At 38.0% G+C, this 60903-nt stretch overlaps 2 protein-coding genes and 1 long non-coding RNA gene across 3 annotated transcripts; 1 reads left to right on the top strand and 2 right to left on the bottom strand.

Moving 5' to 3' along the window:
- Positions 1-8181: 8181 nt before the first annotated feature.
- LOC309509003 lies at positions 8182-9665 on the top strand. The gene is made up of 2 exons (XR_014209765.1): positions 8182-8300; positions 9465-9665. It is a non-coding gene; the product is annotated as an uncharacterized lncRNA (long non-coding RNA).
- A 5360-nt stretch (positions 9666-15025) lies between these two features.
- Positions 15026-16739, bottom strand: LOC309508827 (putative nuclease HARBI1; the record flags this gene model as incomplete). Its single annotated transcript, XM_082183295.1, has 1 exon — positions 15026-16739. The coding sequence occupies exon 1, from the start codon at positions 16052-16054 to the stop codon at positions 15026-15028; it is 1029 nt and encodes a 342-aa protein (XP_082039421.1). The 5' UTR covers positions 16055-16739.
- Positions 16740-18684: 1945 nt separating this feature from the next.
- Positions 18685-55756, bottom strand: LOC309508825 (uncharacterized protein). Its single transcript, XM_082183294.1, is given in 80 exon segments — positions 18685-18790; positions 19957-20091; positions 20188-20283; positions 20425-20529; positions 20623-20919; positions 21026-21229; positions 21324-21632; positions 21965-22089; positions 22170-22335; positions 22457-22640; positions 22752-22948; positions 23050-23168; positions 23253-23379; positions 23488-23877; positions 23961-24051; positions 24452-24597; positions 24679-24855; positions 24938-25180; positions 25271-25526; positions 25615-25751; positions 25836-25959; positions 26069-26274; positions 26353-26432; positions 28820-29129; positions 29244-29414; positions 29517-29666; positions 29811-29929; positions 30013-30151; positions 30626-30729; positions 30813-30911; positions 31001-31064; positions 31173-31265; positions 31658-31766; positions 31860-31887; positions 31977-32133; positions 32213-32356; positions 32440-32640; positions 36196-36253; positions 36516-36617; positions 40508-40524; positions 41891-42025; positions 42122-42218; positions 42220-42309; positions 42311-42345; positions 42347-42466; positions 42569-42865; positions 42962-43165; positions 43254-43562; positions 43752-43876; positions 43957-44122; positions 44243-44426; positions 44591-44787; positions 44889-45007; positions 45100-45226; positions 45312-45701; positions 45778-45868; positions 46308-46453; positions 46539-46715; positions 46797-47039; positions 47124-47379; positions 47466-47602; positions 49857-49980; positions 50126-50331; positions 50411-50490; positions 50576-50885; positions 50997-51167; positions 51267-51416; positions 51573-51691; positions 51788-51926; positions 52404-52507; positions 52591-52689; positions 52771-52834; positions 52936-53028; positions 53384-53492; positions 53599-53626; positions 53716-53872; positions 53952-54095; positions 54179-54391; positions 55579-55615; positions 55710-55756. Coding segments are annotated over 78 exon segments (11943 nt in total). The 5' UTR covers positions 54380-54391; positions 55579-55615; positions 55710-55756; the 3' UTR covers positions 18685-18769.
- Positions 55757-60903: the final 5147 nt, after the last annotated feature.

The raw sequence follows: 60903 nt of genomic DNA, 5'->3' as shown, positions 1-60903 counted from the left end.
GGGTCTGTTTGATTTACTTGGACAAGTGTCCAATGGACGTCACATGATGCTTTTGCTCCTTTGAGTTGCTTGTCATTTCTTCTTTGTCCCTTGTTCGAGCCAGCTGGATCATGGAGACAGAGAATCAGAGAATACAGGTATTAATATTTGCATGATGTACCTCTATCTATCTGAATTTGATTGTTCTCCATAAGAAGACATTATGTGCTTCCATTAGGCAAATTAGCATGACTTTGACCTCTGCTCTACAAATGTTTATTTTTCCCTCACTCTTTTGTCTCTGGTTTTTCTATCTCAGCCACACACAAACACTGTGTTCCCTGCAGCAGAAGAACTAACACATCTCATCACCTCTCACAGATGAAGGTAATGCAAAGCAATGCTTTTTCATTTTGATCTTTAGTTTCTCAGTGTTGTAATTGACAGGAAAAATGTTTTAAATACCATAATTCATAAATATTGAATTAAACTCATGGTCGCATGGTCATAATATGTGAGAACCATTACAGTTTTTCTCTATCGCTTTGGCACATTTTTCAAAGTCTATCAACTATCACGTCTGTGAAATGTAGTTACTCACCCAAAACGTTTAAAGACCCCCTGTGGTGAAAATCAAGTGTTTAATGTTTATGTGTTTATCTGGTGTTTTTAATTTGCTTTAAGACTAGCCATGTGTAAATTCATGAGTCAACACCATTGCTGAGTATTTTCTCCTTAAAACTGTCAAAAAATCTAAGACAGTCTCAAAAACAGATCAACGTGCGGGGCGAGCTTTAGCATATCATTAACTGCGAAGCAGGGGGTCTCAAGAGAAGCCATGCCCTCTCCGTATATTTTTCTGTTGATATGAAAAATTGTGTACATTTAGCAATATAGCGGGTGAATTACGTATATCATGTATATTACGATGTTATGATGAACTATATGCCTTTCTTTACTGACATTCTAAGTTGTTCAAAGTGTTTCTAAGGATGCTGAGTTTTAGAAGGCAGATGGCAAACGGGAACATGGTTTGTGTTACATTAGCAACACATTATTAGCTGTTTGATATGTAGTCAATCAAAAGGCTAATCATGTTAATTACCGTTACGTGTCCGACTTTGTCCGAAAATGCTGGAAATATATGGTAACTACATGGGTTAAGCAGGGTTCCCGCGGGGTCTTAAAAAGTCTAAAATTCTGTACTTTAAATTTAAGGCCTTTAAAACGTCTTAAAAACGGTCTTAAATTTAATTTAGTCAGGTCTAAAAAAGGTTTTACCCTCGTTAATTTCCAGAAACGCTGGCCGCAGAAAGTTATTACAAAATAGCAAAAAAGTATCGAGTCGTAGCCTACAAAGCGGAGCTCTAGAGCAGGGGTCTCCAACACGTCGCTCGCGACCTATCTCAAATCAGGCCACAAGCTACTGGTAGCGAGCGACGTGTTGGAGACCCCTGCTCTAGAGCTCCGCTTTGTAGGCTACGACTCGATACTTTTTTGCTATTTTGTAATAATTTTTAAAAAATTAATACATTTTTGGCCAACATATGTTCACATATCGCGTCTTTTGCGCGCTCAAGTTCGTTAAAATGTAGGCACGCGGTAAGCGCGCTCATAATTGAAGCGACGCGCTTGTTTTTTTCCAGGCGCAGCAAGATAAAAAAACAACTCAACTCTTCAGAATGCCACAAACGCACCGCAGGTCATGTGACAAGAACCAACCAATCAGCTTCACCCTTTCCGTAACAACATTGAAAGCTCACTGGATGGATGGGGGTGCACCCAAACACTACTGGTGTTTTTCTCTTCTCCGTAAATAAATCTTGTAGCAGAGCTACAGCAAGCGTTTTTCGGTGGTGGAAATCCATTAGCCACTAAAACTTCTTTGTCATTGTGGAGAGCGCAGTGCATGGTTGCATAGCAACGACAGACGCCACGGGAAAATCGGACCATATTTTACTATTAATAATAAAAGATAAGCTAAAGTGCATTGTAAATGTCAGTAATTTATCTTTTTTGACTCTTTCTTTTTATTAAAAAAATTATTTAAAGTCTGAAATATGTGAGGTTTATCTTTTAAAAACCTTTTTTGTCAAAACTTTATATGAACTTAGTATATAACGTTCCAAGACACTTTTAAAATCTGGCTATCATTTTTAATGGTATTATTTTAATGTTTATGTAAACAAAAAGTGCATATTGATGCTAATTTTATTTGTTATTTGCTGGTTTTCAACATAAACTTGGTGAATTGATTTCATTGTGTAGTATATGGAAGTATAATAATGTCAAATGTTTTTGAAATAAAAAGCCTGTTGAATTGCACTACTTGAAAAAAATAGGCATTACATTAACCATGCTTGCATTTTAACGCATTGTATTTTTAGGGCTTGCATTTTTATGGGCTGAAATTCAACATGGTTGAATATTTAAGCTGTGAATATTTCAATTAAAAACATTTCAAACACCTTTTCATTATAAAAAATTCAATAATCCATATTCACCATTCATATTTCACTTCCAAAATATTCAAACTGTTTAAAAATACAACCTATAATATTCAACAGGCAATTTTCGGTCCATTTTATTTCGCTTTGCAAATTCGCTTCCACAAATTCAGTGGTTCAAATTAGGGCTGCAACAACTAATCGATAAAATCGATAATAATCGATTATGAAAATCGTTGTCAACGAATGTCATTGTCGATTAGTTGGTCTGCTCACGTCACGGGAAGCGTTAATGATGACGTCACTTTTATGACAACACAGTCACACGCGAAATGGCAGAGTAATCGGAGAGAAATGACAGTTCAATCGGCGGCAGAAAAAGTAATCTAAGGCATGGGAGCATTTTAAATTAAATCTGGAATCTGGAAGTTATGCAAAGCTGAGCTTGTGTGGCATGGAAGTACCACAATGATGCACGAACACATGAAGAGGAAACACGTTGGTGTCACGGATGAAGGTGAAACATCAGCACGGCGAGCAAAAACTGTATATCCTCATTATATGAAGATGTGAAAATTGTATAGTCTAGTTTAATTCAATACTACAGTGTAAACAGCTTTGTTTACTAACTTCGGGACAGTCACACTAGATCTATTTTGCATCGAGCATCAGGTTGCGAGATCAGTTCGCTTGGAACATAAGTGATGGATTATAATAGCGCTACTGCAGAAATAGGTTAAATTAAATGGTGTTTACAAAGTGAAGCACTAAATATAAAGACAGTTAATAACAGCAGCAGTAAAATATTGTTTTTTAGTCACTGTAGTCAGTGGTTTTCAGCGAATGCTTGTGCACTAATGCATAATTTTTCTTGTCCTTTTAATCAAGCCTATTAGCTTGTTGCGTAAGGGGTCGGGGTCCCGTCGGGGTCCCGATCAGCCTGTCGGGGTTGTATTCGCTATTTCAACCGCCTCGCTCTACATTATCCCGCTTATTGCATGGCTACCCACCAAATAATTCAATAATTTGACACAAAATATTGATTTAAAAATTAGTTTATTGATTTAAAAATGATTGTATTGCTTCCGCTAAAGAAAATAGTCCGTTCCGTCTCTACGGTTAGAATCCTTCGTCCATAGCAAAGCTCTGTTTTTCATGGCAACGGTGTGTTATAACGTTACTTCGCAGCGGTCTGTTATCAAGAAATAACCGACCGCGTTCTACATTGGAATTCAAAATCTGCTGCTTAATATCTTATTACAAACATGTTTGTGTCCTAATTTCATAATGTGAAGTTTATATGAGCAGCACAACTCAATATTTTGTTTAGTTTATTTATATTTTGGATATTTAAATAAGTTTTACTGTTTAAAAACTGGACAAACTTTTGTGTTTTTTAAGGTTTAAAATGTAAAAATTAAAGATTATATTAGTAAAACTCAATGTGTGGCTTTTGCACTTTTTAAAGTACACTTTTACACACAAATACCCTGATTTAGGGTTTTATTTAGTTATAATAAGCAAAAAATCGAATTGAATTGTAAAAAAAAGTTTTTATCCGATTAATCGATTAATCGAAAAAATTATCGTCCGATTAATCGATTATCAAAATAATCGTTAGTTGCAGCCCTAGTTCAAATTCGACAGTAAATTCAACATTGACGTCCAGGAACTGCAGGAAAAGCAGTAGATTGCCGAGCATACTCTCCATCTGCTGTTAGTCGACCTCACCAGCAGGAGGTGCAAAAGCGCGTGTTGTTGACGAAGACCAGCAAAATTAGAGCAAGTCATTCATTCATAAAACTCATTTACAGCAATGTAAGTGTATTTGTGATTATTATGACGGCTGTTTTATGTTAAATTCAGTGCCTTCACGGTTACTTTTCCTGTGTTGCCTACATGCATCTTTCTCTACCGTGAACGAGATTATAATGTTATACCCCGATGCGGATATACAGATCCAATGTTAAATTTTTTAGGTTGATATATATTTCTCTTGGTTGTTGAGTTGCCTTAACTTTATATTGTGGTGATGTGCTGCATGCAGGCTATTAGGGTTTCCCTCAATACTTCAGGATTCCCCTGCTGGATATATAAAACGCTTAACGTAGCTTAATGGACTACAGTGATGTAAAAGACCAAACTCGCAGGCAAGCAGATGGACTCAGAATAATTTGTGTGTTTATCATCTTTTCCGCATATACTGACACAGATAATCATTTCCATTTTATGAATGAATGTCTTCGTCAACAACAAGCGCTTTTGCACCATCTGATGGTGAGGTCGACTAACAGCAGATGGAGAGTATGCTCGGCAAGCTACTGCTTTTCCTGCAGTTCCTGGATGTCAATGTTGAATTTACTGTCGAATTTGAACCACGGAATTTGTGGAAGCGAATTTGCAAAGCGAAATAAAATGGACCGAAAATTGCCTGTTGAATATTATAGGTTGTATTTTTAAACAGTTTGAATATTTTGGAAGTGAAATATGAAAGGTGAATATGGATTATTTCATTTTTTATAATGAAAAGGTGTTTGAAATGTTTTTAATTGAAATATTCACAGCTTAAATATTCAACCATGTGGAATTTCAGCCCATAAAAATGCAAGCCCTAAAAATACAATGCATTTAAATGCATGCATGGTTAATGCAATGCCTATTTTTTTTTTCAAGTAGTGCAATTCAACAGGCTTTTTATTTAAAAAACATTTGACATTATTTTACTTCCATCGTAGTATTAGTACTTTTTGAACAGGATTCTGTGATAACCGTGATCATTTTTGTCACTATAATCATGAAATGAAATGTTCATGCCATTTCATCTCTAGTTATGATCAACTAAAATCAACTAATTATGTGTTTTTTTAAAGTATAATATGCAAAGTACAATTTTCTATAAAAAAAATTATATCTGATTCTGTTCTTCTCTGACACATTATTGGGTGTGGAAGGTTACTAATGTGATTGCTTTATCTGTCAATTAAATTAATGCTTTTTCAATTACTGAATTCATTGAAATAAAATGAATTCTTTGATTTGAATATTTTTTTGTTAAAAAATGTCTTAAATTATGTCTTTTGTTTTTCTTAAAATGTCTTAAAAAGGTCTTAAATTTGACTTACTGAAACCTGCAAGAACCCTGGTTAAGGTTAGGTTAAGGTGCATGTTCAAGGTTAGTACCTAGTAATAACCCAGTTATTGTAATTGCTACAATAAGTACATAGTATGTACATGCAGAAAAGGACTGTGAAATTAAGTGCTACCCAAAACACTTTAAAGGGATACTCCACTTTAAAATGAAAATTCTGTCATCATGTACTGAGTATATGATTCTGTATCATATACTGATATTCTTCTAAATATCTTCCTTTCTGTTCAGCAGAAGAAAGAAATTCATACAGGTTTGAAACAACATGAGGGTGAGTATATGGTGACAGAATTTTCATTTTAACCCCCTGGGGTCGGCGGTATCGCCGGCGATACCAGCTCACTTTTGTTTTTATTGACTCAAATAACTCCGTCGATTTTTGTCATAAATGCAAGTGTTATACATATTTAAAAACTGTTAAATGTCTTCTTTTATTTGTGGACACTCATAATAAAAACAAAATGTTGTGTTTTTCGTAAAATAAAGAAAATAAACATGATGCGCGTTCTGCCGTCTCTCTCAATGAGAAACTCATTCTGAAACATGACAGAAAATGACCTGTAACTCAGCGAATGTTTGCCACACAGACTTGAAACACATGTCTATACAACGCTTGGAGTCTCTATTTTTAAAGTGTGTGAAATATATAAAAAACAAATATTCTCTGTTTAAGTAATCCGTAAGAAAGCAGCGGCATGTACAGTTTCTCAAACGCGTCCTAATTAACTATAATGTGACCACACCCACGCGCGCATGAGCGATTGACGTGCAAATGATCCACGCGGCAGAACGCAGACCTGTAAACGCCCTCATTACCTCAAAACAAAGAACCAGAGACTTCGGGAACTTACTCCTCTCTGCTTTTCATCGAGTTTGGAAGACTGTGTTTGTCCTGTGCTGTGCTGTTTACCTTGGATTTACCTCAGAAGAACGCGATTTGAAGACAAGAAAGATGTAAGGTAAGAAATTCTTAATTATTAGTTCATGTTACTGTTGCATAAACTTCACATTGCAGTTGAACTGTTGCTAGATATATGGTGAATATTATAATATTCGGACCCGTGTTTACTTTTACTGTGTTTGTGGATATCTGCTCAAACGTAGATATGTATAATATGGTAACCATAATGTTTCATATTTTGGAGCGAGCTCTGGTTTGTACAGAGGTATGTACAATATTTTTAGGAATGGCACAAAGGTCTCTGTCTTTGGATGATTGTTTTCAATAGTGTGCTTTTTTGTCATTTGTTGTGTATATTTGGATTATGTTGTGTTGTAAATAAATCCAATCAAAAAGCCATTCTTTTTTAAATCTCCTCATTCTTTGTGCAAGGTTGCTCAGAATGATAGGGCCTGATCACTCCTAATAGGGCCGTTAGGGGAGTGTCTTTGTCTTTCTCAGGTGTGAAAAGCTTACATATTAATGAGATGATCACGCCCCTTCGCATAAAGCTTTCTGACACAAAACACGCAGGGATTAAAGTTCTCCGTCGCTACGACGGATTTCCGTTAATTGCAGCAAGTCTATGACGGATTTCCGTCAATTGCAGGGTGCAGTCTGTCCTTAATGTCTTAAATTCACTTTTCATAAATTTAAGGCCGTAAATAGGCTTTCATTTCTCAAATAGTGTAATAAATGTCTTAATTTTAGTTTGAATAGGTCTTAAATTAAGGAAAGACGAGGTGTATTCACCCTGCTGAGCGGGATGTGATCAAAGCCTGGAGTGGAGCAAAAGCACGTTCCTCTCTCCACTCTAAGCATTCTGTAATCACTTTGCTTATGGTCCACTCCGGGTTTTCAATTCCCGCTCACGGAAAGTGCATGTCAGGCTACAGTTGAGCGCTGAGGTAGAGAACTATATTTCAGTTACCGTGGACACACTTATAATGCAGGTAGGGCTGGGCGATATAACGATATATTTTTGAAATGCGATATGGAATTAGACCATATCGCATATATCGATATAGTTCAAATTTACGCTGTGATCCTTGCTCCCCGCGCCCCTATCCTCCGCTCCTCCTTTTCCACTCTGCGCGCGTGTTTAGAGCATGTTATGTTATGAGAGGCGAATAATGACTACTTCAGAAAACCCAGCACAATAGGAACTGCCAGGCAGTGACATAAGTGTACGCTGAAATAAAGTTTTTCACCTCAGAAAGACGGACTTTCTTGTCCTGTCAGCCGTTATCCTGTTCTCGTAGCGCACACTCTTCAATTGCACGCGCAAATGCGGCGGCGCGCGCTGTATCGCCTAAAAGTGTATATAAAGTGCAAAAGAAACTACGAGCATGCAACGCCGTCACGTTGTAAATTACACGAAATAAAAGTAATGCAGGTATGATTTTCATTCTATTCACCAGGAGCAGTTTCCATGTTTCATTAACAGTTATTGTTAATATTGTTTATTCACCATGGTAACTGTCGTTTCCATATTAACCCCAAAATGTCCATTATTTTTCTTTGTGTTATTTTTTATATTTTTAAATGACTGTAGTGGCTCATACCAACATTGTATTAACAAAAACTAGTTTGGAACTGCTATTTAATAGCTTTAGCATAATGTTTATTTATTAGTAGGCTACTAGTCTTTACTATTAGTCATATTCTTACAATTTATGTTAAATAAAGGGGAAAAGTACTTGTGTGTGTTAACAAATTTTGTGTAAACATGTTATAATTTGCCTATATAATATATACGTGTATATGTATGTATATGTATATGTATGTATGTATATATTAGAGGTGGGCATAGATTAATTTTTTTAATCTAGATTAATTTTGAAATTAATCTAGATTAATCTAGATTAAAATGGCTCATTTGAATTCTGCCGAAGGCATTCAGAATATGTGTGCTACCCAAATAATGACTATAAAAGTAAGTCTTTGAGAACGGGTTTCTCAAGCCAGGTGGCGCATTAGACCAGGGGCTCATCTCCTGTTTCCAAAATGCATCACAAACTGCTTGAGAAAGCTGTTCTACTCATAGACTGTAAAAGGTTACTACTGTACTGTTACCGTCCGTAGGCAACATTAGGTAGGCCTATGTTATTATCAACTACTATAGGCTATCAATTAGAGATGGGCGATATGGCCTAAAATCTATATTGTGATATACATTGCAGCCTCTTGCGATAACGATATACAGTATTTTATAATAAAACCATTTCAGAACAGATTACAGACCCTGCTAAACAACTGCTAAATGTTTTTTTTTTAAAGGGTGTATGTAGTTTTGAGAACATATATTGTGCAAAACTGTAAGTATACAACATAATTTTGCAGATAAATAAAATTTAAGTACACTAGCTGCAGAGACTTAAGTAGGTCTAATGTTTATTATGGCTTGGAGCTTATGAAACCCCAAATTTAAAATTAGAATATTGTCTAACTGATGTCTTTTCAGTTAAAAAGAAACACAACAACGATTCTTAAAATCGAGATTATGTGCTACACCACTAAGATATATTGGAATGGGAATAATACGCGCGCGCTGGTATTCAGTGATATCATGTTTCGTTTAGAATTTGAGGTGGTAGAACGGATTAGTCGTGTGTTAACTTACCGAACTGTTACCCCACACACTCTGTATATAGTTTGCTGCTGCTCGTCTGACGGCTTAAACCCGAACCAAGTCCAAATAATGGAGGTTGCACCGATCTTTTTCACCAGCTTTCACTTTCAGCCGTGTTTACTTAAGATGACGACGAATATGCGTTGCAGCCGGGTTTACCTCGCGGCCGCGGGTAGATTGCGTCATCATAGCTTGTGTAGTATAGAGCCATCTCCCAACCCAACTTGGAGAATAGATTAACGGCGATATTTTTTTTATCGTGCGATAAGAGTCTCGCGTTAACGCAGCACGTTAACGCCGATAACGGCCCACCACTAGTATATATATATATATATATATATATATAGGCAAATCAGAACATGTTTAAACAAAATTTGTTTATATATATATTCAATGTAAACTTTGATAATCATAATTAATAAATCGCAATTACAATTCGAAGGGAATAATCGGCAATTATGATTTTTGTAATAATCGTGCAGCCCTAACTTAGGTGAAGAAACCTGTTTATTATTTATTCATTTGATTTCGCAACTGTTCACTGATACGCCTACTGGCAATATTAAAGCAGTTTAAAACGTATCCCCTTAAAACGCTATTGGTCTCGACTATTTAAAAAGGTATATGAACTTGGCCTAAAAAAAATTTTCAGTCAGAAGAATTTTTTTCACTTTAATCCCTGAACACGTCTTAGAAATTTTAAATCAATATATTGTCTTCTCTGAATGAGCAGTCAGGATGATTTTCACATAGTTTTGGAGCAAATATTCTAGGCTACGTGATACAATTTTCAAAAGTCTTGTGAAGAAATAATCAGTATGGGTTTCATGACCTTATTTCAGTGACAATTTTTTTTTTGTATTTTCACAAACCACGCATAAATGTCATTATCTCAAAACTACAAACTTTTACATACATGCTGCTGATATATTATTGTAGCAGAGTTTGTGCTGAATACAGTGTAATCAGACTTTAGCCATGAAAATGTCACAAGTAACAGAAATAAGCACAAATGTCAGAGCATGTCAGAACTAGGCCGCTGTACGTGAGCTGTATCGTTCAGTTTCGTTCCGACAAACGGGGCACTAATTTTTCTTTTGCTCAATATGTTCAACGTTAATAAAAGGTATCCAAGCAAAAAGTTCTCCACGCATTATCCTGCAGTTAATGAGAAATTGTAATTTATTGGCGCACTATATTGACTGCGTATTGAGACATGTAAAACTGTTGAGCTAGATTTTCAACCAATCAGCATCGAAAATGTAAGTAGGTCACAGCCGAAATCAAGCCAATATCACTACGCACATGTAAACATGGAGGAGGACGTAAGCAGCGCATCCTCATCTGATAGCGGCGATCAAGCTCGATTAACACCCGTAAAGTGTTTTGATTTATTTATTTACCTACCTACCTCTCTCTCTCACACACACACACACACACTAACCCGACCCCTAAACCTACCCATCACACACATACACACAAGTCAAGCGTCTATACACAAATCCGCCGCGATCTCTATGGGCGCCGCCATCTTGCCTGCCGCCATTACTGCGTGCCTGCGAAGTGACGGCGGTGTGACACTTGCCGGTGCCCTCTAATGACATTTCAATGAAAGCGGATCCTGGGGCTTAAATATTGTGATTGTCAAAACATTTTAGTAACTAAACTGAATTGTATTAGGTTAAGTGACAACAGGTTGCAATGTTTATAATATATGGTACAATTTCTGGTAAGCTACGTTTTTTTATTATTGCTTGAAACAAATTTCAGGATTTCAATTCAGTTCAATTCTTGTGATTTGATTTAATATTGACTAATTTGGATAAATATTAGGTACACAAGATGGGCGTTAATAAAAATAAAAAAAACACTGATTGATCGATATTATGTAGGCTATGATGAATATACATTTCGGTAAGTTGTACTGTTTCTTGGAACATTGTTCATTCATGTTTATTTACTATTAAGTTGAGATGATCGGTTCACGTGCCGCTAGGGATCCGTCACTCACATTTACAAACACCAAAACGGTATTTATTGTTTGAATTTCGTAATAAAATTGACAGAATCTGAGAGCTGAGCTTTTTTCCGTGTCCTTTCTGCCTCGCAATTTTTCTGTGCGTGAGAAAATGGATGTGTGGCGTGAGAGCGTGTGAAAAGCTGAAAAGTTGCGTGTGTCTCACGGTGAAGGCGTGAGAGTTGGCAGCTTACAGGTATTCAAGATTATTTTATTAATCATCTGGCATTCGAGCTTCAGAACCTAAACTACAGGGCACTGATTGAAGGTCAGAATTATATGAGCTCCGGATGGATTGGCCAGATACTGCATACCTTCGCAGATGAGCTCATCACATTAAAGGACAAGTTCGGTATTTTACACTTAAAGCCCTGTTTACAGATCGTTTCTGATGAAATAGAACGGTTAAGATTAAAATTCGGACACATGCTGATGGTGTCCCGAGAATTTCAGGTTTCTTTCGCTTCTCCCCCCCACCTACAGAATGGCTGCATATGGGCACTGGAACAATCCTTCCTAAAAACTTAAACATTAAACTTTCGTTTACAAAGACGTGAAACTCACCGTGTGGTCAGGGGTGTTCACTGATATGCTCACACAAAAATCGCTGCAAAAGATGCTTTCGAACAGGTTTTATAGTAGTTTTTGTAAAAAAAAAAAAAAAAAACTTGGGACAAAAACTACGATAAAACCTGTTCGAAAGCATCTTTTGCAGCGATTTTTGTGTGAGCATATCAGTGAACACCCCTGACCACACGGTGAGTTTCCCTATGTGAGTTTCACGTCTTTGTAAACGAAAGTTTAATGTTTAAGTTTTTAGGAAGGATTGTTCCAGTGCCTATATGCAGCCATTCTGTAGGTGGGGGGGAGAAGCGAAAGAAACCTGAAATTCTCGGGACACCAGCATGTGTCCGAATTTTAATCTTAACCGTTCTATTTCATCAGAAACGATCTGTAAACAGGGCTTTAAGTGTAAAATACCGAACTTGTCCTTTAAAAGGTGTCGTGAGGTTTTCACAGGCAGTGAACTCATACCATAATGTGTCAGTAACAATACACAGAGAAAACTGCAAAGTTCTCGAATTCAGTTTGTGACTGCATGGTCGACCGAGGGAAGTGTTGTAGCCATACAGCAGGGCTACTGTACAAAATTAAAGATGAATTGATAAAAATAACATTTATTCGTAAATCTGTACATTCGTATAGCTACATCTGCTACAGCCGCCTACGGGACCGACGCTACTTTCTTAGCAGCAAGGCACGCAGTAATGGCGGCGCTGCTTTACTTCCGTGTTTCACCGGATTTGTGTATAAAACGCCGATAGCAGGCCGGGTGAAACCCGTAGTTGTTGGGACATCAGAGACCGGTTTGTCCAGGAGGGCAACATGTTTATTAGCAATAGCTAACGTTAGCTCCGTAGTGTCCGACGTTTTGAGCCATTCCTATGCTTGATTTTTCCCCCATCGGACTTCAGTAAAGGGCTGCGGACCTTTCCCACCATCTTTTCCGACATGAAGAATACACTTTACGGGTGTTAATCGAGCTTGATCGCCGCTATCAGATGAGGATGCGCTGCTTACGTCCTCCTCCATGTTTACATGTGCGTAGTGATATTGGCTTGATTTCGGCTGTGACCTACTTACATTTTCGATGCTGATTGGTTGAAAATCTAGCTCAACAGTTTTACATGTCTCAATACGCAGTCAATATAGTGCGCCAATAAATTACAATTTCTCATTAACTGCAGGATAATGCGTGGAGAACTTTTTGCTTGGATACATTTTATTAACGTTGAATATATTGAGCAAAAGAAAAATTAGTGCCCCGTTTGTCGGAACGAAACCCTATTTCTAGGCCTCTTTTAGGCTACCTCCAGGGCCTAAACACCTCCAGGGCCCAGAAAACCCCTCAGACCCCAGAGGGTTAAAGTGGAGTATCCCTTTAAAGCTGTACTGTGTTCTCAGGAGTATTGTCATAAACATCAGGGCCCGGTTTTTCAAAAGTAATCCACTAGGATTTTGGATAACGGATTGGATCAAATCTTGAAAATGGGTTTTTCAAAAGAAAAACGGATTACATAATCAGATTAGATCACGTAATCCAATCTTGGTTTTGATCCGGATCAAACCTTTAGTTTGGGTTTTTCAGAACTTTTTTGTAGGATTTGGATCACTTTGATCCTAAAAATCTGGATTAAACTGATCCCATCAGAAGGGTGGATTCAGCGTGGATTTCATGCCCAAAATGTAATGAAAACTTAAAAAATGTATCAAATAATACTATATTTGGATCATGCAGTATCTTACAAGATATCCTATTTATTCATAAGGTTTTAATTTTATTTGTTCATCCGTCAGGCTACAGTGATTAGGTAGGCTTTAACGTATTCAGCCTTTCAGTATAGGCCTACAGCAAAGTAGAAAGAGTTTGGCCTCATAAAATAATCCCCCAAACAGCTGTCAAAATTGACCAAAAACAATACATTTTATTCTGTCACTAATTGATATATACACTCACCTAAAGGATTATTAGGAACACCTGTTCAATTTCTCATTAATGCAATTATCTAATCAACCAATCACATGGCAGTTGCTTCAATGCATTTAGGGGTGTGGTCCTGGTCAAGACAATCTCCTGAACTCCAAACTGAATGTCAGAATGGGAAAGAAAGGTGATTTAAGCAATTTTGAGAGTGGCATGGTTGTTGGTGCTAGACGGGCCGGTCTGAGTATTTCACAATCTGCTCAGTTACTGGGATTTTCACGCACAACCATTTCTAGGGTTTACAAAGAATGGTGTGAAAAGGGAAAAACATCCAGTATGCGGCAGTCCTGTGGGCGAAAATGCCTTGTTGATGCTAGAGGTCAGAGGAGAATGGGCCGACTGATTCAAGCTGATAGAAGAGCAACTTTGACTGAAATAATCACTCGTTACAACCGCGGTATGCAGCAAAGCATTTGTGAAGCCACAACACGCACAAACTTGAGGCGGATGGGCTACAACAGCAGAAGACCCCACCGGGTACCACTCATCTCCACTACAAATAGGAAAAAGAGGCTACAATTTGCACAAGCTCACCAAAATTGGACAGTTGAAGACTGGAAAAATGTTACCTGGTCTGATGAATCTCGATTTCTGTTGAGACATTCAGATGGTAGAGTCAGAATTTGGCGTAAACAGAATGAGAACATGGATCCATCATGCCTTGTTACCACTAGGCTGGTGGTGGTGGTGGTGTAATGGTGTGGGGGATGTTTTCTTGGCACACTTTAGGCCCCTTAGTGCCAATTGGGCATCGTTTAAATGCCACGGCCTACCTGAGCATTGTTTCTGACCATGTCCATCCCTTTATGACCACCATGTACCCATCCTCTGATGGCTACTTCCAGCAGGATAATGCACCATGTCACAAAGCTCGAATCATTTCAAATTGGTTTCTTGAACATGACAATGAGTTCACTGTACTAAAATGGCCCCCACAGTCACCAGATCTCAACCCAATAGAGCATCTTTGGGATGTGGTGGAACAGGAGCTTCGTGCCCTGGATGTGCATCCCACAAATCTCCATCAACTGCAAGATGCTATCCTATCAATATGGGCCAACATTTCTAAAGAATGCTTTCAGCACCTTGTTGAATCAATGCCACGTAGAATTAAGGCAGTTCTGAAGGCGAAAGGGGGTCAAACACAGTATTAGTATGGTGTTCCTAATAATCCTTTAGGTGAGTGTATATTCATCACAATCGAAAATATTTTTGTTTTTAGAATATTTATTAGTGATGCATGCAATGATTACAGAATAACCCAAAAAATGCAAAGAATGGCAATCACTGATTTTTGAAATCCAAAACAAATCCAAATCAGAAATAGTGTCTAACTATTGCGTCCCTTGTTGCACGTCCTGTTTGCTCGTTCTGGCAGAATGCAGGAGGTTGGTTAGGGGCTCCAATGGGCTCAGGTGCATCATTGTCAGCACAGAGAGGGACATCGCGCTTAGTAGCGATGTTGTGCAGGACAATACAGGCAAGGGTTATGTTGCATGCTTTCTGTGGTTCCGCTCTCAGGTAGTTAAGGCATGCAAAGCGCCTCTTAAGAACTCCATTTAAACGCTCAATTGCACATCTTGCTCTGCAATGAGCAGTGTTGAAGCGTGCCTGCGCCGGTGTATTTGCTGTTAGAAAAGGAGTCATCAGCCATGGTAGGAGTGGGTAGGCACTGTCTCCTAATATTATGCCATCCGGTCGGTTGGTTTGGAGGTCTCTATATAGAGCGCTCTCCCTCAAGATACGTGCATCATGGACAGACCCAGGCCACTTGACAACGCAGTTGGAGATGATGAGGTCAGCATCACACACAAGTTGGACATTGATGCTGTGCCTCCCCTTTCTGTTTATAAACTCCCATTCATTCTCACGAGGTGCTTGTATATGCACATGTGTGCAGTCGATTGCTCCAATAGTATTGGGCATATTCCCCAAAAGAAAAAAGCTGCGCTTGGCCTGGGCAATCTGGTTGTCCTTTGGAAAAGAAACAAATTCATTGACCAGGCTGGCCAGTGCGATTGACACATCTCTCACCACATCATACACAGCTGATTTCACCACTCCCATATAGTCACCAACAACTTGATAGAAAGTCCCACATGCATAAAATCGGAGAGCAATGAGGATCTGGTCTTCCACAGACAGACCGTGACTCCTTTGGGTTCTGTGTTGAAGTTTTGGCCTGAGAAGGTTCACAAGGTACTCTATATCAGCCTTCCCAAAGCGAAACCGGACATACAGCTCCTCAGTGGTGTATTGCTCCAGTGGCTTGGTACGTTCAACATACACCCTTTGACGGTATCCTCTCCTGGCAAAGTGGTGGTGGCGGTGGACAACACCTGCCATTTCACTGTCTCTCTGTGAATCCTCTGAGAAAGGCTGATTTATATGGCTGTGTAGTTGGTCTTTTCAAACACACCTATTACAACTGATTAGTTTTGGCTTGTGTTCAATTGAGGCAATTGGACCCAAGGCCTATAATTGATGAACAATGTTCACTATAGTAAAGCAACGGAACCATGGACTCAAGAAGCTGTAACTTCACTGCTGCTGAAACCAATGCACTACTAGAGGGTGTTCGGTGCCATTATGGAACAATAGTGGGAAGTTTTAATTCTGCTAAGGATACCAACAAAAAGAAAAATGATGTTTGGATTTTAATCACAGAAAATGTGAATGCCATAGGGTCTGGCCAGAGGAGGACCACAGACCAAATCAAATTGCGGTGGAAGAATCTTAAGGCCAGGGCAACAAAGGACCATGCTGAAGCCAAAAACCCACAAACAGGCAACAAGCCATTTAAGAGGGGAGATTACACAGATGTGGTCCTCAACATCATTGGAGGTGAGAAGTCGCAAGCTCTCCATGGTATTCAAGGTGTTGTAGGGGATGGCGAGCCTTGGATTGAGGAGGAGGAGGAGAATCTGCCAGTTCCTCCTGAGGCTAATCCAGAGAGCGTATTTATATTGAATCTCAGCTCTGTTCCTGAGGAAGAAGCTGGATCCTCATTGGTTGAGCCAGTGGTAGTTGCCACAGGATCTCAGAGGAAAGGCTTTAAGCGCCCTTCATCAAACAAAGATGATGATTACAAGGCACTTCTGCAAAAAGAGACTGAAAGGGCAGAAGCACAGCTTCATCTGGCAGAGGAACAACTGACTCTGACCAAACTGCAGCAAACCAAGGCCAGACTTGAGATCCGCCTCCTAAAGGCTACGCTCAGACAAGCTGGTCTCTCCACATCAGATGAGGAAGTCTGAAATTATTGTGGAGTATTTGACATTAAGTCTTTTTTTTTTTATTCAATACATCTATATTTGAAACTTGTTATAAATATCCTCAATGTACAGTGTTTGTGTTGTAGGTCTCAGATGAGCGGACTGCTGGAAGAGGATGGGGTGGGTTTTTTCTTGTTTTTAGTTTTTTTTTAAATGTGTGTGTTTTCATTTCAAATAAAAATAAACTTATATTGACCCCACACTGGCTATTCTACTTGTTGCTCTTTACATATCTATAGTTCTACATTGTGATTTCCTATCCTGTTTGAGCACTGGTTATCCAGATTTGGTGATCCTGAAAAGTTCCTATCTGGATCAGATTGATCCAATCCGATGTTGCTTTGAAAAACTGGCTCAAAAGTAAGCTGGATTACGTGATCACGGATCGCAAAAAAAAGGATTACTAAATCCGGATAAATTTTATCCGGATTAAACCTTTTGAAAAACCGGGCCCAGGATATTGAGAGAGTTATTGCATGTTATACTCTCTCACATACACAGTCTTTTCTCATTTGTTACTGTTAGTGTAATTACTAACACTTTACAATAAGGTTTAATTCGTTTCGGCATTTGTTTATGCATTCGGTAACATGAACTAACAATGAACAATGGTTTTACAGCATAGGAATATAGGTTAATGTTCATTTCTGCATATACATTTTTTCAAACTTTTAATGAGTTAATAAAAATGTGTGCATTTAAATATAGCATAAACATTGACGTAAATTGATACATTGTTGTACATGGTACATAATGCATTAACAACAACAAATTGAACCTTATTGCAAAGTTGTAGCAAAGGTAGTAAAAACATTTTTCTCCTAAGCAATACCAGTGGAAATGTTAAAATATTTTTGAAGCCTTTATATGTAAAATTGTGCATTCATGAATTGATGTTCAAAAATAAACCTACACTGAAAAATTAAAGGAATAAAAAGTTGACAACTTGCCCCACCCTGCTTTACATGTCTCCTAGAAACAATGCATCATATGAGATTTAATAGTGGTGCTGCTCTCAAGTGGTGGTGACTGACTATTGCAGCTCTCACATTCACAGAATTGTGGATGTTACTTTAGGTTTAGAATTAATATATTGCCAACATAATTGATGAGAAAGAGATTCTGCTGAATAGAGCTGAACTGTATACCTAAATTCTTAGACTCTATCAATGGTTGCTGCTCACAACAATAATTTATATTGCCTGTAATTCGATTGATAATTCACATTCACCATAGATATGTAATGGTCTATGTTGGCTATTATTATATGGTGCTTGAATTTTTTTTTCTTTTTTTTTTCTGCATTTTACTGCTCTGCCAAAACTGAATAAATCTAATTTAATGGCTTTGATGGAGGCATTATAATAGATCCATGTGTACTTTAAATCATAATGCCTTAATTTTATTTTATTGAGGATGAGCTGTGTCAAAACATACAGTGTAATTGTCAGTGGCTTACAGTTTAAGCTGCATTATGTGGTTTGTATTAGTTTGGTAAAACTGGTAAACTCCCTGTATCTTTGTATGGTTGACCCTACTTCAAATGACAATTTAAGAACATTTCGAGTTTGAATTAGAACTTTGACTAGACAGCCTAGTCTGTGGCACATAGAATACATTCAGGCAACTGATTTACTGTTGTGTTCAGGATCATGTTGGGATATTGCAATGTCTGCATTTTTAAAAAAAGAGGATGAGGTATTCATTTTCATGTTTGGTTTATTCTACAGAACTACAGAAGAGATTGTCACAGCAATCAATGTTTAGAGAGATCCATCTAATATTTTCACTCTTCATCAGCCCCCTTCTGTTAGGAAGAAAAAGGAAAAAATGGTAAAAAGGTAAGCGGATCCAGTTCAAAATGGCTTAAACTCTACACCTCTAATCAATATTGATGTTTGTTTGCTTTTTTAATAGCCACACTTGTTAAATAGCTAAATTCATTTAATCAAGTGTAGTTCTTGAAACTACTTGCTATTCATATCTTAAAGTCACTAAGGGTGTGTTCACACTTGTAGTTCGGTTCGTTTGGTCCAGCCATTAAAACCCCCCCAAAAAAAAAAATTTTGTTCTGGACTGCTTAGCATTCAAATTGCCATTTTTAACACCAAACCTAAAGATAAAGAACCTAAAGGCATAGGGATACGTTCACAGCCTGATTGGTCGGCTTTTATGACGTATTGCCTATTTTGTGACTGAACGTACCGAACTTTCAAAACAATGATGTGTGCTGGGCTAAATGCGCTCGTTGTATATGCGTATCCTACATATGATGGTATTTTGACCAGCTGACAACTTATGAGGAGCTTATAAAATGTGTGTCAAAAGGAGTCAAAACAGCGGAAGATCTGCTTCACAAACGAACTGTGATGGCAGCATCAGACTATAACGAGAAAAAACAGGTATGCGTCAGTATTCTGTCCTTTTTAGGGTATCATCTTCCTGTTTTTGGCTTGCTCAGTTGGGGATATTTTGGGGATATTTAATTTAATTTTATCAATCAATAAATTCCTCTTGAAACAAACTTTGTTGTATTATTTTAATTTAATACTGTGAAGCTGCTTTGATGCAATCTGTATTGTGAAAAGCGCTATACAAATAAACTTGACTTGACTTGACTTTTTGGTTTGTTTACATGTCTTTGGGCTGTGTTGCATTCATATTTTTTCGAACCCTACCAGAGTTTGTTTGGAATTGGACCAAGACCCATCTTTTCAGTGGTCTCGGTCCACTTGTTTGGTGCACACCAGGGTTCGGAAGGCAGCGTTCACACTTATTCAAATTAACCGCACTAACAGAGCAATCGTACCAGGGTTCGTTTTAATCAAACCAAACATGCCAAATGTGAACACAACCTAAAAAGTGCAGATATAGAGTTGAACTATCATCAAGTCGAATTAACTGTGACTATTTATTTGTGGCTTTTCTGAGATTTTTATTTTTGTGACCAAAATCACTTGTGCCTACTCTTACCTTGGATCCTGTATCACGGCTCTTGGCTCTCAGCTTGTTGACCTGAGATTCAGCAATATCAGCCCTCTCCTCTGCCTCATCCAGCTCATGCTGTATCTTACGAAACTTGCCCAGATTGGAATTGGCTTGTTCTTCCTAAAGATTACACACAACATCATTTGTAAAAATCAAAAGATATAATTGCAACAGAAGATATATAATATGATGGCACCAGTGGGGGGAAATACTCACCGCATCCTCAACAGATCTCTTGTAGGATTTGACCTTCAGCTGGAGTTTGTCCACCAGATCCTGCAGGCGAGCCAGGTTCTTTCGGTCTTCCTCAGTCTATGCAAAGCAAAAATGTTTTTAGTATATGCAATATACATTTAAATACTGTAAGACAGCACTTTATGTTTTTTTCCCCCAATAAATAACATGATCAAACTAACCAGGGGCAAAATTATTAGTAGGAAACATTTTTCCTACCTGGTAGGTGAGCTCCTTGATGCGTCTCTCATATTTACGAATCCCCTTGACCGAGTCACTGACCTTTCTCTGTTCTATCTCCACCTCACTTTCCAGCTCTCTCACCTAACAGATGTGTAATAATTTTAGTATAAAAATGTAACATTTTAGAATAAGCATTTTACAGAAAACACTGTATACTTGTTTCTAAAAACTTACTCTGGCTTCCAGTTTCTGGACCTGCTTCTTGCCACCCTTCATGGCGATCTGCTCAGCCTCATCCAGACGGTGCTGCAGGTCCTTGATGGTCTGGTCCATGTTCTTCTTCATGCGCTCCAGATGAGCACTGGTGTCCTGCTCCTTCTTCAGCTCCTCTGCCATCATGGCAGCATCAGTGATGGCCTTCTTGGCTTTTTCCTCAGCATTCCTGCACTCCTGCACTGCCTCCTCAACCTCAGTCTGAAGCTGAGTATTATCTCCCTCCAGCTTCTTCTTCTGATTCAGCAGGCTGGTGTTCTGAACAAAGACAATGTTGAGAACCATGTAGTTTATATTGTGTATTAAGAGGGGATTTAGGCATTGTTTTTTCATGGTATAATTACAGAGTCCTAATTAGTGATACCTGAGAATGCAGGAGCTGAACTCTCTCACTGACATCCAGCAGTTCCTGCTCAGCCAGTTTCCTTCCTCTCTCAGTTTGTTCCAGCATGGATCTCAGCTCATCCAGTTCAGCCTGCAGCAGATTGTTGCGTCTTTCAACAATGGCGAAGTTCTCTTTGAGATCATCATTACAACGGAGAGCGTCATCCAGCTGCAGTTGGGTATCCTGTAAAGTACAAGTTTTACAAATGAAAAGACATAAGAACTAGGTTGGATTTCACCTAAGCATCATCAAATCTTGATTCGAAGATTCGTCATACTTTGAGATGTCCATGGAGACCCTTGAGTTGCTTCTGGGCTTCTGATGCCTGTCTGTTAGCCTGGCTGAGCTGAATCTCCATCTCATTGAGGTCTCCCTCCATCTTCTTCTTAAGCCTGAGAGCTTCATTCCTGCTGCGAGTCTCTGATTCCAGTGAGCTTTGCAGGGTATCCACCATTCTCTGCAAGTTCCTCTTGGTCTGCTCCATCTCTTCATCTTTCTCTGTCAGCTTACGTTCAATATCAGCTTTGACCTGATTGAACTCCAGCTGAGCTCTAAGTATCTTGCCTTCCTCGTGTTCAAGGGAACCCTAAGAAGAGTTAAACAATAGCTTGTTTTAAATCAAAGAGTTGATTCCACTCAGCCAGGACCAAATTTAACAAGGCCAAAATGGCCAATGAGACAGTGCCGTTTTGGTCAAATGGTTTAGTAGTAAAGAAAAGACCCTAAAGTAGAAGACCCTATCCAAAGTTAGAAACTTACGTTTACTATCAATTTAACATCAAACATTTTCGATGCTATTTGGTATTTGACCTCCCTTAAAATAATCTGGAATGATCAATTGCTTTAAACAACAGATTGATTAAAATCAAAGAGTTGTCAAATGAATAAGAACTTTGGGGAAAATGGTTGTTCTTTTACCTCAGCCTCTTCAAGAGCAGTTTGTATCTCTTGTTTCTCCTGCTCCAGTTGTTTTCGTAGTTTCTCCAGCTCATGAATATTCTTCCCACTCTCACCAAGTTGCTCAGTGAGGTCAGAAATTTCCTCTGTGCAAAAGAAAAAACATATAAGCTCACAAAAACATGCAATTAAAGTAATGATTTGGAGTTGTAAAAACCACTCTTACCTTGGAGATTCTTGTTCTCCCTCTTCATGCTCTCCAGGTGGTCCAATGACTCCTCATACGAGTTTTTCAATTTAAAGAGTTCAGTGCTCAGAGATCTAGCTTCTTTTTGGGCACTTTCCAGTTCAGCTTGGGTCTCCTCATACTTCTGCTTCCACTCAGCCAGGACCTGGTTAAATTTAACAAGGCCAAATGGTCAATGAGAGCAGTGCAGTTTGCTGGTATTTTGTTTTGTAAATATATGGCTCATTTTTTTCCAGCTAATGACAAAATATACTTTCTTTCCTTACTTTATCAAAGTTTCTTTGCTTCTTGTCCAGAGCAGCAGCAGCAGCATTGGATCTCTCCACATCCACCATGAGATCTTCAATCTCATTCTGCAGCCTGTGCTTGGTCTTCTCCAGAGAGGAGCATTTAGCATTAACAGCTTCCACAGCTTCTTCTGCATCTTGCAGACGCTGAGTCAGTTTCTTCCTGTAATAATCAAAATACAAAATATATAGAACATATGAAGCATCATTCATTAAATTTAGAAAAGTGCCTAATCACTAAAGACGAAACTTGTAAATATTGTTTGTTTCTTACTTTGCTTCCTCCAGCTCCTCAGTCCTCTGGATGGCATCAGTTTCATACTTGGTTCTCCACTGAGCCACTTCAGAGTTTGCCTTGGACATACTACGCTGTAGCTCAGCCTTGGCTTCTTGCTCCTCTTCATATTGCTCCCTCAGCAGATCAGCATCATGACGAGCAGACTGAACTGCATGGGCCAGGGCATTCTTAGCCTAAAGACAAACAAATATTTGCAGCCACTTGTTTATTATTACAATAGTGAATTTGTCTGTCTTTAGCAAAAAATTTAGACTTAGAAGGAGATTTTGAAAACCTTGATTTCTTCTTCGAGCTGTCTCTTGAGGTCTTCAATTTGCTGAGTGCTGGACTGCTTGCCTCTGGTTAACTGAGACACCAGGGAGTTTTTCTCCTCAAGCTGTCTGGCAAGTTCACCTCGCATGCGATATTAAAAAATATTGACTTTTTTTCCAAGTATCATTATGGTACAGTTGTTTTGACAGTATTTTGTGTTCTTACCATTTTCAGTTTGCAGCTTGGCTTTTTGCATGGTGAAATCATTGATAGTGCGCTGACCTTCCTCAGCCTTGGTTCTGTACTCACTCATCTGGTCTTCCAGAGTTCTGCACATTTTCTCCAGGTTTGTCTTGAGGATAAATTATTTCATGTTTGATTGCTTTCTTTGACTATTGATTGCTTTCTTTGACTGACAACACATAAGTTATAGACTCTAAGCATAATTTCCCTTACTCACCTTTGCCTTTGCAAGCTGCTCCATGTTGGAGACCACATCGTCCAGTTCCAGTCTGAGTTCACTCTTCTCTTTCTCCAGCTTCTGCTTCACTCTCTGGAGGTTGTCGATTTGCTCTCCCAGATCAGCCACACTGTCTGCATGTTTCTTCCTCAGTGTAGCAGCAGTGGCCTCATGTTGCAGAGTGGACTCTTCAAGGTCTCTGCGCAGTTTTTGGAACTCAGCTTCACGTTTCTTGTTCATCTCAATCTGGGAAACAGTGGCTCCACCAGCCTCCTCCAACCTCTCACTGATCTCCTCCAGTTCTCTGGACAGATCAGCTCTCTGTTTCTCAACTTTAGCGCGAGCAGCTCTCTCAGCCTCCAGCTCTTCCTCAAGCTCTTCAATTCTGGCCTAGTAATGTGCATAAATTAAAAATTAAGGTTACAATTTCTAACAATCCAACTGTCTATCTTATTAAAACATATAAAGTTTACCTGCAACTCTTTCAGTTTTTTCTGGAGTTGGGACTCCAAAACTTGTCCGTCTTCAATCTTGCTATTGAGCTGGCTTATTTCAAAGTCTTTTCTGCCAAGTAAACAGGATGAATGGTTACATACAATTTCATATTAAAAATATCTGGTATCACTTTACATTAAGGTTCCATTAGTTAACATTAGATAACTAAACAACATGAACTTAACAATAAAAAAACATGTGTTTCAGTATTTATTAAACTTTGTTGACATTAATTGATAGAAAGAAAACTTTTCATTGTTAGCTTGTGTCAGCTAACAATGAAGCTTAATAATGTGTTAGTGAATGTTTAAATTTACATGAACTAAGATTAATAAATGCTTAGAAGTATTTTTCATCATTAGTTCATGTTAAATATAGTAAACTAAAGTAAACTGGAACCTTATTGTAAAGTGTTACCAAATATCATTAAATATTAAAATTGGATTTTATATTTTATCAAATATATTACTTCTTTAGCCGCTCCTCTGTCTGCTGCTTATCATTTTCCAAATCCATCACATTCTCTTGACTTAACTTCAAGTCACCCTCAAGCTTTCTTTTAGCTCTCTCAAGATCCATGCGAATTTTCTTTTCTTGTTCCAAAGAACCTTCAAGCTAAATTTCATGCAAAAATAAAATGTAATTACTTTAAATGTTTCTGATTTTAATTCTAGTGTTGTGTTTTCTGACTCTTACATCATCCACTTGTTGCTCCAACTTGGCTTTGGCTTTGGTGAGTGTGTTGACTTTGTCTTCCTCACTCTGGAGGTCATCCAGCGTTTGCTGATGGGCCTCCTGAAGAGCTTTCTTCTCCTTGGTCAGCTTAGCGATAATCTCATCCAAAGCTGCCATCTCTTCTATCATGTTTTTAACCTGTAGAAATGTGTCATTGTATCAAGGGACCTGTTAACTCATCATTCTAGCATCAATAACAGGTTCAGTGTTCAAAACTGACCTTGTTCTCAGTGGCATGTTTCTCTTTCTCCACTTTGGCCAGAGTGAGCTCAAGATCATCAATGTCCTTCTTGAGTTCAGAGCATTCATCCTCCAGCTTTCGTTTCTTTGCAGTCAGCTCAGCATTCATTTCATCTTCATCCTCTAGTCTCTCAGTCATTTCTTTGACTTTGGCCTCAAGCTGGATCTTGCTCTTGATCAGACCCTCACATCTCTCCTCAGCATCTGCAAGATTATCTTGCTCCTATCAACATAAAAAAATAATAATAATTGAAAACTTGTTTTGTTTTCTGACTTGTGAAAAGTGCAGAGTTGTAGTCCCATGTTAACTTACGGTCTGTGCTAAAAGCTGCAGGTCGTTCTTCTCTTGGAGAAGAGAAACCATCTTTTCCTCAAGCTCCTTTCTGCGGGCTTCAGATTTGGCATAAGCCTCCTTCAACTTGGTGAATTCCTCCTTCATATTGGCCATTTCTTTCTCAGTCTCTGCACTTTTCAGCAGAGGCTTGATCTTGAAGTAGAGCTTCATCCAGGGCCAATTCTTGACACTCATGAAAGCACGTACATTCCACTGGATCACCAACAGAGCATCTCTGTAGATATTAAATTAAGAAATTTAAGTCTTAAATTAAAAAATATAACTTGGAGAATATGTTAAAGATCGAAGAGCTAAAATCTAACCTTCTTTCCACAATTTTCTGGAACTCATCTCTTGCTAGAAAACCACGAGACATGGACTGAATTCCAGTTATAATAAGTGCAAGACGGTCATCTCTCATCTCTTCAAGAAGTCCTAGAAGACCAGCCTTAAAAAAGACCTGAATAGTAAAGAATTTTGTGTCAAATAGGATAGGACAATGGAAACGTGGCTTTGGAAAAAGTTAATGTTAATAAAATCATACCTTAGTATGTCCTAATTTGTACTGGTTGTGATCGATGTCCAGAGAGCCCAGAAGTTTTTCTGAACCCTTCTTGTTATCAATGAACTGTCCCTCGGGGATAGCAGCAGGATTTAGGATGCGGTATCTACCAAAAACACACACATTAACAGAAATTGAAGAATTAAGAACTGAAATTTGGAGTCATATATTAAATAATTTTGTAAGACATGAAAGCCATTTGGTTTCATTCTAACCGTTGTTTGAAATCTCCATATAGGACCCTGTTGGGGAATCCCTTTCTGCAGATCCTGATGCCCTCCAGCACACCGTTACAGCGCAGCTGGTGCATGACCAGAGGATTCTCCATCGCCCCAGGAGTCTTAGTCTCATTGGGGATGATGCAGCGCACAAAGTGAGGGTGAGTTGACCTTAAGTTGGTCATCAGCTTGTTCAAGTTCTCCTGTTGGTAGACCATAGAGAATTCAGATTTATATGTAATAAAACCATATAGATAAAGTAGTGTTTTAATATTTCATACCCTATGAAGGGCTGACACCGTCTGGAAGGAAGAACCCTTCTTTTTGCTACCTTTGGCAGCTTTTCCTCCAGAATCTGTAGCTGTGAAATAAATTATTTGTGTTATTATTAACCCCCTGAGGTCGACGGTATCGCCGGCGATACCAGCTCGCTTTTTTTTTTATCAGTGTAAAAGAAACTCATAAATACTCTGTTGACTTTGATTTTTCATAGGAGTTTCGTACATCAATCGATTCTGTTAAATGTGTATTATTTTTGTGAATACTCATAATAAAAACAAAGTGTTAAGCTTTTCGCCAAATAAAGAAAAATAAACACGAAGCGAGTTCTGCCTTCTAAAGTGTAGTCCATTCTGAAACGCGTCCGAAAATGAACTGTAACTCACCGAATACTTCTCACACAGACACGTGAGATATGTCTTTATGAAGCTTGAAATCTCTTCTTTTAAATGAAGTAATTTATATAAAAAACAAATGTTTTCAACTCATGTAATCCGTTTGAAAGAAAGGAGATGTACCGTTTTTCCTTCTGCCTCATTATCTCTATAATGAGTTGAGGCCGCCCCGCCCCCGGCGCTATTCAAATGGTAAATAGTTTAGGTGATCTAGTATGCATCGCATACGCCCCCCGATCAATGCCATAAAAACACAGTTTCTTCATCAGACTTACTGATAGTTCATCGCGTTTTGAGTATGGCACGCTTCTCCAGTAAAGACGCCCTTCAGATGATTCTGGACAGCGAGGAAGAATGCATGATACCGGGTTGTTTCCTCAGGAAGATTGTAACTCAGACTACGAACGGCAGCATTTTGAAGAGCGAATTCCGCCGAGGACACAATTTCGGAGTAAGTTTTACTTAAAAGTCTTTTGTCTTTTATTTTTCGTGTTCGCATTTCTGAGGAAAAAACAATATTACGTGACAGTTCTCCATTATGGACGCGAGCGCTCTGAAAGCGCACTAAAAGACTTTCAAACTTTCACAGAGACCTCAAAACAGAAACTACAAATCCTTTCTTTAAAACGAATTTCGTTTTGTATCAATTGTATCTTAATTTTAATAATTTTTTCATTAACAAATTTCCTGGATTTAAAGTAAATATAGGCTAGCAATCACAACATAAGGTGCTTGAACTGGAGATCATCATTAACCAGACCGTAGCCTACTCGCCTCACATGTCTAAAAAATTTGAAATATATTTACAGAAAGCTGGTTCTAAACAAAACCATCCAAAACAAAAAACTATGTAGCCTAATAAATGTGCATTTCTCCGGTGCGTTCACTAGCCTACTGCGAAGATCGCGAGTCAATAGCCTATCGTCAACTTCATCTTTGCCAGAAGTTAAATTTAAATTGCGTGTGTGAATGAATGATGATGTTTTAGCAAACTGTATTGCTATGAGATGAGTAAAAATCGACTGAAATATGTTGAAATAAAATGTAGGCTATTTGTATAAGCAACGTATTAAACTGCAAATTAACAATATGACCTAATATTTCATGAAAACAACGTTACAGTCAGGCGAAATATGAAAGACAACATCTTGTTGACTAGATTTGGGTACAGTTTTTACTGTAGAATATACTGCCACGTCAAATAAGCTTTTGTTTAGCAATTTCTATATCTATTTTTGTCAAAAATAAAGTCATCAACTAAGATGTTAGCTGTTCCAATGTTGACTATATTCAAACTAATGAATACATAGATAAAATGTAGGCCTATAATCATTTTTTTTTACAAAGAAAGAGTACACTTGAAATATTGTTGAAATTGTAATTATTGTTGTAATTGTAACCTTTTTAATAAAATAGCAAAACATATTTACAAGATAGATGTAAGCAAAATCTTAAATGGTCAATATAAGTCTTCTTCTAAATATATCTTTTGTCCTTGCATTGTGGCTCAGTCAGTGTCACACCTGAGTGAATGGCTCATCATTATGCAGAGTGGGTGGGACATTGTATTTTCAGGTGTAAACCACTCCTCGTTCACGCCCCCCTCGCATATTGGCTTTCCAAGCAAAACCTGTTTTACATCAATTTAAATCAATGTATGGTTTTATGTGAACGATAAAGCAAGACTATTTTCACATAATTTTTAAGAAAAAACTCTAGGCGAGGACATCCATTAGTCAAAAGTCTTATTGACACATATTTACTATGTGTTTTGTGGCCTTATTTCAGAAATTTTAGTTTTTAGTTTTTTCAATAACCATGCATAAACATTATTCTCTCAAAAATGAAAACATGTACATACACGTGGCTCACATATTATGGTAGCCCTGTTTGTGCTATATAGAGTGAATTTACACCTTTGCCATTAATATGTTTATATGCAACTGAAAAAAGCACAAATGTCAGGGCATGTCAGAACATCTCAAGGGCCCCAAAAACAGCCCAGACCCCAGAGGGTTAAACCGTAAGAGCAGTGCTTATTATATTTTCATGTCACACTTCAGTATGTACTTACCTGAGTCATCAGTAGCGTAATTAGCAAACAGAATGGACAACAGCTTAAGAGTTGACTTCTGGAAAAACCCTACAACCGTCTCATTGAGAGGGTCCTTGTTCTTCACCAGCCAGTTTGAAATGTTGTAGTCCACAGTGCCAGCATAGTGAACGAGGGCAAAATGGGCCTCTGGTTTTCCCTTCACTATCCTAGGCTTCTGGAAGTTTGGAGTTTTCCCCAAATGGTTGTCATAAAGCTTAGCTTTAAATGTTGCATCACTGGCTTTGGGGAACATGCACTCCTCTTCAAGGATGGACATGATACCCATGGGCTACAATGAATTGTAGATCGTGGCAGTCAATATATCAGTTTCCCACAAGAGTTAATATTGAAAAATATGATTTTTTCCCCTACCAGTATAATCATCAACATGATATTCACCCACCTTCTCAATAAGCTCAATACAAGCCTGCAAGTCCATGCCGAAGTCAATAAACACCCACTCAATGCCCTCCTTCTTGTATTCCTCTTGCTCCAGCACAAACATGTGGTGGTTGAAGAACTGCTGCAACTTCTCATTAGTGAAGTTGATGCACAGCTGCTCAAAGGTGTTGGACTGCAGGTGGAATATATTGTATAATCACAATGGTCAAACAGGTTGCACTTCTTGTTGAATTTGTTCTATGAATAAAAAAAAAATCAGTTGATTTCAGCTTACATCAAAGATCTCAAATCCAGCAATGTCCAGCACACCAATGAAGTACTGGCGAGGCTGTTTGGTGGCCAGGGATTGGTTGATTCTCACAACCATCCAAAGAAACATTTTCTCGTACACTGACTTTCCCAGAGCACCAATAGAGTAGTACACCTAATAAAGAAAACAATTTGACACATTGCAAACTAGAGAGCAATTTTTCAGAGACATGAAATATTTTGTTTGTATGTCTTTGAAAGTGAACTTATTTTGCTGAAATTTCTAAATGTTCATTAGATTATTATTTTCATTCATTACCTGCTGGACACTCTGTCCCTTGGTGACCCACTCATTTCCTACTTTGACTCTTGGGTGGAGCAAACCCTTGATCAAGTCAGCTGAATTTAGGCCCATCAGATATGAGATTTTGTCAGCATCTACATGTTAAAAGAATACAGAGCTAAGAATATATATACAACATGTTTCCAAGTTCTACTGATTCCAATTTTCCGAGTTATACCCTCAGTCCCATCAGCCTCGGCCTGTTCCTCTCTTTGCTTCTGTTTGAACTTCATGTTGCCAAAGTGCATGACGGAACCAGTCAGCTTGTAGATGCTGTTCTTCTCCTCATGGGTGAAGCCCAACACATCGAACGCTTCCTACAGCAAATGTATAGTGCATGTAAAATTTCATGGCAAATGTTTCATATTCTACTTTCTTGACAAGTACATTAAAAGTCTTTCTTTTTAAAGACTAGACTGGCCAAGATAATCAATTGTCTTTCAAGTCGTTCTATACCTGTATGACTTAATTTCTTCTGTGGAACACAAAAGAAGAGCATGTTCATGATCTTTTCCTCACACAAATCAGGTGGCTTCCGAAAAACAAGTTTTGTGGATCTTTTATGGTGCTTTTTAATACTTATTGACAGCCCCTGATCATTATATGCTTTTATTGTATGGAAATCAGCCAGTACATTATCAATTTATGTTCTCCACCAAAAATGCATTCATATAGGTTGTCAAAAGTGCTAATGGTAACCAAATTGCAAATGCTGGGTGGACTATATCTTATAATATTTTATAATGTGGTATGTTGTATTGTTAGTGGCCTATGTTTTAACAAACACCCACATCAGTGGCCATCAGCTCGTCACCGTCATCAATAGAAGCCACTGTTGTTTCTCCTTGGGAGATGAAAGCGTAGTCATAGGGGTTGTTGGTGATGAGCAGCATCTCTAAGGAGAAATGGGAACATAGATCAGAAAAGACTCTTCTAATTAGAGATGGCAGTGTTAATTGATATGATGGGTAAGTTTACCAAGCAGTTCTGGTCTTCTCTGGGACAGAATCTGATAGAAGATGTGGTAGTCTCTCTCAGCCTTGAGCTGAAAAGTGACACGAGACTTTTCCAGCAGATCTAAATCAATTGATGAATAGATAAATATCAAAACAGTTATACATTTCATCAATGTGTGATTTGTTGGAATGATGTTGGGCAGTACTTACAAGTCTCAATGTCAGCAGAAGATAACTTTCCACTGTGGCCAAAATGGATACGGATAAATTTACCCTGTAAATAAAGCAATACATAACATGTATAATACATAATACCACATCATATAAAATATCATAAAAAACCAATATAGAATAACAACACCAATGTAAAAACCCAATTTACAAATCTGGAGGAGTTGTCATTTCTGATGGTCTTGGCGTTACCGAAAGCCTCCAGAGCAGGATTACACTGGATGATTTGATCCTCCAGAGTACCCTGAGAATCATATTTTAACAATAAGTGTGTAAATTTGATGTACCTACTTTTCGGTTAACAGACATGCATATTTTCGGACACTATGTAGCCTTGTAATAATAATAATAATCCTTAGAGAATCTTATTCATCTATATCAAATTATATAGAAATATAACTGGGTAAACAACAATGTTGTTTGTTACGGGTAAATGTATTGCAATATGGTACAAGTAAGGAAATATCAAATTATGACAATTTGTGACTAATATTTAATAATATCCAATATTTAATAATATTTAACTCCAATTTTGAAGACATCTTTAATTTAGTAATTCTTTTTTGTATTCTATGCTATATAGTTGGTACAGTATATTCATTCTTCCATAATGAGCCTTTTTTGGGAATTAAGCACCTTTTTCTCCATTGATGGATCCTTCTTGCCGGTTGTTGCTGCTGCAATGCTCGCAAAGTACTGGATCACTCTTTTAGTGTTCACAGTCTTTCCAGCACCGGATTCTCCACTTAGGACAAAAACGGTTATTAAAATACAGCTTAGAAAGAAAATATTGGTGAAAGGAGGAATATTATGCTATGGCATAATATGCATTACATACGTGATCAGGACAGACTGGTTTTCTCTGTCTGTGAGAGAACAAAATATAAGAAACTTAGCATTTGAAATTGCATTAGAAATTAGATTTATAAAAAATTACTACAAGTCAGATCATCACCTGACAGCATGTACTGGTAGGCATTGTCTGAGATGGAGAAGATGTGTGGAGGGGCCTCAGTTCGTTTCTTTCCTCTATAGGCATTGACGACTTCCTGGTTGTACACTGGCAGCCACTTGTAGGGATTCACAGTGACACAGAAGAGCCCAGAGTAGGTCTGTAAGAGATTCACAGAAGGTTTAGATTTGGTCATGCAAGATAAAGTGAATGTGTGAGTGTTTTAAGACTCGACTCACGTAGATCATCCAGGCTGCGTAACGCTCTTTGAGGTTAAACAGCACAGCGGGCTCATGCAGGAAGGTGAACATCGCCATGTCCTCAATTTTATCAAACTTTGGCGGGTTCTGGGGGTGAACATCATCCTCCTTCACAGTTACTGTCTGTGGATAACACACAAAAATGTTTTGACAGTCACACTGTACTTCTGTCTACAATCTACAACAATGCAGAGATTAGATCTTACCTTCCCGAATTCAGTGTCAACAGTGACTTTGTCACCGTCTCTACTTGTGACGGAAGCTTTGACGTACTCAACCGCAGGGTCGGGCACAAAGCATTCTTTCTTCATGTCGAAGGGGCGAGTTTGGGCCTCCAGACGCTCCCTGTCTGACTTTCGTAAGAACGGGGCAGCTGGCCCGAACTCTGCCATCACAGCATCCCCCATCTTTCAATCAGACTTAGAAATAGATGACAAAATTATCTAAACTTTTAAAACTAGTTTACAATTAAAAAATCATTTGTAAAAAAATAAAAATAAATTAAATATAATTATTTATGATTGTAAAAATATAAAATATTTCTCATTAATTATTGCATTCAAAAAGAAAATATTGCATAAACCTAAATGCATACACACACACACACACACACAAACACAATGTGTTGACCTTTATAAAAGCATGTCTTACCAGATGAAATCCAAACCCAAAATGTCCAAGTCCTTTCAATAAAAAAATAAATGTCATTAATGAGAAGTCATCTTATTCTATTGTCCTCATAAACAATTTTATCTAAATGATGTATGCTCTTACCTTTAGATGGCACAATGATGTGAGCTTGCAATATTGTGCTGTAACGTATCTCTTTATATAGAGGCACAATGACTGTGACGTTGACCATCTGTATTTGGTCCGGCTCTGTGTTTGGGTCACTTGTGTGTGTAGCTCTTTTTGGGTGCCTGAAAAGGTTTTTGTGTGAGTCATAGTAGTTTAGCATGTGGTGTGTGATGGTAGCGCTAAAGATTAGATGAGTTACAATAGTTAAGCATGTGGTGTGTGGCGGTAGCGCAAAAGATCAGAAAGGATTTAAGATCACAATGGTGCTATTTTTGTCCCATATTTATATATTCTTTTTTAAAGATATGAGATAACGTTTTTCATACTGAAATTTACACCTTCACTTTCGTATTTTGTAGTTAGTTTCATAGGCCAGATTCACAACATGTCTGTTTTTTATGTACGTAAAGCATCATAGAGACTCTTCTATATATAATGTATCTGAACCATAGTTGAACATTCACACAATCCTTTTTAAATAAAATTTCTTAATTGACAGTTAGATTCCAGCTTTTCTAAAACTCTGTGTCATTTTCTGTCCTCAAAGATAGACAGGCATGCACTGGGAAATCCACAGGTTTATCTTTGTGTTAAAGGATGAAAACAAGGTAACAATGCCTCACAAGCAAGACAGCTGTCACATAAGATTAAAATTGTCAGTAGACAGCTGTAATGGCAACAATAAATATCTTTAATAGTGACCTTTTGTTCTCGCCTAATGCAGAGACAGCTGCAACTCTTGCTTGTTATTGTTTGTTACTTTGACCTTTCTTGATTTCCCAATGCTATATCCTTCATCTGTGTTGTACAGGTTGTATTAAGTTAATTTGCAGTCATTACAATGAACAACAGCTTCATTCATGTTCATCCATGTTCACCCCATTCTTTCTTGAAAAAGATTTTCCAGGTTTACAAAGATTCCCAAAACAAATGTGTGAAAAGTATTCTGTAGGATACATCATTTTTTAGTTTAGAGAAGTTAATATATTCTGAATACATTACATCAGTGTTACTTTTTCTGTGCATCAGTTAGCAGGATGGTGCTTATAATTATTCCTTCTTAACAGATAGAACATGGCAAGCAGGTCAAACTAACCGTCTTAGCCCCAGATCTGTTTCTAAACAGCTCTATAGCGTTTATTTGTTGTTGAGCCGTGTGAGACATCACTCAAGACCTTTTGTGAGGTTTCTAACCTGCCATGACCACTCGTCCCTCAGTTATTCTGCACCCTCTCAACAAGCACCTTACTTAGTCTTAGCAATTGGGCAATCTATTCTAGGCCCCTCATCCTTTACAGAGCCTCATTCTCAGCTGTCTTTTTACCCTTGTTTATCAAATCTCAGGAGCAAGAATGGAAGAAATGGGGGCAACCTTACTTCTAATAAAGTTTGTAATCCTTTTGTAATCCTTGAGCTTTTTTTTGTCACTGGGTGCACTAGAATGGTCTTGCATCTGTTGGGCTAAATGGGATTCCATTGTGTCTCTACTTTCTACTCTTCTGCTTCAGACCATTTATTTAGTTTTGCTACTAAATTTTTTATTTAAAAGCTGGAGTAGGTGTAATTCTTAGGCATTAAACAATGTCACTGATTAAACACAACAGTGACATTCTTGTAGTTTAATTGAGATACACAGTGGGGTTAAACACAAGCTATTATAGTTAATTATAACTAAAACCTTAATGAAAGATTTTCATTACTTGAAATGAACATTAACTGACTTTTTTTTTTTACTTTATTTCAGCTAGTTGGCAGCCAAGGCAACATGTCTCATTTTAATTTAGTTGTTAATTTAGTTAATTTAGTTTAGTGATGTACTAAAATAAAAATGAATTTTTTTTATTTATTTAAAACTTTAACTAACAGGCTTCCTACGCTTCTTGAATGTACTTTAAGTTCTTGAATTTCAAACACATGGATTCAAGGACTGGAAAGTATGTGAAAACAAACATAGGTCCTTGAAAGTGCTTGATTTAAACATGAACTACATTGTGTTAGAGTAGCATGGTGCTATTACAAAAATTGGCTTTTATGCAATGCCAAACCCAGTACAAAACAGCGCTACTGATTGGGAAGGAAGCGGGAAAAAACCTGAAAAAAAGCAGCGTGAGCATATAGATCGTGATCACATGCAGTCAGCCCTGCATGATGAACCCTTGAAAAGCATGGAGCTTTTTAACTAGCTCAGTGACAGGTAAGTGCACATTCAGTGATGCTTGTCTCAGTATTGAGCCATATGAAAATTGGTTTATCAAAGTTCCAACGAATAGCACTTAGTAAACCAGTGTTTAACAGCACAGCGCTGCTTTGTTTACAGAGGTTTATGGGGATACCAATATATTTCTGCTGTTCCATTAGATTTTTGCTAATGTCGAAAATTGTATTTTCAGAGCATTTCATTTTTGTTCAGACTAAAGGGACTGTCACACTAAACTTTTCGTTCCATTGATTTTCATTCATACGCATGGGAATGCGTCAGACCTCAAGCACAAGCTCGTCTGAAAAGTTTCGCATTTCACTGCATTCCGAAGTTCAAGTTTGGTGAACTCTGACCTGCAAATTTGCAATCAAATGTCGAAACACTTATATAGCGCTTTTCTCTGCACTCAAATCACTTTACATAGAAGATACTGGGGCGTTAGGACCCCCCTGGTTGCCTCACTAACACCTCTTCCAGCAGCAACCTAGTTTTTCTAGGAGGTCTCCCATCCAGGTACAAACCATGCTCAACCCTGTTAGCTTCAGTGGGCAACCAGTCTTGGGCTACAGGGTGATATGGTTACCCCAATCACCTCTGAGTTTTTGGGAAATGGCCAATGAAATTGGCTAGTGGAACTTGCATGCCTTGCCACTCGCCCGTACATATGGGTATAAAAGATGGTGGCATGCATCCTCTCATTAGGTTTGTGCTAAAGAGCCAAGACACTGTCCTGGTCATTTAGCGGGGTAGCTCAAGGTTGTGGCAGGAGGGACATAACGAGGGATACGATAGTAACCGAGACGCTCCCTTTCTGTCAGTCACGTTCAATGTTATGTCGACTGACATTAGGGGTCCCTATGGAAAGTGCCACAACCACTGAACTGTGTTACGAGTGTTGGCAATGCAGATGCTGGCAAGCTGTAGCGTGCTTGTTGGCAACTGCCCTCGCTAAGTCGTAACCTACCGAGCGCCCCATGTAAGCCAAAAAGTCCTCCATGCCTGACGGGATGGAATGGTCGGGGCTTACCATGGAGACAGTTGTTAGCACTTAAAGAACTGCACAAGGGTAGTTCCGAGCCGGAGTTGATACATTACCTGCGCACAGCTACCGACTTCGCTCTCCGGACAACCAAGGTCATGGCGCGGGCCCTCGGCTAGACGATGTCCACCTTGGTAGCCCAGGAATGGTACTTCTGGCTGAACCTTGCAGAGATGCGGGATGCCGACAAAGTGCACTTTCTCGATGCCCCCATCTCGCAAGGCAGCGTCTTAGATGACACTTACAGGACTTTGCCCGGCAGTTCTCGGCAGTCCAAAAGCAGACGGAGGCCATCAAACATCTTGCCCTGGTGTGATACCAATGGAATTCCCCCATGGCTTCTACACCTGCTCCAACGGCCCCACGGAGGACATCACCAGTCCCACTCTCAACCCCAGCACCACCACCGCGCTGCGTGGACATAATTGCCTGGCCCACCTCTGACAGAGATCCAGTGCCTGCCACGGTGGAAGAGCCAATGCTAGAAGGAGCAAAATGATCCATCCATCACCCCAGAGCCTGGATCTCAAGAGATGTCCAACCAGGTATGTCAGGGGGTCTGTGATCATTGCTGGTTAGCATCTCAGAGTGTTGGGTCAAACGGATGTTCTTTCAAGGTTTTGAGTTTTTTTTTTTTTTTAAGTAAATTTTTTTGTGCCATGTTACTTACAGGATTTTAGTGTTTAGCATGAGTACCTCATTAATTCCTTCACTCTGGATTAACAGGAGATCTGGAGAACCTTAACATCCTGTCTCTTTTCCCTTTAGCTGCCAGGTCCATCTCTTGCTATGACGAGGTGGAACATTCCGATCCACACTCTTCCCTGAGACGGAGGCAGTTCATTCTCAGCCCTTTGTTGCCTCAGCTCACCAAAAGGTCAATGACTTTGACCCATTGTGCATCATGACCATTGAGCAGGCTATTATTGGAGAATGAGGGGGTCTGTTTGTTTGTTTTGTCCACTAGAGGTCCCATGATGATTTTGACTGAATTGCTTAGTCATTTCTTCATTATCCCTTGTTCGAGCCAGCTGTATGATGTAGACAGAGAATACAGGTATTAATATTTTCACAATGTACTCCTATCTTTGTCTATCTATCTATATATCTATCTGAATTTGATTGTTGTCTGCACTAGAATACATTATGCTTCCTTTAGGGAAATTGGCATGACTTTTGACCTCTGCTCTACAAATGTTTATTTTTCCCTCACTCTCTTTCCCTGGTTTTTCTATTCCCCCTCAGCCACACACAAACACTGTGCTCCCTGCAGGAGAACATCCAACACATCTCTGAAGCACAGATAAAGGTAATGCAAAGCAATGATTTTATTTTTTATTTTTAGTTGCTCAGTGTTGTGATTGACAGGATTTTTTTTAAAAAATATCATATTTAATAAATACTGAATTAATATTGTTTCATATAATAAAAACAATCACATAATCATAATATGTGAGAACCATTAGAGATTGTCTCAATTGCTTGGGCTTGAGCATCAGATAAACTATCACATATCTGCAAAATGTAGTTACTCATATAAAACATTTAATTCATGCTTTAAAACCCAGTTAATGTGTCAGTAATTTGGCCAATGCCACCTAAATAAAAAGTTTTTTTGCCATTGTGTGAGCCACACTGGTCAAAATGTTTAAATGTATTTTCTCCATGGAAAATATTTGTTATAGACAAATTGTATGCGTTTTCTACTTTTTAGTTGACACCATCTGTTTTCTACACTATATGAGAATGTCAGTTTTGTCTAGCTGAATGCTCTTGTGTATCACACTGAGTTTTCTAGATGCAGATTTTATCAGTGGGTAAAATTTTACTAGGGAAAGTCAATACTGTAGTATACAAAAAGAAAATGTACATTAGGTGTCCTTTTATGCTATGTACTTCGATCAAAAATAAGTACAGTGTACTTATTGTGTTCCTTTTGTATTACAAAACACTTTTGCTATTATTGAGGTGGATATGGGTAAGGCTAGATTTAGTGGTATGGGTAGGTTTAAGGGGTAAGGGAAGGGTCAACAGTGTAATTATAGATTTAAATATAGCTGCAAGCTGCAATTAGTGGGGTTCAAGCGTTTATGTCGACCTGTTGGACTGACACCATAAAATATGCATGACAAAAAAATACTCTACAACACACAGAAAAGAAAGGCTTAAACAATAATACTTGATACACAATAAGCATGCTTACACACACATGCACACACATTTTGTTGTAGATACAGATATTTGAAATAAATGTTGGGTAACAAAATGTTTACCGCAAGTCTAACACCATTTTCAGGTTTCACATTACTCATAAGGTGGCACAATTGTCAAAACTGAGAGCTCAGTACAAATGAAGTGATAAACTTTTACAAAATGTGATTGTTAAAATAGTGATTTAATAATGTCTACATATGAATGCAAACGCAAAACCTGTGAAAAGAACTATATTAGAATGACAAAATTACGATTACAATCAGCAGAGGCAGCTCACTTTAATTTTAAAAATGTTTGTTTCCAACAATATTCTCCACAAAAGGAAGGCACATTTTCCATGTTAACTTCATTAAGCATACTTGCACACACAAAGATTAATATGTTTGCAATGTTATTGGGAAATTTTGTGAAAATATCTTTTAATGGCCATTAAGCATTTCACATATTTCTTTGAAAACTAATTATGTAAAACTGGATTTCTTATCCTAGTATTACAGTAGTATTATAGTATTACAGCCTTCATTTTCAGTTGAAATGGCTGATAGTTTAGAATTTACAAATCCTAAAAGTATGATTATTTTTCTATGTACATTTTCTTTTCTTTATTTTTTGGGGGGGTGGGTTAAATATGACTTATCTGTGAGTCTGATTCATTTATTTTGGTTAATAACTGAGAATGTATTTTGATAATATAATTAAGTAGGGGAGAGTGGGGCAAGTTGTCACAAGGGATATATCTCAGTAGCTTTTGGGTCACACATGTTAGTAGTGCTATCTATTTTGGTCTCAAAATACAAATTAAGACAAAACAATGTGTTAATTGTTTCCTCCAAACTACATTTCTAATATCATTCTTTGTAATGGCTTTTGGGTAAATAAGTTAATATAATAGACACTGGCTTACATTGAGATCAAAGTCAGTTGCATAATGGAAAGTTGTACTGTGTTCTCGGGAGTATTTTTCATAAACATATTGAGAGAGTTATACTCTCTCACATACAGTCTTTTCTCATTTGTTACTGTTAGTGTAATTACTAACACTTTACAATAAGGTTTAGTTCATTTATGCATTTGTTTATGCATTAGGTAACCTGAACTAACAATGAACAATGGTTTTACAGCATAGGTTAAAGTTAATTTCTGCATATACATTTTCTTTTTTCAAACATTTCACAAGTTAACAATGAAAGTAGTGTATTTAAACAAAGCATACATCAACATTTACATAAATTGATCACTTTTTTGTTCATGGTACTTAATGCATTAACAAGGTTAACGAGTTAATGGTTTTCCTGAGCAATACCAGTGGAAATGTTAAATACTTTTTTGAAGACTTTATGTGATAAAACCTACACTGAATTTAAGGAATAAAAAGTTGTGACATCTTGCCCCATCCTGCTTTACATGGACACCTAGCAAGTATGCTTTATATGATATTTAATGGTGGTGCTGCTCTCAAGTGGTGGTGACTGACTATTGCAGCTCTCACATTCGCAGCATTGTGGAGGATACTTTAGGTTTAGAATGAATATATTGCCAACATAATTGATTCATTATACATTATACAACATAATAGATTCATGTGCACTTTAAATCATAATGTCTTAATTTCATTTTATTCCCTAAGGATGAGCTGTGTTAAAACATACAGTGTATTGGTCAGTGGCTTACAGCTTAATGTGCATTATGTGGTTTGGATTAGTTTGGTAAAACTGGTAAACACCCTGTTTCTTTGTATGGTTGACCCTACTTCAAATGACAATTTTTAAAGAACATTTCGAGTTTACTTTCAATCAGATCTTAGACTAGACAGCCTTGTCTGTGGCACATAGAGTACATTCAGGCAACTGATTTACTGTTGTGTTCAGGATCATGTTGGGATATTGCAATGTCTACATAAAAAATAAAATAAAAAGACAAAAGAAGTAGAGGTATTCATTTTTATGTCTGCTTTATTCTACGGAACTACAGAAGAGATCGTCACAGCAATCCATGTTTAGAGACATCCATCTAATATTTTCACTCCTCATCAGCCCCCTTCTGTTAAAAGGAAAAGGTCAAAAGAATGTTAAAGTTTACCTGATCAAGTTCAAAATGGCTTAAACTCTACACAGCTAATCGACATGGATGGTATTTTTTTAGGGCTGTCATGAATCCTTGATTCCATTTGAGTACTCGATTTTAAAAGAAATCCTTGAGTGCAATTTACCCGTGTCGATTAACCAGCGAAATATACTGTAAGTGGTGCCTTTCCAAGGATGAGAATCCATGATCCGTGTTATTAGACCGTTTTCTAAGGCTGCATGATGTATTAAAACCCTTTAAAAACTATACTACAGCATAGCCCTTGCTCTGAGTTTGGATGTTTTGATGTCCACATATTCGTGTTCAAGAAATTACAGTATAGCATTTCTATCAAAGAAGTGCCGGAATATTGAATATTAAATATTAAGTAAACATTTAAACCAAATATTTTTTGCCTCATTATTATTATTATTATTATTATTATATAGCCTGGAAATCCAGACCTAAATCTAAAAGATGAATGGTCTGGCGTCGACTAATGAAAATCGCCTAGCTCGAGGGGCGGCACCAAGCGTGCATTTGAAAATCTCACTGCACGCAATTGGATAACACTATGACCAATCACAACAATAAACCCCAGCTACCAGCGGAGCTAACTGGTAGATTATACTCTTACCGTATCCGGACGGCAAAACAGAAAAAACATCCTTCTTGCAAAGGAACGATTCGAGCGACGTCTCCTGTTCCTGTTTTAGATAAAAAGCCAAGTCTAACTCGTTCATTGTAGTGGCCAAAGCCGTTTCAAACAGCTGGTGTTCATCCATAGCCATCTTGCAATGTTTACTAATGACTTCGACGTCACAGCGCCGTCGTCATCTGTTTAGCTCGCCTCTGGCCCGCCTATATCAGATAACCCGATGTGATTGGTGCAGCTCAGATCGAGGGGCATATTTAAATTTGCATCATTACTCGACACCAGAGTAACTCGCTGAGCAAATTCAACTTGTGCTCTCGCGAGAACTCTGGATTATCAGGGTAATTATTATATGTATTTTAAGTCATTTTAAAGGCGTAGGTCTTTGCTTAGGTCTATTTTTTATTATCACAAAAAAAAAAAAGCAGATTAATCGTCAAAATAATCTACCGCTTACTCGTTTTCCAAAATAATCGTTAGTGACAGCCCTAAGTTCTTTTTTTTTTTTTTTACAGTAGCCCCACTTTTTAAATAGCAAAATGCATTTTATCAAGTGTAGTTCTTGAAACTACTTGCTATTCATATCTTGACCTATCAAGTCAATGTAACTGTGACCATTTATTTGTGAATTTTCTGAGGTTTTTATTTTTGTGACCAAAATCACTTGTTTTAAGTGCCTACTCTTACCTTGGATCCTGAATCACGGCTCTTGGCTCTCAGCTTGTTGACCTGAGATTCAGCAATATCAGCCCTCTCCTCTGCCTCATCCAGCTCATGCTGCAGCTTACGAAACTTGCCCAGATTGGAATTGGCTTGTTCTTCCTAAAGATTACACAGAATAGGATTTGTGAAAATTAAAAGATACAATTAGTACAGAAGTCGTATAATATGATGGCACCAGTGGGGGAAAATACTCACCGCCTCCTCAGCAGATCTCTTGTAGGATTTGACCTTCAGCTGGAGTTTGTCCACCAGATCCTGCAGGCGAGCCAGATTTTTTCGGTCTTCCTCAGTCTATGCAAAGCAAAAATGTTTTTAGTATATACAATATACATTTAAATAATGTAAGACAGCACTTTATGTTTTTTTTTTTTTTCAAAAAATAACATGATCAAATTAACCAGGCGCAAAATTGTTAGTAGACAACATTTTTCCTACCTGGTAGGTGAGCTCCTTGATGCGTCTCTCATATTTACGAATCCCCTTGACTGAATCACTGGCCTTTTTCTGTTCTATCTCCACCTCACTTTCCAGCTCTCTCACCTAACAGATGTGTAACAATTTTAGTATAAAAAATGTAAAGTTAAAAGAAGGCATTTAGCAGAAAACACTGTGTATTTGTTCCTAAAAACATCAGCAACTTACTCTGGATTCCAGTTTCTGGACCTGCTTCTTGCCTCCCTTCATGGCGATCTGCTCAGCCTCATCCAGACGGTGCTGCAGGTCCTTGATGGTCTGGTCCATGTTCTTCTTCATGCGCTCCAGATGAGCACTGGTGTCCTGCTCCTTCTTCAGCTCCTCTGCCATCATGGCAGCATCAGTGATGGCCTTCTTGGCTTTTTCCTCAGCATTCCTGCACTCCTGCACTGCCTCCTCTACCTCAGTCTGAAGCTGAGTATTATCTCCCTCCAGCTTCTTCTTCTGATTCAGCAGGCTGGTGTTCTGAACATGGACAATATTGACATTCATATAGTCTTTTGATTATATTGTGTACTAAGAGGCTTTATTTTGCATAGTATTAGTACAGATGTGTCATACCTGAGAATGCAGGAGCTGAACTCTCTCACTGACATCCAGCAGTTCCTGCTCAGCCAGTTTCCTTCCTCTCTCAGTTTGTTCCACCATGGATCTCAGCTCATCCAGTTCAGCCTGCAGCAGATTGTTGCGTCTCTCCACAATGGCGATGTTCTCCTTGAGATCATCATTACCACGAAGAGCGTCATCTAGTTGCAGTTGGGCATCCTGTAAAGTACAAGTTTTACAAATGAAAAGACTGAAGAACTATGTTCACCTAATCATTATAAAATCTTGATTTGAAGATTCTTCATACTTTGAGATGTCCATGAAGACCCTTGAGTTGTTTCTGGGCTTCTGATGCCTGTCTGTTAGCCTGGCTGAGCTGAATCTCCATCTCATTGAGGTCTCCCTCCATCTTCTTCTTTAATCTGAAAGCTTCATTCCTGCTGCGAGTCTCTGATTCCAGTGAGCTTTGCAGGGTATCCACCACTCTCTGCTGGTTCCTCTTGGTCTGCTCCATCTCTTCATCTTTCTCTGTCAGCTTACGTTCAATATCAGCTTTGACCTGATTGAACTCCAGCTGAGCTCTAAGTATCTTGCCTTCCTCATGTTCAAGGGAACCCTATGAAAAGTAAAATGGGTGTTTGTTATAATGGAGATTTAAAGTTTTTGTTTAGCCCTGTGTTGTGGGGTGGGAAGTGACCTCTCTTAAAATAATCTGGAATGATCAATTGCTTTAAACAACAGCTTGATTTAAATCAAAGAGTTGTCCAATGAATAAGAACTTTGGGGAAAATGGTTGTTCTTTTACCTCAGCCTCCTCGAGAGCAGTTTGTATCTCTTGTTTCTCCTGCTCCAGTTGTTTTCGTAGTTTCTCCAGCTCATGAATATTCTTCCCACTCTCACCAAGTTGCTCAGTGAGGTCAGAAATTTCCTCTGTGCAATAGAAATAACATGTGAGCTCACAAATACAAGCAATTAAAGTAATGATTTGGAGTTGTAAAAACCACTCTTACCTTGGAGATTCTTGTTCTCCCTCTTCATGCTCTCCAGGTGGTCCAATGACTCCTCATATGAGTTTTTCAATTTAAAGAGTTCAGTGCTCAGAGATCTAGCTTCTTTTTGGGCACTTTCCAGTTCAGTTTGGGACTCCTCATACTTCTGCTTCCACTCAGCCAGGACCTGGGTTCAATTTTACAAGGCCAAATGGTCAATGAGAGCAGTGCAGTTTGCTGGTATTTTGTTTTGTAAATATATGGCACATTTTACCAGCTAATAACAAAATGTACTTTCTCTCCTTACTTTATCAAAGTTTCTTTGCTTCTTGTCCAGAGCAGCAGCAGCAGCATTGGATCTCTCAACATCCACCATGAGATCTTCAATCTCATTCTGCAGCCTGTGCTTGGTCTTCTCCAAAGAGGAGCATTTAGCATTAACAGCTTCCACAGCTTCTTCTGCATCTTGCAAACGCTGAGCCAGTTTCTTCCTGTAATAATTCAAATACAAAGGATAGTAAACATCAGAAGTAGCATTCATTAAACTGTATTTAAACGTGTTTAAAAGGCCACAAAGTATAGTAGAAAATTCAGAAAAGTGTCTCATCACTAAAGACCAAACTCTTTTAACATTTAAATGTTGTTTGTTTCTTACTTTGCTTCCTCCAGCTCCTCAGTCCTCTGGATGGCATCAGTTTCATACTTGGTTCTCCACTGAGCCACTTCAGAGTTTGCCTTGGACATACTACGCTGTAGCTCAGCCTTGGCTTCTTGCTCCTCCTCATATTGCTCCCTCAGCAGATCAGCATCATGACGAGCAGACTGAACTGCATGGGCCAGGGCATTCTTAGCCTAAAGACAAACAAATATTTGCAGCCAGTTGTTTATTATTACAATAGTGAATTTTTATGTCTTTAGCAAAAAATTTAGACTTAGAAGGAGATTTTGAAAACCTTGATTTCTTCTTCAAGCTGTCTCTTGAGGTCTTCAATTTGCTGAGTGCTGGACTGCTTGCCTCTGGTTAACTGAGACACCAGGGAGTCTTTCTCCTCAAGCTGTCTGGCAAGTTCACCTAAAATGCAATATTTAAAAACAAAAATTGACTTTTTTCCAAGCATCACTATGGTACAGTTGGTAACATAAGACAATATTTTGTGTTCTTACCATTTTCAGTTTGCAGCTTGGCTTTTTGCATGGTGAAATCATTGATAGTGCGCTGACCTTCCTCAGCCTTGGTTCTGTACTCACTCATCTGGTCTTCCAGAGTTCTGCACATTTTCTCCAGGTTTGTCTTTGAGGATAAATTATATCGTAGTTGATTGCTTTATTTGACAACACATAATTTATAGACTCTAAGCGTAATTTCTCTCACTCACCTTTGCCTTTGCAAGCTGCTCCATGTTGGAGACCACATCATCCAGTTCCAGTTTGAGTTCACTCTTCTCTTTCTCCAGCTTCTGCTTCACTCTCTGGAGGTTGTCAATCTGCTCTCCCAGATCAGCCACACTGTCTGCATGTTTCTTCCTCAGTGAAGCAGCAGTGGCCTCATGTTGCAGAGTGGACTCTTCAAGGTCTCTGCGCAGTTTCTGGAACTCAGCTTCACGTTTCTTGTTCATCTCAATCTGGGAAGCAGTGGCTCCACCAGCCTCCTCCAACCTCTCACTGATCTCCTCCAGTTCTCTGGAGAGATCAGCTCTCTGTTTCTCAACTTTAGCACGGGCAGCTCTCTCAGCCTCCAGCTCTTCCTCAAGTTCTTCAATTCGGGCCTGGTAATGTGCATAAATTAAAAATTTAGGTTATATATCCAAATGTCTTATTAAGACTTATTAAGACAAAGTTTACCTGCAACTCTTTCAGTTTTTTCTGGAGTTGGGACTCCAAAGCTTGTCCATCTTCAATCTTGCTATTGAGCTGGCTTATTTCAAAGTCCTTTCTGCCAAGTAAACAGGATGACACATGAATGGTTACATGAAATTTCAAATTACAATATCAGGTAACACTTTACAATAAGATCCCATTAGTTAACGTTAGATAATGTATTAAACAACATTAACTAACAATTAACAATACATTTGTCACAGTATTTTTTTTCAACTTTGTTAACATTAATTCATTAAAAGAAAACTTTTCACTGTTAGCTTGTGAGCTCAGGCCCATTTAATAATATTAACAGTATTAACAATATTGCATTTTAATTATGTTAGTAAATGTTTAAATTTACATTAAGTAAGATTAATAAATGCAAGTATTTTTCAATATTATTTCATGTTAAATAATATAGTTAACTGAAGTCAAATGGAAATGTATTAACCAAATATTTTCTTTAATATTAAAATTGGATTTTATATTTTATAGTATATAATATATATTACTTCTTTATCCGCTCCTCCATCTGCTGCTTATCATTTTCCAAATCCATCACATTCTCTTGAGTCAACTTCAAGTCCCCCTCAAGTTTTCTTTTAGCTCTCTCAAGATCCATGCGAATTTTCTTTTCTTGTTCCAGAGAACCTTCAAGCTAAATTTCATCCCAAAAAATGTTTACGCAATTACTTTATAAAGCTTCTCAGTTTAATTCTAGTGTTGTGTTTTCTGGCTCTTACATCATCCACTTGTTGCTCCAGTTTGGTTTTTGCTTTAGTGAGTGTGTTGACTTTGTCTTCCTCACTCTGGAGGTCATCCAGCGTTTGCTGATGGGCCTCCTGAAGAGCTTTCTTTTCCTTGGTCAGTTTAGCGATGATCTCATCCAAAGCTGCCATCTCTTCTGTCAGGTTTTTAACCTGTAGAAAGTTGTCATTGTATCAAGGGACTCTTAACACACAATTCTAACATCACTAACAGGTTCAGTGTTGAAAACTAACCTTGTTCTCAGTGGCATGTTTCTCTTTCTCTACTTTGGCCAGAGTGAGCTCAAGATCATCAATGTCTTTCTTGAGTTCAGAGCATTCATCCTCCAGCTTTCGTTTCTTTGCAGTCAGCTCAGAATTCATTTCCTCTTCATCCTCCAGTCTCTCAGTCAGCTCTTTGAGTTTGGCCTCAAGCTGGATCTTGCTCTTGATCAGACCCTCACATCTCTCCTCAGCATCTGTTAGATTATCTTGCTCCTATCAACATGAGAAAAAAAAGGAAAACTTGTTTTATTTTCTGACCTGTGAAAAGTGCAAGGTTGTATTCCCATGTGAACTTACAGACTGCACTGCAAGCTGCAGGTCGTTCTTCTCTTGGAGAAGAGAAACCATCTTTTCCTCAAGCTCCTTTCTGCGGGCTTCAGATTTGGCATAAGCCTCCTTCAACTTGGTGAATTCCTCCTTCATGTTGGCCATTTCTTTCTCAGTCTCTGCACTTTTCAGCAGAGGCTTGATCTTGAAGTAGAGCTTCATCCAGGGCCAATTCTTGACACCCATGAAAGCACGTACATTCCACTGGATCACCAACAAAGAATCTCTGTAGATATTAAAAAAGAATATTCAGTCTTGCATTATAAATGTAACTTGGAGAATATGTTAAAGATTGAAAAGCTAAAATCTAACCTTCTTTCCACAATTTTCTGGAACTCAACTCTTGATAGAAAACCACGAGCCCTGGCCTGAATTCCAGTTATAATAAGTGCAAGACGGTCATCTCGCATCTCTTCAAGAGCACCCAGAAGACCAGCCTTAAAAAATACCTAAATAGTAAAGAATTTTGCGTCAAAAAGGATGACAATGGAAAAGTGGTTTTGTCAAAAGTTCATGTTAACCCTCTGAGGTCGAGAAACGCGCCGACGCGTTTTGCTGGATTTTTTTCACATAGCAGCAACATAAACTTAAATTACTCCGTCATTTATGGTTATACAGAAAAAAGAAATATAAAAAAATAATCTGTGATATTTCTACTTTTGTATGTGTCCACTTACAATAAAATCAAAACATTGTGCTTTTGTAAAATAAAGAAAATAAACAGGGTGTGCGTTCTGCCTCTCCGTCGCGGTGAACTTTTTTTTCTTGAGCACGTCTATAAACTGAAACAAAACTCAGCGAATACTTCTCACACATTTATGAGCCATACACCTTTATACACATTTAAGTGTGTACTTTTAAATGATCGGATTCAAACTGAAAACAAATATTCTCTGTTTAAGTAATTTGTATAAAACCAACAGGATGTCCAGTATCTCAAACGCTTGCTAATTACTTTTTAATTCGACACGCCCACTCGCGCAAAAGTGATTCACATGCAAATATCCACATGGGACGCGAACGCCCTCGTTACCTCAAACACAAAACACCAAAACACTTCACAAGTCTCTGCTTTTCGTCGAGTTTGGAAGACACGTCTGAGCTTACATTGGATTTACCCCCAGAAGAAGAAGAACACGATTTGAAGACAAGAAAGATGTAAGGTAAGAAATTCTTACTTATTAGTTTATGGTATTGTTGCATAAACTTCACATTGCAGTTGAACTGTTGCTAGATACTGTATATGGTGAATATTATACTATTTAGACCCCTGTTTCCTGATAAATACTGTTTGTGGATATCTGCTCAAACATAGATATGTATAACCATAATGTTTAATATTTTGGAGCGCGATGGCGTTTGAATGTATCATATTTTGGAGCGCGCTGTGGGTTTGAGTATCATATTTTGGAGCGCGCTGTGGGTTTGAATGCATCATATTTTGGAGCGCGCTGTGGGTTTTAATGTATCATATTTTGGAGCGCGCTGTGGGTTTTAATGTATCATATTTTGGAGCGCGATTGCGTTTGAAAGGAAAAATGCACCAAACATTAGGCTTTATGTTTTTACTATTATCTCATTTCATATCATCATAACGAATGGAAACATTTGAAGTAACATATGATAATCAATATATTTTTCTCTAGCGTAGTTGTTCTTGAAATCTTTTGGAAGATTTAATTTATTGTTATTATTATTTTATGCAGCACTGCGTAGCCTATGCCTACAAGGCACAACAAACCTGGTGTTCATTATATATTGTTGGAAACGTGTGTGTGTGTGTGTATTCTGTGAATTTTAAAAAGAAATTTTAACCAGAAAAATCTAAAATCTATTCCCAAAATTGTGCAGCCCTATAGTTTCTCTTGATATCATTATGTTCACAGTTTTTTCTTTTTTTTTTTCTTTCAGGGACCAGATGCAACTGAGTCCTGCTGACTTCAACATTCACATGAGTCTCTGTACATGAACATGGTAAAGTGAAAATCAAGCACCTTGGAAATGAAAGGTATGTACAATGTTTTTAGGAATGGCACAAAGGTCTCTGTCTTTGGATCATTGTTTTCAATGTGCTCTTTTGTCATTTGTATTTTTGGATTGTGTTGTGCTGTAAATAAATCCAAACAATCTAAAAGCCATTCTTTTTTAAATCTCCTCATTCTTTGTGCAAGGTTGCTCTGAATGACAGGGCCTGATCGCTCCTAATAGGGCAGTTAGGGGAGTGTCTTTGTCTTTCTCAGGTGTTAAAAGCTTACATATTCATGAGATGATCACGCCTCTTCGCATATGGCTTTGTCACACAAAACACGTCTTAGAAATTTTAAATCAATATATTGTCTTATCTGAATGAGCAGTCAGGGTGATTTTCACATAGTTTTGGAGCAAATATTCTAGGCTATGTCATACAATTTTCAAAAGTCTTGTGAAGAAATAATCAGTATGGGTTTCATGGCCTTATTTCAGTGAGAATTTTTTTTTGTATTTTCACAAACCACGCATAAATGTCATTATCTCAAAACTACAAACTTTTACATACATGCTGCTGATATATTATTGTAGCAGAGTTTGTGCTGAATACAGTGTAATCAGACTTTAGCCATGAAAATGTCACTAGTAACAGAAAAAAACAAATGTCAGAGCATGTCAGAACACCTCCATGGCCCAGAAAACAGCTCAGACCCCAGAGGGTTAATATAATAATACCTTTGTATGTCCTAACTTGTACTGGTTGTGATCGATGTCCAGAGAGCCCAAAAGTTTTTCTGCACCCTTCTTGTTATCAATAAACTGTCCCTCAGGGATAGCAGCAGGATTTAGGATGCGGTATCTACCAAAAAAACGACACACATTAACAATTATATTATATGTATTTATTTTTTTTCTAGCAAATGATTACATTTACAACTTGCAATAACTTGGAGTCGTACATAATTATTTTGTAAGACATAAAAGTCATTTGGTTTCATACTAACCGTTGTTTGAAATCTCCATACAGGATCCTGTTGGGGAATCCCTTTCTGCAGATCCTGATGCCCTCCAGCACACCGTTACAGCGCAGCTGGTGCATGACCAGAGGATTCTCCATCGCCCCAGGAGTCTTAGTCTCATTGGGGATGAGGCAGCGAACAAAGTGAGGGTGAGTTGACCTCAAGTTGGTCATCAGTTTGTTCAAGTTCTCCTGTTGGTAGACCATAGAGGATTTACATTTATATGTGATAAAACCTTGTGAGACAAAACAGTGTTACAATATTTCGTACCCTATGAAGGGCTGACACTGTCTGGAAGGAAGAACCCTTCTTTTTGCTACCTTTGGCAGCCTTTCCTCCAGAATCCGCAGCTGTGAAATAAATTATTTTTGTTATTATTAAACAGTAAAAGTAGTGCTTATTATATTTTCATGTCACACTTCAGTGTGTACTAACCTGATTCAGAACCAGCGTAATTAGCAAACAGAATAGACAACAGCTTAAGAGTTGACTTCTGGAACAACCCTACAACCGTCTCATTGAGAGGGTCCTTGTTCTTCACCAGCCAGTTTGAAATGTTGTAGTCCACAGTACCAGCATAGTGAGCGAGGCCAAAATGGGCTTCTGGTCTGCCCTTGACAATCCTAGGCTTCTGGAAGTTTGGATTTTTCCCCAAATGGTTGTCATAAAGCTTAGCTTTAAATGTTGCATCACTGGCTTTGGGGAACATGCACTCCTCTTCAAGGATGGACATGATACCCATGGGCTACAATGAATTGTAGATCGTGGAAGTCAATATATTAGTTTGCCACAGGAGTATACTGAAACTAATTATTTTTCCCCTCACAGTATAATCAGCAACATTATATTCACCCACCTTCTCAATAAGCTCAATACATGCTGCCAAGTCCATGCCAAAGTCAATAAACTCCCACTCAATGCCCTCCTTCTTGTATTCCTCTTGCTCCAGCACAAACATGTGGTGGTTAAAGAACTGCTGCAACTTCTCATTAGTGAAGTTGATGCACAGCTGCTCAAAGGTGTTGAACTGCAGGTGGAATATATTGTATAATCACAATGGTCAAACAGGTTGCACTGCTTCTTGGATTTGTTCTTAAATAACAATAATAAGTTGATTTCAGCTTACATCAAAAATCTCAAATCCAGCAATGTCCAGCACACCAATGAAGTACTGGCGAGGCTGTTTTGTGTCCAGGGATTGGTTGATTCTCACAACCATCCAGAGGAACATCTTCTCGTACACTGACTTTGCCAGAGCACCAATAGAGTAGTACACCTAATAAAGAAAAGATTGAATTTTGCAGAATTTGACACATTGCAAACTAGAGAGAGATTTTTCAGATACTTGAAAGATTTTGTTTGTATGTCTTGGAAAGCAAACTATGATGTTGAAAACTGTAATGCCCATTAGATTATTATTTTCATTCATTACCTGCTGGACACTCTGTCCCTTGGTGACCCACTCATTTCCTACTTTGACTCTTGGGTGACACAAACCCTTGATCAAGTCAGCTGAATTTAGGCCCATTAGGTATGAGACTTTGTCAGCATCTACATGTTAAAAAAGAATACAGAGCTAAGAATATATATACAACATGTCTTAGACTTTTTTTCCCTTATGAAACTGAGATTCCAAGTTATACTGACCCTCAGTCCCATCAGCCTCGGCCTGTTCCTCTCTTTGCTTCTGTTTGAACTTCATGTTGCCATAGTGCATGACGGCGCCAGTCAGCTTGTAGATGCTGTTCTTTTCTTCATGGGTGAAGCCCAACACATCGAACGCTTCCTACAGCAAATGTATGGAGCATGTTAAATTTCATGGCAATTGTTTCATGTTCTTCTTTTTGGCAAGTACATTAAATGTCTTTCTTTATACTTTTTATAGAATAGACTGGCCAAGAGAATAAATTATTCTCTTTCAAGTCGTTCTAAACCTGTATGACTTCTTCTGTGGAACACAAAAGTAGAGCATGTTCACGCTGTTCTTTTCCTCACACAATCACATGACTTTAGAAAAACATGTTGTATGGACCTTTTATGATGCTTTTTTATACTTATTGACAGCCCCTGATTATTATATGCTTTTATTGTACGGAAACCAGACAAATTATCAATTCATGTTCCACAGCAGAAACGCAGTCATACGAGTTGTCAAATGTGCTAATGATCACTAAATTGCAAATGCTGGGTGGACTATTACTTATAATATTTTATAATGTGGTATCTTGTATTGTAAGCGGCCTATGTTTTGACAAACACCCACATCAGTGGCCATCAGCTCGTCACCGTCATCAATAGAAGCCACTTGTGTTTCTCCTTGGGAGATGAAAGCGTAGTCATAGGGGTTGTTGGTGATGAGGAGCATCTCTAAGTAGAAATGGCAACATAGATCAGAAAAGATTCTTCTAAATAGAGATGGCAATATTAATAGATATGATAGGTAAGTTTACCAAGCAGTTCTGGTCTTCTTTGGGACAGAATCTGATAGAAGATGTGGTAGTCTCTCTCAGCCTTGAGCTGATAAGTGACACGAGACTTCTCCAGCAGATCTAAATGATTTGATGAATGTCAAAACAGTTACACATTTCATCAATGTGTGATTTGTTGGAATGATGTTGGGCAGTACTTACAAGTCTCAATGTCAGCAGAAGATAACTTTCCACTGACGCCAAAATGGATACGGATAAATTTACCCTGTAAATAAAGCAATAAATTATATAATACATAACATGCTCACGTAACATATCATGAAAACCAATATAGAATAACAACACCAATGTAAAAACCCCACTTACAAATCTGGAGGAGTTGTCATTTCTGATGGTCTTGGCGTTACCGAAAGCCTCCAGAGCAGGATTACACTGGATGATTTGATCCTCCAGAGTACCCTGAGAATCATATTTTAATAACTAAGTGTGTAAAAAATTTGATGTATCTACTTTTCAGTTAACAGTCATGCATTTTTTCTGACATTTATGTTGTCTTGTAATGATAATAATAATCCATAGAGAACCTAAGTCACAGTAGTAAAAAAATAATGTAAACCATCAAAAACATTTTTGTTTTCTTCATGTAAATGCATTGCAATATGGTCCAAGTAAGGGAGTATCAAATTATGACAATTTTAGACTCCAATATTTAATATATGAAAGACATCATTAATTAAGTAATTATTTTTTGAATGCTATGCTATATGGAAGGTATATTCATCCATAATGAGCCATTTTTGAGGAAATTAAGCACCTTTTTCTCCATTGATGGATCCTTCTTGCCAGGCGATGCTGCTGCAATGCTCGCAAAATACTGGATTACTCTTTTAGTGTTCACAGTCTTTCCAGCACCGGATTCTCCACTTAGAATAAAAATGTATAATTAAAAGACTGATAAAATGCAGCATGAAAAAAAAAATATTGGTGAAAGTAGGAATATTATGCTATGACATCATATGAATTACGTACGTGATCAGGACAGACTGGTTTTCTCTGTCTGTGAGGGAACAAAATATAAGAAACTTAGCATTTGAAATTGCATTAGAAATTGGATCTCTAAAAAATTACTGCAAGTCAGATCATCACCCGACAGCATGTACTGGTAGGCATTGTCTGAGATGGAGAAGATGTGTGGAGGGGCCTCAGTTCGTTTCTTTCCTCTATAGGCAACAACGACTTCCTGGTTGTACACTGGCAGCCACTTGTAGGGGTTCACAGTGACACAGAAGAGCCCAGAGTAGGTCTGTAAGAGATTCACAGAAGGTTTAGATCTACTCATCCACGATAAAGAGAACGTGTGAGTGTTTTAAAACTCGACTCACGTAGATCATCCAGGCTGCGTAACGCTCTTTGAGGTTAAACAGCACAGCGGGCTCGTGCAGGAAGGTGAACATCGCCATGTCCTCAATTTTATCAAACTTTGGCGGGTTCTGGGGGTGAACATCAATCTCCTTCACAGTTACTGTCTGTGGATAACACACAAAAATGTTTTGACAGTCACACTGTACTTCTGTCTACAATCTACAACAATGCAGAGATTAGATCTTACCTTCCCGAATTCAGTGTCAACAGTGACTTTGTCACCGTCTCTACTGGTGATGGAGGCTTTGACGTACTCAACCTCAGGGTCGGGCACAAAGCATTCTTTCTTCATGTCGAAAGGGCGAGTTTGGGCCTCCAGACGCTCCTTGTCTGACTTTCGTAAGAACGGGGCAGCTGGCCCGAACTCTGCCATCACAGCATCCCCCATCTTTCAATCAGTCTGAGAAATATGACAAAATTCTCTTCAATTAAAACTTGTTTATAATTAAAAACTATATTGGAAAAATAATAATAAATAAAATAAAATTATTTATAAAAAATAATAATATTTCTAATTATTTCAGGGTGTCCGCGGGGTCTTAAAAGTATTAAAAGTTGATAAACTCGGCTCACTCGGGATACAGCTGCTGTTACCTGTCGTGAATGCAGTGATGGGCAGCTGTCATCTCATTCGATTGATGTTTGGATTTCATGTGATTTCTCATTGTAATGGTGATATTATGATAACTCAGTATCATTAATTAATGTGATTAAGAGTAATTAAATTTTGTAATATCATTTAGTAAGATCATTTTCATCCAAGTAATTCCAAACTTCGCAAGGCAGACAACGACATTATGTGATCAAATACAATCAACACGCTCCACAGCGCCACCCAGTGCATCTAATTATAACTTTGAGCTAGTGCTTGGATTTATCATGGATTCACGGCATTTACGGCCAGCAAAGCAAAGTAGTAAAATTCAAATAGTATTTTATTTTTCTAATAATAATTACAGATTGAATATTCGTGCACACCCCTAGTACTGACACTCTGTGTTTGAAAGACTTGCTCTGGTGCATCAAATGAAGCACTCCGTAATCACAGGTAAACTGTCTGACCAGTCAGGTGTTTGTTTGAGAAGTGTACCACAAAAGAGCTATTATTTGCAGACAGTTATAAGAGTTGATTTTACAAATACATCTTTTAAATATACTGTGTGAACGCGAGGTTTATTTTCTCACTTCCATACGTTTTTTTCAATTGTTTTGTTTATTGGTCTAATCTGGTTTCTGGTTTCTCTTTCTAATAAACCTTGCATTGGGTTAGTCACTCAGTGAATTCTCTTGTGCTTCATTTCCACCTTTCTGAATTATGTTGCATTGATAAGGAGTTATCTCAAACTACGACTGTTTAGTTGTGCTATCTTACAATCAATATATAGTAAATGTAAGGTTTCGCCTATGTAACGGCTAAAACTTGAAGTGGCGATGGGGTCTTAAAATGTATGGAAGGGGTCTCAAAAAAGTAATAAATTTAACTTCATGATTCCTGTATATACCCTGTATTTATTGGTCTTTAAACTGACAAAAATATTGCATACGCATGCACACACATACGTTAACCTTTATAAAAGCATGCCTTACCAGATGAAATCCAAACCCAAGAAAGTCCAAGTCCTTTCAATAAAAAAGAAATATCATTAATGAGAAGTCATCTTATTCTATTGTTCAGTCCACATGAACAATTTAATCTAAATTATATGCACTCTTACCTTTAGATTGCACAATGATGTGAGCTTGCAACGTTGTGCTGTAAAGTATCTCTTTATATAAAGGCACAATGAGTGTGACGTTGACCATCTGTATTTGGTTCGGGTCACTTATGTGTGTGTTGCTCTTTTTGGAGTCACAGTAGTTTGGCATGTGGTGTATGGCGGTAGTGCGAAAGTATGAGAAAGGATTTAAATCACAATGATGCTATTTTTGTCCCATATGTATATCTTCTTTTTTAAAGATATACTGAAATTTACACCTTCACTTTCATATTTTGTGATTAGTTTCATAGTGCATTTTTTTTTTTTTTATGTTCCTAAAGCATAGAGGTAGAGACTCTTGTATATAATGTATCTTAACCATAGTTAAACATTTACACAAACTTTTTTTAATAAAATTGTACAAAGCTTAATTTGTCAGTTAGATTCCAGCAATAATGTGCTAGGATGCTTTTCTAGAACTGTGTGTCATTTTCTGTCCTCAAAGATAGACAGGCATGCACTGGGAATTTCACAGGTTTATCTTTGTGCTCAAGGATAAAGACAAGGTAACAATGCCTCACGCGCAAGACGGCTGTCACGGAACAGTAAAATTGTCAGTAGACAGCTGTAACGGGAACAATGTATGTCTGCAGTTGCGACCTTTTGTTCTCGCCTAATGCAGAGACAGCTGCAACTCTTGCTTGTTCTTGTTTGTTCCTATGACCTTTCTTGATTTCCCACAGCTATATCCATCATATGTGTTTAACGGGTTTATCAAGTTCATTTACATTCATTAAAATGAACAACAGCTTTATTTTATGTTCACCCCATTCTTTCTTCAAAAAGATTTTTCAGCTTTACAAAGATTCCCAAAACAAATGCGTGAAAAGTATTCTGTAGGATACAAAATGTATTTTGTATGTTTACTAGGGGTGTAACGATACATTGTTATATTGAGATATCACAATATAAAAATGTGACTGTGTGTATCATTGATGTAAACAACATGATTTGCAATATAGTTAGTTTTATCCAATGCTCAGCTTACTATATTTATAAGATTTAATTCACCCAAAAATGTAAATTCTGCCATCATGTACTCACCCTCATGTTGTTTCAAACCTATAAGATTTTCTTTCAACTTCCAAACACAAATGGAGATAATTTTTCTGAAGATTATTTCTGTCCTTCCATTTAAAGTCGATTCCTCTAAAACTTAAAAGACCCAAAAAATGTCATAAAGGCATAAAAATACTAAAACAAGTGGTCTGATCCAAGTCCAAGTCTTCTGAAGATGCACGATGGCTTTATGATAAACAGATTTACAACGTGCATATACTGAATTAAACACAGATGTTCAAATGATTGTGCGAAAACAACATGAGAGCAAGTAAATGCAGAATAATTTTTTTTGATTACTAACCATTTAGTTTGTGAAGTCATTTTGACACGTTTTGTTGTGATTAGAACTGTGATTGATTGCATTGATCATCTGAAGTGCGTACGCGCTGCCGGCACTCCTCAAAGTGAAAGCGCAAACATCATTTAAATCACCATATCACATTAAGTTTGAGTAGTATGATTATTCAAAGCGTTTTAGATGGTTTTATCTTATAGTGCATTAATAGCGGGAGAGGCGGGACTTAGCTAGCACCGGGAGCGCCTGTGCGTGCGCGGTTTGTCTGTGTAAGAGATCCAACGAATGCCTGCATTGAAAGCTCGAGTACTGCGTGAGGGAATTTTTCAGTTTCAGTGACATTATTACATTAAACTACTATATATAATGTTGAATAAAATGTAAAATAATGCAATTGGGGAATATTTGTGGGTCCTGATAATAATATAATATAATCGATAATATAAAAATAATAAATATATAAATATAATACAAAAAATTGCGCCAAGTATCGTATCTTGAGTTCAGTATCGCAATTTGTCATAGTTACACCCCTAATGTTTACAGAAGTTAATATATTCGAATTACATGACATCAGTGTTACCGTTTCTGTGCATCAGTTAACATGAAGGTGCTTATAATTATTTCTTCTTAACAGAAAGAACAGGTCAAACTAACCGTCTTAAAGGGGTCGCACACTGGAAGCGCCACGTCGCGCAGCGCCACGTCTTTTAAATTCGAACACATTATTCTCTATGAGTGTACACACACCGGCGGCGCCTTTCGGCGTCTGTCCGCGCCGCCCAGCAACGGCTCAGGACCTTGTTCAAAATCCTGCCGCGCCACAGAGCGCCATCTACATAGTTTTACATTAAATGTACATTTATTTGTCTCAAATCGTCGTTAATGTATATACTGACTTCACCCTGTGCTGCAATATACATTTAGTTTTACATTCATTCACAGAAATCAGCTGCGTGGATGAAAACTGCTGATGTTATCGGATTTTCAGGTGATATTCTCAATTCATTCAGTTAACGGACGCTCTGAGGTAAAGTGTTCAGACTGCAGACTTAGCAACGATTGTATTTAATTGTACAGTACAATCATAACATAGTACAGGCATTATCTTAATTTCATAATGTCCTGAAACATAACAATATTGCTGGCCATAAACTGACAAAGTGACATCTGGTGTGCAATACCTCGAGTTGTCCTAGACGTGACGCGGCGCGGCGCGGTGCTGCGCTGCGCGTCTGGTGTGCGACACCCTTTAGCCCCAGATCTGTTTCTAAACAGCTCTACAGCGTTGATTTGTTGTTGAGCCGTGTGAGACATCACTCAAGACCTTTTGTGAAGTTTCTGGTCTACCTTGACCTCTCATCCCTCAATTATTCTGCACCCTCTCATCAAGCACCTTACTTAGTCTTAGCACTTGGGCAATCTATTCTAGCCCCCTCATCCTTTACAGAGCCTCATTCTCAGCTGTCTTTTTACTCTGGTTTATCAGCACTCAGGAGCAAGAATGGAAGAAATGAGAGCAACCTTATGTCTAATAACGTTTGTAATCGGAGCTTCCTTTTGTCACTGGGTGCACTAGAATGGTCTTGCATCTGTTGGGATAAATAGGAATCCATTGTGTCTCTACTTCCTGTCTTCTTCTTCAGACCATGCAGCTAGTTTTGCTAAAAAAAAATTTGACTTAAAAGCTGGAGTAGGTGTAATTATTAAGCATTAAATAATGGTACATTGATTAAATGCAACAGTGAAACTGAAATAAAAATGTAAAAAATAAAATAAATTCTTTGTTAAAATTAAAGTAAAATGTAAAAATGAAAACTAATTAAATGTTTTAATAAAATTCAATGATACTAAAATAACACTGGATCAAGAGTCTGAAACCATATTCATTAATATGTGATTGAAATTATAATTTTAAGTTTCTTGAAGTCTACCAGGGGTGGGATGGTTTGGGGTGGGTTCCAGATTTGTATAAATGCTTTTTGCTTTGTATTTTTGTATTTCTTGTCCTTAAAAAGAAAAAAAGAAAACTCAATAAACAGTTGTTAACAAAATAAATAAATATATATATATATATAATTTAAGTGTGGACAAAACACTTTTAGAATTTGTTTTAGAATTTGGAAAGATTTTATGTAAATGAGTTCAAATGAGTATATGTGTCAGACTATTTATTGCCTGCAGCCATATCACCCTGTAGCCCAAGACTGGTTTCCCACTGAAGCTAAGCAGGGCTGAGCCTGGTTAGTACCTGAATGGGAGAGGAGACCTCCTGAGAAAACTAGGTTGCTGCTGAAAGAGGTGTTAGTGAGGCCAGTAGGGGGTGCTCACCCTGTGGTCTGTGTGGGTCCTAACACCCCAGTGTAGTGATGGGGACACTATACTGTCAAAGAGCACCGTCCTTCAGATGAGACGTTAAACCGAGGTCCTGACTCTCTGTGGTCATTAAAAATCCCAGGATGTCCTTCGAAAAAGAGTAGGGATGTAACCCCAGCATCCTGGCCAAATTTGCCCCTTGGCCTCTGTCCATCATGGCCTCCTAATCATTCCCATATAATGATTGGCTTCATCACTGTCTCCTCTCCACCAGTAAGCTGGTGTGTGGTGTGTGGTGGGCGTTCTGGCGCAATATGGCTGCTGTCGCATCATCCAGGTGGATGCTGCAAATTGGTGGTAGTTGAGGAGATTCCCCCCTTCCATGTAAAGCGCTTTGAGTACCTAAAAAAGCGCTATATAAATGTAACGAATTATTATTATTATTATTTCTAGATCACTGAAGTTAATCTGACATTGATCATGTGACTCCTTTGCATAGACGGTCAAAGTTTGTGTAAGCACATAATGCTCTTTGGAATGATCAAGTTTTGTTTGTCACTTCAAGTGCTGCTGCAAAAGAAATTCAAAAAAAAATATGTCGATTAAAACCACTTTTATTTAAAAATATGTATTTTGAAAAATATAAAATATGCATTTAACTACTGGTCTCAGACTTTTTGAAACAATTGAATATTACTTAACATTTTGGTATGGCTGATCACCAAGTGACACCCTCTGGTGGTGGTAGCTGTACACTGCAATTGTCAAGATCATCCGCACATAATCATGACAGCTAAGAGCAGAGATAGTCCTGGAGCGCCACTACCCTGCAGAGTTTTGCTCCACCCATAATCAAACACACCTGAACAAGCTAATCAATGTCTTCAGGATTACTATGGCTAAGGTTTTGTGGGGGGGGGGGGGGGGGGGGGGGGGGGGTTCTTCTACTTTTCCTGGATTGGTACTAAACTCTGCAGGACAGCAGCACTCCAGGACCGACGTTGCCTATCCCTGTCTTAGAGCATCCAATGAGCCAGGCTCTTAACTTCAGCGTGCAGTTGACATTTTATAACTTTATTTTATTTATTTATTATTTTACATGTATCCAAATTAAAAATATATATTTCATATTATTTCAAACAGTACAATTCTAAATATTGTATTCAAAAAAGTAAAAAAAAACAATCCTATAAAAATGCACTCTGACCAGTATGGGTTTTCTGAATGCATTGCATCATGTGCCCAGGCTAAAAGCTTGACGGATAGCCCCAGTGTGCTTCAAAGCAGTGACTCATATAGTGTTTGAAGTCTGTTGCTGTCCCTCAGAGAGCTGACCGAGGGGCCATACCCTTCAAGTTGTCTTGTTTACATTGCATTGTTTCCTTTACTTTAGCCCTGAGGACAAAGATAACCTGTTACATTCCTTTGAGTGATAGTATGTAGGACATGTCTCATCTGTAGACGTCCATCACTTGCATGAAC

The sequence above is a fragment of the Leuciscus leuciscus genome, assembly GCF_965113295.1.
Source record: "Leuciscus leuciscus genome assembly, chromosome: 11".
Classification (NCBI taxonomy): Eukaryota; Metazoa; Chordata; class Actinopteri; order Cypriniformes; family Leuciscidae; genus Leuciscus; species Leuciscus leuciscus.
Note: the sequence above shows the minus strand (reverse complement) of the source record. Positions and strands in the feature narration are given on the sequence as shown.